We start from the raw sequence: 72,089 nt of genomic DNA on the forward strand, positions 1-72,089 counted from the left end.
TCTGGCACATGTGGTACCCAATGTCGAGTAGGTAAACTGGTAACTCCAAAAGAAGGTGACTCATTAGCTTGCAAAGGTGTTGGGGTGAGGGATGGTACTGCAATAGGAACAACACGAGCACATGTCATAGCATTCAAACAAACCTCTCTTTGGTAGCGCTCAGCTTCCAAGGTTACCCCTCCATTGGACTGCTAGGTCGGTAGCTTCAAAGGACTCCCCCACAACCCTAGCTCGTGCATACGTATCCTCAAGTGTATTTGGATTTGACAACCTCACATGGAGTTGTTTGTCCCTCAAAATGCCCTTAAGAAACATTCCAATAAAACCCTCTCATCAAAACAATAGGGATCACAATGCTTCTTCTTGAATGTTTAAAAACGACCAACATACTCAACAATTGATTCACTCTCCCCTTGCAAAAAGTTTAACAATTTCCCAAAGGCTAAACTAGAGGCAAAATAGGGGAAAATCTAGCAACAAAAGCTCTACCCATGCCATCCCAAGTCTGCATCAAATTGGAGAATGTCGCATCATACTATGGTACCATGCCTAGCTACACCAGTCAAAAAGGCAAGAAAGAACCGCATAAGGTCATCAGGCTTGTCATAACCCTCAATCCAACAAGCTTGCACAAATTGCAATAAATGAGAATCAGTTGTATCAGCTCCAACTCCATCATAGGGTGTCAACTTGACAATCCATTGATCAATAGGTCTCTCCCTAGCTTGGAGAACAATAGGAGGAGGATCAAGATGCTCTTTCTTAAGAACAATAAATGAGAATCACCTGTATCAGCTCCAACTCCATCATAGGGTGTCAACTTGACAATCCATTGATCAATAGGTCTCTCCCTAGCTTGGAGAACAATAGGAGGAGGATCAAGATGCTCTTTCTTAAGAACAATTTCAATAATATCCATATCATCATCAGAAACATCAAGGGAACTAGAACTAGAAGCATCAAGCACATCCTCAACAAGAACATTTTCTTCATAGACATGAGCGTCAACTAATGGCTTAATTATAGGCACAAGCGCCACCCTTTCTAAAGGCTGCATCACATCATCAATATGGTCAAAAGAAGCGATAAACTCCCCATACAACATCTCTTCAACTAGGGAGGGAGGGTGGGTGGGTGGGTGGGAAAGACCAAGAGGTAGGTCAACATTCTCCTCCTCAAGAAGACATTGGCTAGAAGTGGCATCCTCAACTAAATTGGCTAAAAAGACATCCCAAATGCACTCATCATTAAGAGTCGCATTCTCTCTCATCACATCGCTTGAAGCAATATCCTCAAGGAAAATACCCTCATCTTCATCCACTTCATTGATCAAATGGCCTAAAAATTCATCCCAAATTCTATAAAAACCTACAGGCTCACCAACATCATCATCAATGCTCAAGGTCTGGGTGGCAACAGACGTTAAAATAACCCCTTTTTTGGAATCCTCCCTCCTGGATATGCAAGCATCCCAAATGGTTGCGAGGAAAGAAACCATCCTAAAAGGCAGGTATACCCAAAAAGAAAAAACAAGCTCCATCTCTGGGAATCGTGGGTACTTCCCTCAAGCAAAAACGCTAGAAGCAGGGTCCCACTGGCCGTGCCACTGATGGATATTTTTCTAGGCATGGGCCATGGAGCAGACCCAGACAAAGAAAAACCAAGCAAAGATAATCCTCAAACCCCCAACCCAAACCCACCAACAAGAGACTATGGTTGGAGATGTGCTACTAAGATCTGCTGCCAAGGAATGTGCAGTGCAGTCTCAATGACATACCATAGCACTAATTATCCACAAACAAAGTGATCACTTCACCATCCATCAGAAGAGAGAAAGAGAGAACAATTTTGTATTTATTTCCAAATGGAGAGAAAAAAACGAGAAGAGCACGAGACACTGTGAGAATTATCGTGCAGTTTGATTATTAGAATATTATTTTTACAGCATTTTAACAAAAACTTATCTTTCGTCTTCAAAAACTTTTGTCGAGGAACTTTTCATAGGCTCCAAACTTTGAATGATGGCAACTGTGGCTTACAGCCTATAGGGCAATGCAACAAGGCATAGGGCAGCGCAACAAGGCTTACACCCTATAGGGCAGCGCGGTTTGCAATTGATTAGTAGCTCCAAACACTTGCTCTCTCTCCATCTCTCACAACAAAGTCTCCTCTCTTTATATATCAAATATGGTCCACCAACCGACCTCTCGCTCCATCTCATTCATCATCCCAAGCAAGTGCCCTCATTCTCTCTCTTTCGGCCTTCCTTGGCTATGCGCACCCAAACAACGAGAGAGAATCTCTCCCTCTCTCACATTCTCACATAACATCGCGACCAGCTTGCAGGACTCGCTCTCTCTTATATCTCAGCGACTCTCTTTGAGAATGCAACAAGAGAAACTATCTCTCTTTTTTCCTTTTGGCAGCAACCGTTGAACCCAGATCCCTCTCTCACTCACTCATCCACAGCTTCTTCTTCCCTATGGGAGAGTCCCCTTAAATGATTAATGAGTCTGTTTTTTCTTCACCTCTTTTAGATTCCCTGCAACAAAACCAAAGAGATTCTCTCTCTCTCTCTCTCTCTCTCTCTCTCTCTCTCTCTCTCTCTCTCTCTCTCTCTCTCTCTCTCTCTCTCTCTCTCCTCCTTTCTCTACATAGAAGGTCTTCGACCTCATGCTAGCCACAGAGAGATTCTCTCTCCTTCCCTCGTTTACAACAGGCAGGCCCTCTTCTCCACTCACCCTCGGCAGCCTGCCCTTCCTCTCTCGTCGGTAGCTTGGCGACACTCGGCATGGCAGCAAACACCCCCTCTTTATCTCATCACTACATGCTCTCAAACTCATCCCCTTGCTGCATCCTCCTCCTCGACCTTCTCCCTTCAACCCGGCACAGCCAACCAAGGGTACCCCCAATCGACACCTTCTCTCGATGCGATACCTGCTCGTCAGTTTGTAGATAAAACCCATTAAATTACCCTTTTTTCGATTTAAACAAAACCTCTTTAAGGCCCTGTCCACACACACGCAACTCCGGCTTTGGCGACATAATGGCCGCCCTCGCTCGTCTCTTCGCTCTCGCAGCAAGCCCCTCTCTCTCTCTCTCTCTCTTTGATTTTCCTTATCTCATGCATATCGACAACACTACATGCAGATGATGGCACTTCGTGTCAATCCTCGCCAAACCAAATATGCATAAGGTCGTAGCAGAAAAAATTTCTAAGTGATTCAATCACCCAAACTGCATCTCTGCGATTTCATTTTCTTAGTCTTTAAACTCCATATATCCATAATGGCATGCTCTTTAGCATCTGATTAGTAGCTTTGAAACTATGTTTTCTCGGCTTGTCATTAGAAGTTCTTCTACTCTTTATACCTGCAAAACATCCCCCATGGCCGATCAAGCGCGCATATCATCGTCAAGCAGCAGATACAATCATAAAATCATTCATTTTTAGTGAAATTGCTCATGCAACCATACTCCCCGAGGCTCAAGAAAAAGTCCAACACTCTAGATCTCTCTCTCTCTCTCTCTCTCTCTCTCTCTCTCTCTCTCTCTCTCTCTCTCTCTCTCTCTCTCGGGCTGATGTCGGACATGAGGGTGCTGGCTGTTGTGGACGCAGGTGGGGGTTTTGGGGAGAGCAGAGCAAAGGGAGGGAGGAGTGGGGCCTGGCACTTTGTGTGCGCATGCCAATCTGCTGGTGGGGAGCAGGAGGAGGGAGGGTGCCAGGGAGAACCACGTGAGGGGCGCAAGCTCTCTCTGTCTCTCTCTCTCTCTCTCTCTCTCTCTCTCCCCTGACATGGAAAGGGGGCGAGGGGAGGGAATCTCGATAGGGTATCGAGAGATTATTGGGATTTTTTGTATGTGGGCACGTAATACACACACATATATATACATATATAACGATACATAATGGCTCGCATGAAATTAAATTCCCTCTACTAGCGAGATTCCCCCCCTCCCACACCCCTTAAGAAAAAGCCTCGTGGCCCCCTGTCGACTCCACTCCGCATACCTGACTATTGTGATCCATCGTCTACTCCCACACTGATCTACTGCCCCCATCGCCCTCCCCACACTATCGCTTTTGCCTGCACCATAGCGTGCGCGCACGCACAGAGAGAGAGAGAGAGAGAGAGAGAGAGAGAGAGAGAGAGAGAGAGAGAGAGAGAGAGAGAGAGAGAGAGAGAGAGAGAGAGAGGACGAAGAAGAAGAAGAAGAAGAAGAAGAGAGGAGAGATTTTTACATCGTAGGTACAATCACAAGAGATCTTAAAGATCTATCTCATGAATCTTGAACTAATGACCCCAAGAGGAAGAGGATGAGAGAGAGAGAGAGAGGGGGAGAGAGAGAGAGAAGAGAATCTCAACAAGCATCATCGATTTTCTCTTTATTTACAGTGGTATTTTCTATTTATTTACAGTGGTTCACACATAATGTTAGAGGTATGGAGTAAGCTAGTCACAATATAAATCATATCAAACTCGTAATAACTATATTAAAAGGTAAATTTGAGTTTTATTGTGCCGTGTAATTTATAATCGTGAGAATTAAGAGAGCTGCATGTGAAAAGCGGACCTTTCCAAATGGAGAGGAGCTTCCTCGGCTTCGCACAGGCCGCGTATCGACACTTTGAGCATGCTCTTTCCAAACTCGTGAAAATAAGCAACCTCATCTTCCTGCGCACTACTATAAAAGGTGCGCTTCATATTATATGTATAGCTAGCTAGGTGTAGTAGAGTGCCCACGAGAGTTGTAGCTATGGCGCGCGCAGGGCAGCTAGTGCTTAGTGTTCTTTTGCTCCTTGGTCTCTTGACCACCTCTTTTGCCTCTCGCGAGACTGGTGGTCGTCGTAGGGAGATGGAGCCTCGTGAGCGGGAGCAAGAGGAAAGGGGAAGACGCCCTCATCGTGGCCGTGAGGAGGAAGAAGAGCGCGGCTATCCTCAAATCGAGCTCGGTCAGCCTCGCGAGCAGCTTCAGTCAGAGGGGGGACGGCTTCGTGTTTGGAGTGAAGAGATTGATGCCATCCGCAACGCTCATGTGGGCATAGCGGAGCTCGAGCTGGAAGAGAATGGGTTGCTGGTGCCTCAGTATTCGGATGCGGACAAGATTGCCTATGTTTTGCAAGGTCCATATTGATATTACCTTTGTAGTTTGTGATTAGTGGTGTCTCTCTTGCTTAGCTCTCGCTGAATGGTAATTGTAATTTGTGGTGCAGGGTCCGGTAAAATGGGTGCTGTCATCCCTGGGGAGAGCGAGTATCGGCGAACTTATATTCGGAAAGTGCAGCGGGGGGATGTCATTGCCCTGCCCAAGGGAACCGTTTACTGGTGGTATAATGACGGCAATGAGCGTCACCGCGTTCTATGCGCAGGCGATACCAGCTATGGGACCAATCCCGGGCGCTTTCATGTAATTAGCAAACCCCGTGCAAGCACTTAAGACATTAGCCAGTGCTATATGAGATCTGAATATTGTGAATGAATTATAACATTAATTATTTACTGCTGGTAAAAGTGGAATAAATGCTACTTATAAGTGCTGGTAAAAGTGATCAAATGATATGTTACTGCTGGTAAAAGTGGAATAAATGTTACTTATAATAAGTGCTGGTAAAAGTGATCAAACGATAAGAATGGACTTTTGTATGTAGCAATTTGGACTTGCTGGTAGCAAGCAGGCCAGGTTTGGATCTGTGCTTCATGGATTCAGCAAAGACACTCTGGCCATCGCATGGGGCGTCGACGAGCAAACAATCCAGTCTCTCCTTGAGCGCCAAAACGAAGCGGGCATTGTGAAAGCGAAGCAAAAGATAGACTTCCCACAGATACCTGAGCGGCGCAGCAGGAGAGAGGAAGAAGAGAGCAACACCTTCAAGGAAACTTCTGGCCCTTTCCACTTTGAGGAGCTCAAGTACAGCATAAGGGATGAGTTTCCGGACTTCTACGTAAAGAACGGCGGTGCTCTCAATAGAGTCAATTGCTATAAGCTGCCCGCTTTGTATCAGATCGGATTTAGTGCAGTGAAGGTGTCCTTGGAGAAGGTAATGAACAGCTTTAAATTTTCTTTTATGCTTGTTCGATTAGTTACAAAGTAGGACAGCGATTTTAAAGACTTGTGATTAATAAAAGATAGTCTGATGTTGAATTCTGGCTTCCATCAGAACGCAATGATGGCACCTTCGTTTGTGCACAATGGGCACCAACTTTTCTACTTCACTCGAGGGAATGGCCGAGTTCAAGTGGCGAGCGGAGACGGGGAGAATGTGTTCGATCAAGAAGTGCGTGAGGGCTCTATGCTAGTTATTCCTCAGTTCTTCCCTTCAGTGAAAATTGCAGGAGACCAAGGGCTTGAATGGATCAAGCTAGTTACATCATCAAGGTTTGTCGCCGTCATGTCGTCGCACAGTATTGAATGATAATGCAGTGCATTTAATGCATCCTTGATCTCCTAAATGTTTTTCCTTGGGATCTCCTGTGTTTTTTTGCAGCCCTCGCACCACCTTCTTGGCAGGCAAGAACTCAGTCTACCGTGGTATCCCCAAGCAAGTTGCTGCCGCCGCCTTCAATGTGGATGAAGAGCAGCTGAGAGAACTTGGCAGGAATGAGGAGGTCTTCTTCCCTCCCAAAAGAGGCGGCCGGGGCGGCCGTGGCAATGAGAGAGACGTAGGTGTAGGCAAAAAGGAGACCGAAGAGCAGCAGAAACGACGTGAAGAGGAAGAGCAGAGAAGACGGCGGGAGGAGGAAGAGGAGGGGCGGAGGCGTGAAGAGGGGCGGAGGCGTGAAGAAGAGCGCAGGAGGGAGGAGGAGAAACACCAGCCTCGGAAACATGAAGAGGAGAAGCGGCGATCAGAGGAGGAGCAGAGGCGGAGGCGTGAGGAGGAAGAGAGGAGGAGGCATGAACACGAGGAAGAGAGGAGGCATGAACACGAGCTGCCAGCTTGGGCTGTGGCTTCTCTCGAGGTGCTGTGAAGAATGTAGACAAAGGGAGTGGGGTGTGTGATAAATAAGAGCTTCAACAGGAGCTTCTTTTTGCCTTCCGGCCATCTTTTTGCTTGTACATACTCTCGCAGCAAAGCGCGAGTTTTGGAAATATAAATAGAAAATCCATCCACAGTTTTGCAAGCTAAGTGTCCTTTTTTTACTATGAATGTTTGATGCATTTGCAGGGTTTCACCTCTGCAAACCTTAGTTGTTGATTAGTCATGCTCAGCTCGGCTAGAAATTAAGTACTGTGGTTCAGCTTGGCTAGAAATTAAGTACTTTGGTAGAAATTAATCAGCCAGCTTGAAGCCTTAATTAAGGTGTATGCCACCAAAGGGTACCTAAACGCTGAAGCTTTTAGTGGTAATTGCACTGTGCTTCAAAAGATTTTTCAAACATAGAACTATCTTGAAATTACTAGATTTATTATTTACTTGGTGAGCCTAAGCTCCTTTTTTCAAAGAAGGCCAGGGTATTGAGCCACTTGGCTCAGTCCTGATTAATTTAATAACAGCCTGTATCAATGAAAGAACCAAATACAGCCAGCTTGCGTAGCAGTCGCTTTTCCTCTTGAGGCTTAGAACAAAAGAGGGAGGGTAGACAGGAAGATCTAGCTGCTCTCACGTGGACTCGTCGTAGCCACTCTCTTGGCTACTCTTTGGCAAGATCTCGAAAGATTAGGCAAGCTTCCTTTGCTTCCAAGCGTCTTGTCTCTCTCTGAGCAAAGCGCTGATCATGATAACCAGCTCCTCCTGTGGCAAGGACAGGATCTTACATGCTTTATAAGAGTCTCCTCTCAGGATCTGCTACTCTGGAGCTAATCTCGCTATCTTCTTCTGCTGCTTTTGCTCCAAAGATCAAGACATTGCATCTAAAATTCTATCTTCAGGTTTCTTTGAATGTTAGAAACAGTCTTTTTGGCTCGTCAAGCTGTAATTAAGCAGAAGCTTGTTTACCAAGTCTGGTCAGATGTGCAGAGTGCACACACAACATTCAACAATGTGATACCCAACCAGATTACGTCTTCTCTCGCATGATGGTCGTATCTATATTTTATAAATGCTCAAGAACAATGTAAGGTAGATTTTCTACACAAAAATGGTAGGAAGATGATCGGATGAAAAGGTCCTGCACCTTTCAATGAAAACTAAAGGATGAGAGGAAATTTGACAAACAGAGATTATGGCATGGATGCCTCAATGAATAATATATATAGGGCCTGGTTTCATCAGAAAACCTGATTTGGCTTGTACTTGCACTTTTGTCAAGTATCTTTATAGGATCAAGCTTGTTCTTGGAAAAAAAAGCCTCATTGCGTGCGGGATCATCATGAATCAGAGCAAGAGTTGGAGGATATTTATATTCATATTTCGTAATGATCGGGGGCAAACTTTGTGGCATACGCATTTGCAGCTGCAATCTAGTCCACCTCTCTTGGTCACAAGAAGTTTTGGACAAATTCTCACAATATTTCCCACATTGCACTTACCTGAACAACATCATAAGCTTCTGTGAGGGAGCTGCCGCATACCTAGCTGGGTACAATTGGGGGTAGGGGACCGCCGGCCCGGTGGTCCCCTGCCCCCAATCGTACCTAGCTAGGTATGCGGTATGCTCCTAAGGAGCGTTCCGTTGACTCCATTAAAGAAGAAGGGAAGCTTGCAATACAACCTGCATTTCTAGAAGGCACCGAATGCCGAGCCGGTGTGGAAGGCAAGATCTGTAGGATCCGAATAGGGCTGCCCCCCTCTTGAAAAACACTGACCTGCTTGCCAAAAAACGATGGCAATTCAGTCCTAAAGTGCAGATCTGGTGTCCTCCAACAAAAATGCAAGGGTCTTCCTGTGCATGTGGTGCAAAAACAATGATGTTCTTGCCCTGCAAGAAAACACTGCTTGTTTCTTGCTGGATAGCTCCACCAAAAAACACAGGTGAATGCTGAAAACACAGGTAGAAGAGAAGGCATTTCTGGCGACAAAACAACCTAATAGAGGTAGCGATGCCCATCTCTGCTGAAAACGTTGTTGATTGTGATCCCTTGGAATAAGTACCTAATGCAGGTGATGCACCTTGGACATGGAGAGTCTGAAGATGCTAATATTATGTGTGCGTGCGTGCGTGTGTGTGTGTGTGTGAGAGAGAGAGAGAGAGAGAGAGAGAGAGAGGAGACAAAAGACGCTATGTGAGGAAGAGGGGGCGATCAGCCCCCCATGACTACTAGGGCAAAAACACAACCGTATGTCAGACTATATGAAATGGGTACTCCCCTGACTCCATATATAGGAGTGCCCAAGGGAGTCCATAATGGGTGGGCGGCCGGACAAAAGTGCAGCCTATATGCATGTGCTATTGGTGGCCATCCTGAAGGCACATTAGCTGTACATGCATGCCCTAGGCCTGTGAAGCAATAGAGTGGTGTAAATGTAACACTCCCATGCCCGTGTTAGATATAGCTGAGGGAGCGTGACCTTCATTTGACATGTCCACTATCCTGGCAAAAAAGCCATGCCTCCAAGTGCTCGACAACCATATGTGCACATGCTAACAAGTGTTGAGCTACAAGAGGGGTCTTTTTTAATGTTGGCATCATACCTTTAGACTAGGGGAAGAGGCCCAAGGGTGCATATGCTCTATATTGATGCAATATGCAATGCTATGCAAACAAAATTGGTTGCATACACACGATTGGTCGGTCCACTACCATTGATGCAATGCTTGGGTCCTTTCTTGGTACTCCATGACTCTTCCATACTACTATCCTCCTAACACCTACCAGAAAATTTACTTTTTGAAAACTTTAAAACAACTCCCTTCCCTTGCCATGGTCCCCCGATGCCTTTCTCACCTCCATGACCCGCCGCAAGAACCATGTTTAAGGAAAGGCTCCTCCACAAGTTAGTTTTGCACTTGATGCTACAAACCCTCACATATTTTTTCATAGATCATTGATGTATTAGACAAGGATCAACTATTGGCTTACCACTTTGTCCTCCACTCATGTGCAAAAAGAACATCTCTTACACTAAGCCTAGGGATGCCACAATTGTGGTTGTCCCTTGGCCCTTGCGGGCTCTTGGTGATCTAATGTGGGTCTAATATGATGGAAGCCCTTATCTTCTCTAAGGTATATGCACATTTGCTAGTTTAAGATGGGTCGGCTAGGACATAAATGAGCTCATCAAAATTGATCATTGTCTAGTTATCCCAATATTCCTTTTTTTTTGTAACTTTTCCAAATCCCATATAGGAAATCATTTCTTAAAATTTACCCAATTAAAGAGCATAACCTTTCAAATAATTGAAATTATTCCTTGCACAAGAAATTTTCATTTTACCATGTATTTTTGATTATGCATTTGGATCTAGATCTTTCCACAGTGCTTCAAAGGCTCAACACCCTTGTGTCATGAGCTTTCCCTCTGCATCAAAAGCTCGAAAGCTACTCCTCCAACAAGCGACTCACCTAACACTCAACCAGAGTTCCTTACTTTCTAGATCAAAATACCTTCCATAATCTTTGATATTTTACCCTCCAAATCTATCCAAGATTTTTCCTAAAGCTAGATCTCACAACACCTCTACCTTACAAATTGCAAATCTACAACAAAATATATTTTCCACCCCTAAACCTTTTCCTTTCCCCTGCCATATGCTTCTTGGAGGTTAACCGAATATTCTTCTTAGAATTTGATCCTATAGTACGAGATGTATAATATTCTCTCTCTCTCTCTCTCTCTCTCTCTCTCTCTCTCTCTCTCTCTTTGTGCATCCTAGACCATGAGACTAACTCAAGTCTACCTAAGCCTCTCCAATATTAAATCTTACAAACCAACCTTAGTTCCCCTCAAACTTTAACCCAAAAGTGGAATATTTGAAGCATCTGGTTTCACCTACACCCCCTGACCAAAGAGTACAAGCATTAGCAACAAATATTTTAATTACGTCCCTAACTCCATCATTGAGCCTTGGAAAGAAGCTCACTATCTAAATTTATAGCCTAAATCCTAGGAGTAGAGGTTTCTCATGATGCTTACTAAGATTTCAATGTAAAAAGTTCAACTTGATGCTCCCAATTTTGCAAAAGAAAATGATTTTATTCATTTGTAGCCAATGTCTCAAATTGGCAAGGCTCAATATACAGGATAGACTTGTAGCCTTGATCCCACATGTGGTACTCCATACACACTTTTTATCCAAGCTTAATCTATGATATTCGATGGGGACATCCTCGAAGAATCCAAATTTATGTTTTGTTTTCATGACATTAACTCCCAAAGGACCAAGATTTCAACCAATCTATGTGGTACTTTCAGCCAAGCTGAATTTTCATTTCATTGCATTAACTAGACATCTTATTGTAGCGCTTAATTACCACCAACTCTTGGAAAATCCATCATGATGCCTAACCAAAATTTTACTAAACAAACCCATTTATCAAATTCAACCTATATATCGAAAACTTAAAAGGTTTGGCCTTAGCCATGACAAGACCCAATCGAGGTCAAAACCTGCTGGAATTGATCATTGTCTTTCTATTTTTTCTCTCCCAATTTCCATTTATGTTCTTGGGTTTGTGAACATTCTCGCCCCCACTCTCGTTTAAGCTCTTGGATCAACTAGAGCCTAAGGACTACATTATTTCATTCTCCAAGCAAGTTTCCTTGCTGCTCATTGGTTTTTGATATTATCCATTTCGTTTTCATTTCCACCCCTTTTTAATTTCGCTACCCATATAAACTATTTGATGACTTTTCATTGTCTTGTTAAGTTTCTAGCACTTCCAGAGCTCAATTCACATTGTATGCCTCATTTGTGCTCTTAACTCCCAAAACAAAAACATTCATACATAGCCAAGGTTCTTATTCTATGTTCAAATGGAAATTATGCTCCTTGGAATGGGTAATACGCCCTCCTTTCCTGCAAAGCAATGTAGCTTTTAATTTAGGCAACAAAAAATAGAGCCGCATTTGTTGAATTTACCATATAGAGCTACATCTGCACCGTTAATGGTGAAGAGCTGCAACCACATAATAGTTTCTCCATGTTCACACAAAGCAACGTACTAATCTCTTTATAATGGCCATTCATTTTCACCAATAGTGTGTAGTCTTAAACATGTAATCAAAAGGCTTTTATTCACACAGTGCAAGCCAATTGGGTGACCTATAGGCTTGTCAAACTATGGGTTCAAGTTCTCTTGCAACCAAGAAATTTTGCAGGGCCGGGGGTGGCTATTCTAGGCTCCAGAAAATTTGCTTTGAAGGAGCTTCACAAAGTCCAAGACTTTGTCGTTGGGCGCAAGGGTCAAGGCATCCTTCACACTAGGGTACTCCACAATGGCAGTGCTCCATGTATCAAGAAGAGCACACTTTGGAAGCTCAAAGGATCCTACACTTTCAAATGCAGCAAGCCAAGGTAAGTAAGGGGCCAAGCAAATGTCTACGACGCCAACTTGTTCACCTCCAAAATACGGTGCCCCTTTGAAAATGTCCCTATAGGCTGCATCAAGTGTAGTGACATGGTCTGCAAGATCGGTCTTTGCCTGCTCCATGGCATCCCCGTTTCGGGTCCTCACAATTCGCATACCTGCATCATGGATCTGCACAACCAGAAACTTACATATGTATGTGTATGTATGTATGTATATATATGTGTGTGTGTGTGTGTGTCTGTCTCCTCACTGCCATATTCACATCATCACAAATACAATGCAAGCAACATCCCAGGTTATGAATGCGTCTCTATATATTCTAGAAGAGCAAAAGCAGCAAAATGACCTTCTTGTCGATGAAGTCGATCCAAAAGCGAGCAAGGGCCCGCTGGTACGCGTCGGAGGAGAAGAGACTGCAGGCATGGGGCCCGGGCCAAGTATCATCTATGTACTGGACGATGATGAGGGATTCGCAAAGCGGCTTGCCATTGTGGATGAGCACAGGAACCTTCTTGTAGATGGGGTTGCTATCCAGCAGCAACTGGCTCTTCTGGTTGAGCACGTCCTCCTCTTGATACTCATAAGGAACCCCTTTCTCCTTAAGGGCGATGAGAACCCTCATGCCGAACATGCTCACCCATACATTCAGCACCTTCACCTGCTCGCCCATGGTTGAGTGCTTGCTGCTACTCTGCTTCTATCTGTGTGTGTGTATCACAAGATAGCATTGGTCACCGTCTTCTTTTAAAAGACCATTCCTCCTTCGGTTGTATCAGCCCTGCTTTGCATGTACCGCCAAAACTTCGCCTGCGGGCTGGAAGAGGCATCCCTGCCGAAGAAACTATCGGGATCGATCTCTGGCACCGCAAAAACTTAGGCCCTCGCAAAGCGCAAAAAATGCAATTTGGGCACCTAGTAGTATGTGTGGCCAATTTTAAACAAATAGTTAAAAAAGAGGAACACGGAGCTATTCTTTACTCTGGAGAGGTGGCGTAACTGATTGTTGCCGACATACGTGTGGCGAGTTGCAGCGAGAGTACACATGTGGGTGTACGATGTCAACGTTGGGCATTGGCAAACATGCAGAGTCACCATGCATAACCACCATGCGGCACAGCAGGAGACAAGGTGGATACTCGACATGGTAGTATATATATCCGATTCACGTTGTGTTTGGAGAGTGCATTTTTGGGAGGCGATTCAAACAGATATCAGGTACACCTCCAAGCTGTAGGTTGATGTGTACATGGGTGTGCATGTGTGTGCGGGCTGCACGTCCAAGAGAACGGCTTGCAGCTGACGGAGAGCCTGTCTGCTCTCTCTCTCTCTCTCTCTCTCTCTCCTCGACTACAGACGCTATCAGCTTCCAGCTCGTGCAGAGCCTAGCTATTGTTTGTGTGCAGGTGTGGTGGCACGATTGAAAAATTTAGCACGAGGAACAGTGGACGACTGTACCCGTCCACCTAAAAAATAGACGGGCATTGCTAATGAGTGAGTCTAGCTACACACCCAGAAAAAGGGGAAGGCCTGCACTGACAGGTAAGGAGAAGTGCAAAAAGAATGTTAACAAATCTAAGAAACTAATGGAAGTTAGTATTACTATAGCTATAGCTGTGGATGGTGCTGACATAGATGTCGGACTATTAGGTCAAAGTGCATGAGTTCTTAAAAAAAGAGACTCTTGCTGGTATATGCTCGGTAGAGGGGGGGAAGTGTATTCCACTTGCACTTCCAAATGGTTATATGGATTCTAGCTAGCTCCTTGATTGCTATAAATAAGAAATTAAAAACTTATCTAGGATGGGATATACAAAATTCAATGGGAGGAAATGTGCTCTGTTGAGCAATGAGACAAAAGAATCTACACACGTTTGAAGGGATGGTCGGGTATTGCTTGAAGGAAGATGGTGAACCTCACTTCCAAAAAGTGGAGCATTGTATAAGTGCCAATGAGGTAAATAAAGGGGTAGAACTATGTAGTTTGTATGGAGTGGACAACACTATGTTTGTTTGACACATAACAACATGTGTTGATGTACAGGAGGTTCCAAATGCGGCATCCCTTTGGGAATGATTTTCTGACTACATTACATAAAATGTTGTGTAGTGGTAAATATTACCCTTTGTCGGCATGGATTACGCCATACCAAGGGCAAGGAATGAGCCTAAAGAAGATGAAATCACTTTGGAGGTGCATGACGTTCCCTTCCACAGCCACATACCAAGATATTGTGACATTGTTTGTGTCAGATGACTTGTATTAGAATAGTCAACCAAGAATGGACTGGTTCATATCACGTTGGAAGGACATCAAGTAGTAAGTCAGTATGGTATTATTTTCTTGGTGAGTTTTCTACCTCTATGTGTAACGGGCTTTTCTTTTGTTGTCGAAGCAAGAAGGCAACCAACTCAGACTGTATGCATGGTGACATAGCAAGAGAGGATACAAGTATTGGAGATGATGAGAGGTTTCCAGAAATAGGCGACGACTATACGCCTTTACTGCATCGAGCTGAAGCAATCACCATTGCATCGTATTGTATAATTTTGATAGTACAACTTGCTTGTCATATAGTTTTATTCTGCTAACATTGATTGTACGTGAACTGCAAGTAAGCGATGGATGACGATAATCAACCACCTAGTTTGGAGGAGACATAGACAAAGGACTTAGTGAATGGTACGAGTGGTGATGTAGAATTGGAGAGACTGGGGAAAGTCTGTGAATGAGTATTAAGTCAATGTAACGGATGTACAAATTTGCTAAACTAGAAGAGTAAATAATGACATTGAAGAAGGCCAATTTAGAGATGAGAAGTCGATTGAATAGGCTCAATGCACTTGTGACAAAGTTTTTGAACAACATGATGAGGAGGGGCTTGTAAGTTATGAAGAGTCAACGTAGCTTGTAAATACATGTTGTTTAATACACACACAACATGTACCTTAGTTCAATTTCTAGTGTTTTTGAATTCTTGCCTTGATGTACGTTTTTGAGAAGTAGCTGGTAGAATAGCTAATCTTAGTCAGTATGTGTTGAGGAATCTTCCCTTCTTTATCGATAGATCATTAGATCATTAGAACCCAAACATTGCTCCCAAGAAAGACAGATGATAAAAGGTTATCTAGCCAAACTGTACAAATAAATATAGCCAATCTGTTTTATTTGTGGCATCAAGAGAGTACCACAAAGTTTGCCCAGTTTGACGAGGCCACACTTGGCATGAAGATCTCAAGTTCACACTCGGCACAAAGCTTTAGGAGATGTACAATTATGCAAAAAATTTGCAAAAAACTCAACACCTCACAATTTTTTACTCCAAGCAATTGCTCACCAACAAAGTTTCATGCAACCACACTTGAAGCATGCGGCTTTGATTCCTCTAATATTTTGGATTGCATGCAAAGGAGAGTGCCCAAAACAATGTTTGCAAGCATCAAGAACGTTGCAAAGTTTGCATACATTGATTTTTGACAAAAATTGGCCACAATTTCAAGACAATTGTAGCATGGTTTCTCGAAATACGAATTTGAGGTTGTTCCTTTACTCCACAGCAAGCACTTCATTATGACTTTGGATATTCCAGACACCCACCACTTTGACTTGAGCACCACTCACCTCTTAGCCATAATGTGAATCCTACACTTGTTGTCTTTCACGGCGGCAGATGCAAACAAGGTATGGTTAATCTGCATATTATGATTTGGTCGAACGTAAAGAGTTTAAGGTTGTAGAAGCATACACATATGCATTAGAGCACCAAATAGAGGCATTACATAAGAATGTTACTAGAACAACTAGTCTCATACCCAATTTTATGGCTCAACAAGCCACAACAAAAGCACCATCTATAGCCAAGGGGAATAAACCTACTCTGTTAGTAGCTCCAATAAACTAGTATGGCCCTTTGATACGACACAGAACCAATCCAAGAAATTGAAAAAAATAGTGAGACTTTGCTTTCCAGTCACGCTTAAAAAAATTTTGATGAGTTACAAGTAAAAGCGAAACTGATGAATGACCACCCCATGGAGACCTGGAGGCAAAGGGTCAACAACGAAAGTAGGAATCTCGTCAATAAGAGAGTCAGGCTTGGTAGAGTGAAGAACGCGTGTAAAGCCACCCATTTCAGAACCAGAAGATCTTTAAAGTGCTTGAACCAGCGATACACGATACGGCATTGCGATCGGTTGTGAGCATAATTTGTTGTTGTAAGCGCAGTGTGAAGTAGATGTTTTATACCTTTATGATGCACGCCTAGCTCTGTAGGCATCTGCACTAGAGGGTCTACGTACCGTGTTTCTAGTTCCTTTTTGGTCATTATTTCTTCGCTTCCAGATGTGCTGCTATTCATATTTGTGATCGTGGTTACTGTGGTGTAAGTCACCACAATAGCCAGAAATGCGATAAAGCATAGAAAGAAAGAGCCCGATAGATTCATGCTTGTGGGCGTGAAGGAAAAATCAGTAAACAAATTTGCTGAATGGAGTTTTGTTGACTCAATAAATGCAGAGTATTTTCACTACTTGAAACAGTATGTCAAAAATGAAAAAATACAAATGACTTTGAAGGATGTACTTCACATTTGAATGCCAGAGACAATCTCTCCAACTCCCAAAAGCCCTGATGCATCAGGGCAATGATTCATTTATCTTAAACGTGCAAAGTTGCAGTAATCTACAAGCAGAGAATGAGAGTAACTTGGTATTGAGAATGATTGAGGTTTTCTTCATAGAATGAGAGAGAGAGAGAGAAAGAGAGAGTAGTGTGAGAGCAGACAGATCATGGACCTCAATAATTAGAAGCGGGCATTTAAACCAACATTTTATTGACTGAAAATGCAGCCAATTGATAGAGAGAGAGATAGAGGGAGAGCAATGTGAAAACAAAGAACAGACATGTCCTCGAAACTACCAAAATGAATTCTTGCGCTGCAAGAAAGTAAGACAAAATAGAATATACATGACCTTCTATATTTTTTTGTGATACTTCAAAAAATAGTATTTTGGACAATTAGGAGGATGGCCTATCAAATTATTATATCCCTCTGTTGAAGTTGCTTGCTGGGCTATGATCTCTTTTTTTTCTAATGCAAGAGCTACACTTTTGCTATTTGTCGCATGCAAAACATCGAACCTAAAATTATCAGCGAGCGGCTGGTATGATGCAAAGTCTTTCCTCATTTTTTTTGGTGGTTTTCTCGTGTGTGCCTTTCTCCTCGCGTCGTAGTTCTTTGTCACAGCTATGTACCTCCTACCAATTTTTGTGCAGGTTATTGAGTAGACTATGTAGTTGATTTTCTTGTCTGTCGCTGCCTCTTTGATGCCGGCATCTCCGGTGATGTCTCCTCCTGTGTCCTGAGTACTCTCCTCCGTTTCGATCTTTATGTCTGCGATGTATCCCTGCACTGCATAAGTAAATGTTAGTTGTGTGCTGATTTAGAATTGCAGATAGCTGTAAGTAGTTCTTATACGTAAGGAGTGGATGCAATGTTTACCTATTGTTTTGTTTCTTTTTCTGAACGGGTCTGTTGTTTCTCCGAAGCGTTTGTTGAATAACTCTTGATCGAAGTGCCAAGTGAAATTCTCGTATGTCAATATTGGTTCGTTTTCTTCGAGTCTTATCTTGACGCTAATTTTGTTTAACATCATGTCACCGTTTTTCCTATCAAGGTCAAGGAGTTTGTCGAGCTCTATGTTGAAGCCAAAGTGCAGCATCTCGATGGCAAACAATGAAATGCCTTTTGTCTTTGTATGTAGCAATTGCAGAGCCTCTCCGTCAAGTAGTCTTCCCACTGTTTCGTCGTATTACAACTCGAGTTTGTTGAGTATTTCTTTCTGCAGTCCGGTTGCAAACCTGACTTGTTTGTCACTGTTTTTCTTCAGTATCTGCTTCATTGAGTTGATGTAGCTGCGGACGTGCGAGTAGTGTGGTCGTGGTTTTATGTATGAATGTGGATGATCCCTTGCTAAATTTGCCATTATCGTTTGGCCGGAGGTAGGATAGTTTGATGAGCTGTCGTTGTTTGTTGCGGATAAAGTGCTTGTTGCGTTACTTTTGAACAAATCAAATAGCTGCAAGTGAGGACAAAGAATAAGCATTTTGTGAGAAGAGCTTTCTATGCATTCAAGTGTAATGTTGATCTTTAAGGAACATAGCTTTTGGAATGTACAGACCTTGTTGGCTGCCATGTTATAGTTGTTTTCTTAAAAACCTGTAACACAAGACACGATATTAAGAAATGCATCATACGATTTGCAAGTGAGGAGAAACTTTATATGAAATGGAGTTATACAATTTTATGTGACTGTACATATTCAAGTATCTGAAAGGAAATCTCTCATAGGCTCAAACATGTCTGGTGTAGGAAGCTCTAGGATCCTTATGTGTCTTCTTTCGGTGACTCGCGAGAACATGACATACGCAAGGCCTGGCGCGAAAACTTGTTTGATGTTGAGTATGGCCTTTTCAGCTATTGTTGCACCCTGCGATTTGTGACCCGTTATTGCATATGCTAGTATAAAAGGGAATGTATATTTGTGGTAATAGTTGAAGTTGAATGCTCTAGTGGAATGTTTTGTATGCAGAATGGTGATTCTGGTATTTCTATTGTCTTTGAGCATAGTGATCGCGTCTACCAGACCGGTGCAATCATGGGATATATCCTTGACCCTACATGTGGCACCGTTTGCAGTGCCAATTTCCAAGTCTAGATTTGAGGTGATCATACACTTTGCACCAACAACGACATTGTGTATTTCATTGAAAGAGGTGTCGTTGACCCAGATTTCTAAGAGTGGCTCGTTGTCCGCGTTTGTTTTTAACACTATTTGGACTATCTACTCGTTTGCAAAACTCCTTTGCAATATGATGTCATTGTATCTCCGAGCGTCGTCGCGATGTGTGCAAATGATTGTGGTGTCTTCGTTCATAGTTTCCAATAGTTCTTGTTCATTTATGATGCACTCTGAAAGCGTGCTTGTCATCTCTTGTTCGGTTGGCTTTCTTTGTCTAATTGTATGCAGAAAGTTGAGGAATGTTGGGTCCGTTGCGTGTCAAACTGAGAATGTCATCTTGTGGACTATGCCATGCTTGAAGTGTGCCGATTGTGTAATTGTGCATACATGGAAGAAAGGTCCAGGGTGCTTACAGACGGGCGGTAGCTGTGTGAAGTCTCCAAAGAGAAGCACCAATTTACTGCAGAATGGATTATGAATTGATCCGTTTGTGACATTGACAAGTTGGCAAACGACCATGTTGAATGTTGTGCTTGTGAGCATTGATATCTCGTCCATTATGATAACATCAGCCTCTTTGATGGATGTGAATATTTTGTCCCCTGGATTTATTGATTTTGGGTAGTGTTTATTCGAGCCCGCCGTTATCTTGAATTGATAGTGCACTGTTTTTGCGACGCTGCTTAGCCGAGATGCAGCTGCGCCAGTTGACACTGTCAATATGATTGTCCTGTTTTGTTGTACGAACCTGGTCATCATGTATTTGATGATGAATGACTTTCCGGATCCTGGGACGCCCGTGATAATGTGGAGACCGGATGTTTTGGTGGCTGTGTCTTCGAATATCTTGTGTTGTTCAGGAGTGAGTGCTGCGTTATGGACATCGGCGAACTCCTTTAGAAGCTGCAGCATGTTATGCCTACTAGTTTCCGTGGTATCATTTATCTCTGCACGGCTTGAATGAATCAGATTCTCGTGGTTCAGGAAGAGCTTCTGGTGGTTCAGGAAGAGCTTCTGGTGGATCAGGTTCACAATGTGCCCCGTGTTCTCGTTTAAAAGCATGTTTCGTTGTGTGTACTCGTTGATGTACATCTCGAGGTCCTCTTCGTCTCTTATTAACTGTCGGATTTTGCACTCTGTAAAGTAACAAGACATTGAGTTTTGTTGCGAGATCAGATCGGACTTGATTCTAAATGTTTCTTTCTATAGCAATATGTTGAAGAAGAAGCCCTCTGGTTGGTGGCCAGGGTGGTATTCGGTGAATCGTACGAGCCGATGAATTTCTAGTACCAAGTTGTTGTAGGCATCGTACATCTGGCTCTTCTGAGATCTTGTGGTGGTGTTCTCGATCTTGAAATGTTTGTGGTACATGCAGAACGTGTATTGCTCTAGCTACAGTGGCCTTGCACAGTACAAGTCGACTGGGTGCATAACGATCGTTTGGCTCTGTGATAACAATCGTTGTCTTAGTGAAGGTGGCGATGAGTCGATATATTCTATGGCTTCGCTTCTTGTGATGATCGGAATTTGCAGGCAATTTAGTGCTGCCTCTGTTGCTGAAATCGGCTTGGACATTATCGATGCTGCAATTACGCGGAGCTTGACCTTGTCTAATTCATTGAGGCCGAGCCTTGCTGCATTTTCCTCTGAAAGGTTGAGTGGACCCATTGGCTCTGTCTTCATTGAGTACTTTAGCAGGTAGTGAGATATAGATGAGTTGGTCACACGTTGGATGTTCATGTGCGCTCCCCACAACAACAAGATTGTCGGGTGTTAGGGAACTACGTTACGGTGTTCATGTCCTGGCCGATAGTACAACCACCTTGATGTTTGTGGGTCCATTATGGGTTTGGTTGATAGTTGAGGACTGAATGGAAAGCCGTAGTTGCATGCAGAGTGTTGGCCCATTACCCTGCAGGTGGACTTGCATTTGTGAATTTGTTTTCTTGTGACGAGGTGATGTAAATGGTTTGAGACATTCAAAGGAGGCTATCGTGGGTAAGGTATGTATGCCGCTATTTCATCTGCTACCAACTCAATGTCACCACGAAAAAACCACAAAATCAGATGAGCATGCAGCGATCCTCGGTTTTGTATCTCGTACCTTAAAAGATGATACTCAATTTTGCCTAGGACTTTGCTCCCCCCAAAAATGTGGCTGTTCAAGAAGACGTGCAGACGCTCGTGGAACAACACGGCACACTCGACAGGACAATCTTTCCATGTGTAGATTCCATTGAATGAATGGGCGATATTTTCGATTACTGTAATTTCGTTCCACCTGCTTTGTGTGACTTCGTCTGCTGTAAATGTGAGGAACAGATCAGGTAGGCCCCACAAGTCAACCATTGCGATAAGATCTTTGAGGTTCTTTCGATGCCATGATGGAGTGCTGGGCATTGTTGGCGGAAGCTTGTATCTTATAATGTTTCTTACTGCATCTTGGTTGGATGCATTCTTGTGCTTCCTCTTATACGCGTCTATGTCAAGCTACAACATTGTCGTGTTTGTAGAATTGGAAATCATGATTGCTCTCTTGAGTTGGTACATGATGAGTAGGTATGGCTTGTACAAGGTATACAAGGAGAACAACATGCTGATCCTCATCCTGATGTAGTCACTGAATCGGCTGTCTCCTTTGTAGTTTCCGTTCCTGAACGGGAATAAAAAAGGGAACACAGCTTTTTCTATTGTCACGTCTTTGGCCTCTGAGTGGCTAGCAGGCATCCCATTGTACTTGAAGATAGTCGTCCGCTCAATGAGGCCTGAGCCCTCACGGAGCTTTACTGATCCAAAGTCGTGAGAGTCTGTTCTGGTATAGGCCCTTCTTCTTGAGGTGGCATACGTGTTTTCAAGAATGCCCATCTCACATTGCGCTTCTGCTTCCTCCATCAATGCAAAAGGCTCCGTTTCTAAGTGGCTTGTTATGATTGATGTAACAACGTCCGATGTCAGCACACACAAAGTGGTTTTTTTGTGGGGTTTCTCTGCCACAGTCTTATACATCTTGATAACTGGATTATGGAGTAAGTTGTAGGCCAAAATTTATGATAAGCGCGAGGACGCGAGCTGCTTTGACAGCTGCTGCATATTTGCTTCTTTTGTCCAACAAATCAGAGGGTCATCAAGCAAGGATCTTTTTTCAAGTATGCCGTATGCTACAGCGTTTGCAGAGCTTATGAATTTTAAAGAAATGTCAATTATACTGAGGAGTTGAGTGTGAAGCTGGTTGGATTCCAGGATACGTTGGACATAGTCTGGTAGTAGTACTACTACACTTTTGGTCCTGACGTATCTGTCGCAGCTGACCAATGTATCGATACTCCATCCTTCTCGGTAGCGTTCAGGAATGTCATGCTAGCTAGACTAACACGGGCATTGTCTAGTATTTTTTGTCCGAGGCGAGATTTTGAGAATGTGGAAGTTCCGCAACCGGCGCAAATTGTAAAGTTTTTGGATATAGCGATGCACTGATCTTGCCAACGTCGAGAAAGAATGTCGATTCCGGTCCACGAACTTGCAGCTGTAGCCAGCAGTCTCTCTTTCCACTTTGTTCTTGTTCGTTGTTTTGCTACTTGCCTCTTTCTTTTCTGAGTGAGTTTGTCCATCACCATGCTTGGGATCTGAAAGCATTAATTACAATATGAAACATTCTATCAAATAGATATTCTTAATTGTGGTTTGGTTTTTCAATGATGTAGGAAATGCAGTACGTGCTCGCATGCCAGTGCTCATTAAAGAAAAGAAAAAACCATACGCAAGTATTGTGGGGAGGTGGCACCATCCTGACCCAAGTTTTATAAACCATAGGGAATGTTCCATTCCCCAGTCACCTTTTTTCACCTCTAGTGTTGGAGGGACACCAATGCTTCTCCTCCAGTGTTGGAGGGATACCTTTACATCATTTGGAGTTTGTATATTTATGTATGTTGCATTAGTTTTTCTATAAAATAAAGTAGATAGCATTAGGGCAGTTGGTCGATGGGTTCCCCCTCGTTGAAGAGGGCTCTTCACCGAGCGGGAGCAGAACATGAGTACGCATGAGAATAGCCAGAGACCAGATCACTATATTGACCGGACGATGCAATGAAAAGGGTGGCAGAATTTTCAATGGTTTCTGCATGAACCATATTGTGAGAATGCAAGTTTCAGTGAGCACTAGCCTGCGTTTCATTGGAGTTGTTTCGTTTGGCGAGTGGCTTGGGCTGGGTCCATGGCCATGGAATGCGAAGTTCAATGTGACGAATGAATTATCTGGCGAGTGATAATGCTCGTGCTTATGGTGGTTAAAGATATGGGCTAAGAAGGAATCACAGCCCGCAAGGCAGCAAGGCGACGTATACCTTAAGAATGCGGAAATGGTAGTCGAGCAACTTCATCTGGCTGGTTGCTTGGACTGGGTTTATAGCAACATATAACTATGCATATTGCACGTGTGTGGCAATGGACACAGTACGACAGTGTTTTAGGATGAGGTGTATTGTTTTTGGGATGAGGTAGGTGCACTCGATGAGGACACGATATCTCCAACAACCCTTCCATTTAGCCGCATACCTTCTCGGTTAGGTGCATGTTTATGCCTGGCATACTTTGCACTTCCAAAACCCGCAAGTACTGACATTTTCGAACACACTCGGCCCACACTTTGTCATATCCCTGCGTATCGCCCGGCTCTTTACCCCGAATATCACATGTCCATGCCTTCTAGACCATCGGGGAGGTCGTTCGATGTATCACAAAACACCTCGCGTAAAGGAACATCCAGCCCTCTGATTGCATCGTATTTGGTGGTTCATGCTGCCCCTAGCTCGGCTTAGCACATCTCCCACCAGTGGGTTTCTTGTCGAGGATACGATGGCCGAGAACTGGCCATCTGTGCTATCCTCAACCCCACACTTGTGCGTCCATAACAGGACCTGCACGCTCTTGCTCACTGGATCCTGATGGTGACCACTCCCAGAGGGGCCGCCTTAAGCCGTTTCGGCTTAGCGCATAAACCATAAGAGGACTCAAAATACCTTCCCTCTAGAGTCTTCATAGTATTAACACCATGAATCTGCCATCTAGAAATACCTTCCCTCTAGAGTCTTCGTAGTACCAACACCATGCATCTACCATCTAGAAATACTCTCGTTGTCTGCGCTTCTAGCAACATGCCCCTGTTGTCCTGTATCCCACAGCCCCAATGATTTTATTTCGGTAGCCTTCATTAAATTGCTCACCTAAATTCCCCTTTTTGTTTGATTAAGTCAAGCGGGCTAATCTGAACTAGACTTAGAAGCTAGGCAAGCTATCATCCCAATCTATGAGCACCCATGCAACCAGATCAAGATTTTCCCCTTGTACAAGCAACTGAGCAACCTGCTCAAAAAATTAGCATCACGATGATCATAGAGCACTCACTTCTCTGGTTTTTTCCCCGTTTGTGCAAAAGAGTGGGTTTTTTCCCCTTGCAAAAGTGGCTGAACAACCCGCTCAAACTTCAGCATCAGATGCGCTAACATCTCTATTCTTTTCCTTTGTGCAAGTGACTAAGCAATCTGCTCAAAAAGCAACACCACCATCTGTAGTCCGCTAAAAAGCAAACTGCTTGAAGCAACCATCTTTGTTGCCCCCTGGTGGAATATGAGCAACCTGCTATTGAAGCATATGAGTGCTCCTAGATCAGCACCGTATGAATGATTCCGAGCTTCCCGAGCCTAATATTGAAACCTTTAAACAACCTGCTCCAAGATCATCACCACCATGAAGATCTAGTACCTACTCCAAGATCAGCACGATGTTCTACAGTTCGATAAAAGGTATACGATCCTTTCATGTTGAGGTTGCAGATGGTGGTGTGTGGCTGTGTGTGTGTTTGTGGCTGTGTGTGTTCATGAACATACACACATTCACACAGTGGCACCCATGTCTCTAAAGTTGGGGCTTCTTGCTAGTTTATGATGCATTCTCACAAATCGGTAATACACTGGCTAGCACATAAACAAGCAGAGTGCTAGGTGAAGGTGTTCACCTATATTTGCAAAAGGTAGATCTGCTGCATGGGATGTGCGCGCTCATCTCTATTACTTTTCCCCTTATGGAAGCAACTGAACAACTTGCTTAGTAATGAACAACTTGACCAGTAATCAACATCACAATCCACAGCCCGCAAAAAGATAACCTCAGAGCGCTCAAAGCAATCTTCTCTGCTGCCCCTTGGTGCAAGCATCTGAGATACCTGGCCCATTTGCTTAAGCATTTGACCGATCTGCTCCCAAATCAGCACCGTGTACTAATATATCTGAGCGAACTGCTCCAAGATCAACACCACCATAATATGATTTGACATTCACTAAAGAGTATTTTTCCTGCTCTTCTTCTTCTTCTCTCTCATTCTCTCTCTCTCTCTCTCTCTCTCTCTCTCTCTCTCTCACACACACACACACACACAAAAATCAACACTCTCTCTCTCTCTCTCTCACTCTCTCTCTCTCTCTCTCACTCTCTCTCTCTCTCTCTCTCTCTCTCTCTCTCTCTCTCTCCCTCTCTCTCTCTCTCTCTCTCTCTCTCTCTCACACACACACACACACACACACACACACACACACACACACACACACACACACACACACACACACACACAAAAAGATGTCACGGGACAAAAAAAATCTTAGCTAATGAGCTTTGCAGCTACATCTCTATTATGCCGCCCATCATATGATCACACAAACAGCTATCACAATAGAAGCAAGTATTTGGCCTCTCTGCCAAAGGCACGATACGAGTCGCCAAGGCTACCCCATACTCCCGAGTGTGGTGAGTACAGTTAAAATATCCTCGTAGCTGATGACCATAACTACGGTATAGGAAAATCTTCTGAGGAGGTAGAAAATGGGCTAGCAGATATAGCCGATCTGAAAAACCAAGCTTTATGGAATGCTCGATATAATAATACTTAGGCCCTAGACCCACTGTTTCAGTAAGCATCGCCAATCGGATATTATTTTTGAAATGTTCACGACCCCAAAGTGTCACTTTGGTCACTCGATCCTGATATATCCACCACTTTGTTTGAGAAACATCGGTTCCTAATTGCGGGAATAGATGTTGTTCATAATTGAGTAATGTTGCTCGACGTATAGATTCTTGTGACATAAAGAGATGTGCAGTTGCTAAAAAAAACCTGGTCATGATAGTAGGCCATAATACACCAAGGATGCAAAATAGATGAAGAATGCCAAACTCTGGAATGATACTCTATACTTGGGGCTTTATATTTGACCAACCATCTCTAATAAAAAACATTTTTTTAAATAGGAAAGTGTGCCTAATATGGTGTTGTCTCTCACACTTTAAAAGGTGGTTTTTTTCACATTATTGTGCGGGTGGAAGCCTTGCATAGGGCATGGATAGCATGTATAAATACCTATTGTATACCCGAGACCTGATACAGCTTACTTGTTATGGGTTTAGAGACCTTGGTATGAATATGGGAATCATTGCTATTTAAATTTTACCTTGGGGTGAGTAGTCTGTCTCACCGGGCTTTACAATTAGATAGTTGAAAACCATTTACTCTGGAAATGATACTCGAGATTTGTTTGTTTAACCAACCATTTAGAATTAAAACAGGTTATTAACTTCTGTGACTTATTATGATTTGGAATGTTTTCCCAAAAATATATCATATACTCACAGTATAGAAAGGTGTTTTACACTAAGGAAATGCTAAAACCTAAGGTCATGCTAGGATAGCTTATAAAAATACCTATTGGGGTGTAAATACCCGACACCGTATATAATCGCTTCTAGTGAATAATACCGGGCTTTTTACTATGGGAATATATGCTATCTTATACCATTGTGGAGGTGACTGTCCGACTTGGTTCACATTATTTGGTCTCAGTACAAATCCTTAATTTTTTGTAAGCGTGGCTTATGGTCCTTCTTTCATCCACTGCACGCCACCGCTTAGGTTTCTCTGGAAAGGCCGGCGATGACAAACTTCCCCGCCATTTTTTCTTGAGCAGTAGGTGCTGATTTTGTGGAAACTTACCTGCTAAACCTCTACATTCTGCCTCCGGATCTTAGGCTATGGGTGATACTGGTGTACGTGCCTCAACTAACGTCCTCGATTGGGGGCTTAACCGGTTCAACTCAACTATCTCGTCTGCTGCAGAGGAGCATCAACTATTTAAACTTGACTTCTAAGGTGAGTTATCATACTCACATAGCTGCGTCTCTGTTATCATTTTTTTGCGTGTGTTACTTCAAAACCTTGCGTATTCCATCTATTGGTGGTTGTGGCTCAAACATGCCGAAAAAATTGGAGAAAGCCAGTGTGGAGGCGTCATCGTCTCCTAATCTTCAGGTTAACAGAAATTTTCTGTCTTGATCTAGGGAATTTCTTTAAACACTATGTAGCTTTGCTGAGACTGTTTTTTGGGAATTTTTTTTAAAAAAAACCTGTTAAATAGTTTCCGGATACTGAGCTTTCATGTGAATGGTGTAAGAGGAGATATAAGATTGGCTTGCTTTGTCATCAATGCAAGTTATGGTTTTGCTTTGACTAATGTGGTATGGGTCCGTGAAATCAGTGGAAGGGGAAAGAAAAATCTGGTTTTTTATATCGTTTTTTATGGGGATTAGTCTGACACTGTCGGCTATGGAATAAAATGACTTGAGCATGTCTAATGGCATGATTATGGAGCGGACTGCATTGGAAGAAGTAAAGTTAAGCTGGGTTTATTCAACTATTTGATGTATGTCTCGCTGGTCTTTACATAGAGCCAACAATTCACAAAGTTTTTTTAAAAAATAATAAGCTAAAAATAGTGTGCATATAAAGTAAGAAACCTATGTCTGCTGTAAAACTAAGGAGTCGGAGTACAATTTTTTACATGTGCTGACCTCAGACTGAATAGACTCAGATTACAGGTATCGAATTTTTGGAATGAAGAAACTTTGAATAAATTAAAGGATGTTTTCTGATTTGCTATTGGATATTGACCTTTTTCTTGTGTCAAACTGAAATTATCTCTTACTCTAGAGACTATCAAGTGTTATCCTTTTGACTGATGGTGTTTGTTTTCATAAAATAAACAAAAAAATATAATAGATATATAACCTGGTTCTGGAATCTGACTCTTACTGGTAAGGGAAGAAGCGAGAATGGCTCAAGTTAAACTAAGAATTACCTCCTAATCTTCAGGTTAACAGAAATTGTTTTTTGATTCCTATATTTTGCCTAAAAAAAACCAGGTAAGTAGACGGTTTTCTCTTGCTCCGATGACTGTTCTTAAAAAATTCATAGGGAGAAAAGTATATGGTAAAGTATGAAAATTTTGATAAGATTGGAATGGGGTTTTGATTCGACTAAAGATGTGTTTTTGATATGTAAAGTATTGGGAGACTGGCTCTGAAACATGGCTCTTCCTGGTTATGAAGAAAGCGTTAAAAAAAACCAGTATCTACTGAGTAAAGTTTGATGGAAATGATTTTAAAAAAAGGGGGGGACTGTCTAACTGGTTTTTTTGTGTCCTATATAAATTTTTTGAAAAAAAGCAGATGGCCAAGTGTATGTCTTATCTTTTGACTGCATAAAAATGGGGATGGTGGGGTATTAAAAAGACATGAAGGGTATATATTGTTGACTCTCGTAATATTGTTACTCAAATGGGTAATGTACTCATGAACGGTGTACTGCAGATCTGAAAATAACCTGTCTTACACAAAAAAAAAAGAAGATATTTGTGAGTGGTTGGATAAATTTGGTGACTTTGCTGAGGTAATTTCGGAAAAAGGACTTACCTGGAATTGAATCTGTTACTAAATCTGGTGCCTATTTTAGTAAAAACTACTTGAGAGGATTCAGAGGTCAGTCAAAACTGGTTTTTTTTATTTTTAGGAAATAGTGGCCAGGCATCTTAATTTACACTAGGGTATGATAGGTTTCGCATACCCGATTATAAGATTAAATAATGTTTTTCCAAACTTAACTCAACTTTTTTTACAAGTAAGATTGATCTTTTTTTACCGGTGGCCTATTGTACTGAATCGGCTAAAAAGGTTATTCTAAATACTGGCTTCGGGTATGGTGCCCTTGATGCTGACTGCACATACCGGATTGAGGTTAAATAAAATGCAAGTTTATAATTTACTGTTTTTTTCAGCATTGTCATATACTAAGAAGAATAGCCGTAGGTTCTGATTAACCTATCACTAAGTTCAAAGAGGTGACAGATTTCTGATGGCAGAAGTTCGGTCGAACCTTGGCTTCTCAATTCTTTTTTAACTTCTTCAGCTGGCTTCTTTTTCTCATTTAAAGTATATAGGCACTTGGCCTTACCTAACATCTTGCTAGTAGGTTTGATCTCCATACCATAGGGTAAATCATATAGTGACCTTAAGTGGATCCTGGCTGGTGAAATCTGATGTTTTTAAATAGTAGACGTTTTTTACGGTTTTAACTAAAATGATACTCTGAATTTACAGATTACTTCAGTGTTATTGCCCTAACTTCTGATAGTTGATAGGAAGGAATGCATGATATGGTAGTTGAGCATGGCATACTGTTCCCTCTATCTGGGCAGAACCTGAGATGATTTTTTTTTTCCAGACCGAGTCTAAGTTGGCTCACTATGACTAAGTGGTCCAATATATTGTAGTATACATTTGTTAGCTGGCATACGACAGCAGTAGGAATGACATAACATAATAGTAAGGAATTTTGGGAATAATGGTTATGAAATTTCTCTAAAGAAGGGGTTTCTCAGTTAGGTAATAAGTGGTAAAAACTAAAAGTTTTGTTTTTCTTGGGGGATATCTCAGCCATATTATAAAATAAGTCCCGATTAAAAGGCTCTATTACAAATGTTGTTGATATACAAGGTAGTGGGTATTTTTGATCTGGCCTTAGACTACTTCAAATGGAATAATCTAGTTAAGGATGAAGTTCTGGAAATTTGTTTTGCTACTTAAGTTTTTTTAAAAAAAAACCTTAAGATTGGTAATATTACGCTGTTTGAGAAAAAATAAAACAGAATTTATGGATGCTCTATGGGGGTGGGTACCGTCTGTATCAGATTGGCTAATAAGCCAAGGATCTTCGTTCTTACCATTTTTTTTCAAAATATATATATATATATATATATTCAAGTTAAGGACTATGTTTTTTTTATGGTGACATGGATAACAGCTGGGATGCCCAGCATCACCTGCGTACAGTCACGTGCTAACGAACTGTTTTCTTGTTGCTATGGGTGAGGTGAGGGCTACCTTCCTTGATTAAAACGTCCAGTTCTTAAGAAATGGTGGATCTCGTAGTGTGATACAAGATTTCCCAGACTTTGGGTTTAAGGATACTTGAGCTGTATTTTGTTATCTTCATTACCTTGTACATAATTCATTTTCAACCGCAAATAAATTACTGTGCAAAGCCACTATACTTTTCTAGAATTGTTGTCTGTGAACAGTTAGTGTTCGTTTGAGTATAATTTTATAGATTTAGAACTGCTACACACACAATAAACGCAAAAGAGAGATTGACTTAACAGTTTTTCTCTCTCAGACAATGACTCTAGAAACTTTCACCTATGATAGTATAAAGTTTATACTTTAATAGCCAGGGGTGCTATCACACAGTCTATGTGGTTTTCTTTACCTCACTGGTGAAAAGGTTGATAGCACTACCATTCCACTTTATATTCATGCTTCTTACTTTACTTTAAAATACTATCATTTACATAATCTATTACTTCTGTTGACCAGATCGTGGGAAAGCTCACTGCAAGAATGAAAGTATGATCTGACCCTGAAAAAAGAGCTCTGATTTCAGAGAAATTATGTCTAGCTAAAGAAATAGAAAAGACCTTCCCTTGTATCTCTCATAGGACTAGGCCTTATCTTCATAGGGCTGTAAAATTCAAAAAATGTAACACTTTGTATTAGATCTTCGGGTCTATGCTCCTAGACTATGGAATTCTATCTAATGATAATTTTGTAGATTGTTCCCCTTTCCCAAGGACTGGCTCTTCCTGTGGAACCCCTTTCCCTAGCCTCACTTCTTGTACTAAAATGTATACAAGATAGAGAAGCTTCTACCCTAATTTATGATTCTTCGAAGGAGTCTAGTCTATCTCTTGTCCAACTGATTTCATTTGACCTATGGGTTAAAGTACTAGCTCTTCTTGTAAAAAATAAATCGGATGGTATCAACCTTTTGATGGAATTTACTTCAAATCTGGCTGGACTTTCCAAAGCACACATTCAAGACTTAGCGTCTTTTTCTTCCAAAGGTTCTGAACTGTCCAATCTTCTTAGAAAATTTTGTGGGCTTAGTCCCATCTTTGTTACTGCTCCCTCTACGCCTATTGTCCCTCCACCGAATAGCCTCTTCTGTAGAGATGCAGCTGCTTTAGAAGCAGTAAAGGAATTTCAAAAAGACCTTTGTTCACTCAGTGAAGCCTCGCTTTTGGACATGGTACCGAAAGTCTCGAGGGCCTTTCCTTTTTTGCCATCCCGACAAGTTGAGGTAGAATCCTTGGGAGTCAAGCATAGGTTGTGGTTGTTTCCAAATAAAGGATTTCTTTACTCTATCTTCACGGCAGACATAACTCAATGCTATGAAAATATCCCGTTAGATGGGCCATTGGGACTTTTTTATACCTTATAGTGTCTTATAAAGATTGCCTTTGCCCACAGAAAGGAACTTGGGTATACATGCATCTCACAAAAAAAGAATAAAGGATGGGTAAAAAAATCGAACAAATCTGCACCATTCAGCTTTAAAGAGGAAGATCTTTATAAGCATATCCTTTGGCTACTGAATAACAGCTGTATCCAATTAGGAAATACCTGCTACAAACAAACTCTAGGAATCCCAATGGGGTTTGCATGCTCTCCAGTTATGTGTAATCTTTATCTCTATTACTTCGAATATCAATGGCTCCGAAAAATATTAAATAACCCCGCAAGTAATTCGTTACTCACACATTTTTCACATTCATTCAGGTTTATGGATGACCTATGTAGCATCAACAACCCCATATTTGAGATTACTCTTAAAGATATTTATCCACCTTGCTTAAGTATTGAACCTACAATCTCCGAGAGAGTACTATGGCAGGATAAATGGATCGTTTCTAGAACACACTTCTTGAATATTGAGTTTACTTTGACTTCCCCATTTTTGGGAAATTTTTATACTAGTTTTTTTTTTGGAAAAGAGATAATCTTAAACTTGTGTCCTTTGAATTTACAAAGAAAAAAAGCAATAGACCATAAAAAAATTCTCTACACAGTTGTCTAGGAATGCTTTTTCTTATAATGTATGCCTCTTCCGACTGTTTTAAAGCATATGAAGAGATTGAAACTTTGATTACCAAGCTCATTAAGAACGGGTTTACAAAAAAAGACCTTGTTGCATGCATCTGCAACTCCTTACAAAAACACAACTGGACCTACCTCAAGTTTGACTTACATAATCTGATAAGTCTGCTTAAATCAGAATAAATCTAACCTCAGCATAGCTGGTTGCGAATTAATACAAACACTTCTTGAGGGGGTAGGCCCCTATTCTATGGGGTCTACTACCTCATAGGATAAGGTGCCTGGGAATGGGTGGGCACACACACACACACACACACACACACACAAAAAAAAGATGTCACGGGACAAAAAAAAGCTTAGCTAATGAGCTTTGCAGCTACATCTCTATTATGCCGCCCATCACATGATCACACAAACAGCTATCACAATAGAAGCAAGTATTTGGCCTCTCTGCCAAAGGCACGATACGAGTCGCCAAGGCTACCCCATACTCCCGAGTGTGGTGAGTACAATTAAAATATCCTCGTAGCTGATGACCATAACTACGGTATAGGAAAATCTTCTGAGGAGGTAGAAACTGGGCTAGCAAATATAGCCGATCTGAAAAACCAGGCTTTATGGAATGCTCGATATAATAATACTTAGGCCCTAGACCCACTACTTCAGTAAGCATCGCCAATCGGATATTATTTTTGAAATGTTCACGACCCCAAAGTGTCACTCTGGTCACTCGATCCTGATATGTCCACCACTTTGTTTGAGAAACAGAGGTTCCTAACTGCGGGAATAGATGATGTTCATAACTGAGTAATGTTGCTCGACGTATAGATTCTTGTGACATAAAGAGATGTGCAGTTGCTATGAAAAAAACCTGGTCATGACAGTAGGCCATAATACACCAAGGACAACCATTTAGAATTAAAACAGGTTATTAACTCCTGTGACTTATTATGATTTGGAATGTTTTTCAAAAAATATATCATATACTCACAGTATAGAAAGGTGTTTTACACTAAGGAAATGCTAAAACCTAAGGTCATGCTAGGATAGCAGATAAAAATACCTAATGGGGTGTAAATACCCGACACCGTATATAATCGCTTCTAGTGAATAATACCGGGCTTTTTACTATGGGAATATATGCTATCTTATACCATTGTGGAGGTGACTGTCCGACTTGGTTCACATTATTTGGTCTCAGTACAAATCCTTAATTTTTTGTAAGCGTGGCTTATGGTCCTTCTTTCATCCACTGCACGCCACCGCTTAGGTTTCTCTGGAAAGGCCGGCGATGACAAACTTCCCCGCCATTTTTTCTTGAGCAGTTTGTGCTGATTTTGTGGAAACTTACCTGCTAAACCTCTACATTCTGCCTCCGGATCATAGGCTATGGGGGATACTGGTGTACGTGCCTGGACTGACGTCCTCGATTGGGGGCTTAACCGGTCCAACTCAACTGTCTCGTCTGCTATAGAGGAGCATCAACTATTTAAACTTGACTTCTAAGGTGAGTTATCACACTCACATAGCTGCGTCTCTGTTATCATTTTTTTTGCGTGTGTTAGTTCAAAACCTTGCGTATTCCATCTACTAGTGGCTGTGGCTCAAACATGCCGAAAAAATCAGAGAAAGCCAGTGTGGAGGCGTCATCGTCTCCTAATCTTCAGGTTAACAGAAATTTTATGTCTTGCTCTAGGGAATTTCTTTAAACACTATGTAGCTTTGCAGAGACTGTTTTTTGGAAATTTTTTTAAAAAAAAACCTGTTAAATAGTTTTCGGATACTGAGCTTTCATGTGAATGGTGTAAGAGGAGATATAAGATTGGCTTGCTTTGTCATCAATGCAAGTCATGGTTTTGCTTTGACTAATGTGGTATGGGTCCGTGAAATCAGTGGAAGGGGAAAGAAAAATCTGGTTTCTTATATCGTTTTTTATGGGGATTAGTCTGACATTGTCGGCTATGGAATAAAATGACTTGAGCATGTCTAATGGCATGATTATGGAGCGGACTGCATTGGAAGAAGTAAAGTTAAGCTGGGTTTATTCAACTATTTGATGTATGTCTCGCTGGTCTTTACATAGAGCCAGCAATTCACAAAGTTTTTTTAAAAAATAATAAGCTAAAAATAGTGTGCATATAATGTAAGAAACCTATGTCTGTTGTAAAACTAAGGAGTCGGAGTACAATTTTTTACATGTGCTGACCTCAGACTGAATAGACTCAGATTACAGGTATCGAATTTTTGGAATGAAGAAACTTTGAATAAATTAAAGGATATTTTCTAATTTGCTATTGGATCTGACCTTTTTCTTGTGTCAAACTGAAATTATCTCTTACTCTAGAGACTGTCAAGTGTTATCCTTTTGACTGATGGTGTTTGTTTTCATAAAATAAACAAAAAAATATAATAGATATATAACCTGGTTCTGGAATTTGACTCTTACTGGTAAGGGAAGAAGCGAGAATGGCTCAAGTTAAACTAAGAATTACCTCCTAATCTTCAGGTTAACAGAAATTGTTTTTTGATTCCTATATTTTGCCTAAAAAAACCTAGGTAAGTAGATGGTTTTCTCTTGCTCCGATGATTGTTCTTAAAAAAATCATAGGGAGAAAAGTATATGGTAAAGTATGAAAATTTTGATAAGATTGGAATGGGGTTTTGCTTCGACTAAAGATGTGTTTTTGATATGTAAAGTATTGGGAGACTGGCTCCGAAACATGGCTCTTCCTGGTTATGAAGAAAGCGTTAAAAAAAACCAGTATCTACTAAGTAAAGTTTGATGGAAATGATTTTAAAAAAAGGGGGGGACTGTCTAACTAGTTTTTTTGTGTCCTATATAAATTTTTTTTAAAAAAACAGATGGCCAAGTGTATGTCTTATCTTTTGACTGCATAAAAATGGGGATGGTGGGGTATTAAAAAGACATGAAGGGTATATATTGTTGACTCTGGTAATATTGTTACTCAAATGGGTAATGTACTCATGAACGGTGTACTGCAGATCTGAAAATAACCTGTCTTACACAAAAAAATGAGATATTTGTGAGTGGTTGGATAAATTTGGTGACTTTGCTGAGGTAATTTCGGAAAAAGGACTTACCCGGATTGAATCTGTTACTAAATCTGGTGCCTATTTTAGTAAAAACTACTTGAGAGGATTCAGAGGTCATTCAAAACTTTTTTTTTAAAATTTTTAGGAAATAGAGGCGAGGCATCTTAATTTATAGTAGGGTATGATAGGTTTTGCATACCAGATTATAAGATTAAATAATGTTTTTTCAAACTTAACTCAACTTTTTTTACAAGTAAGATTGATCTTTTTTACCGGTGGCCTATTGTACTGAATCGGCTAAAAAGGTTATTCTGAGTACTGGCTTTGGGTATGGTGCCCTTGATGCTGACTGCACATACGGGACTGAGGTTAAATAAAATGCAAGTTTATAATTTACTGTTTTTTTCAGCATTGTCATATACTAAGAAGTATAGCGGTAGGTTCTGATTAACCTATCACTAAGTTCAAAGAGGTGACATATTTCTGATGGCAGAAGTTCGGTCGAACCTTGGCTTCTCAATTCTTTTTTAACTTCTTCTTCTGGCTTTTTTTTCTCATTTAAAGTATATAGGCACTTGGCCTTACCTAACATCTTGCTAGTAGGTTTGATCTCGATACCATAGGGTAAATCATATAGTGACCTTAAGTGGATCCCGGCTGGTGAAATCTGATGTTTTTTATAGTTTTAACTAAAATGATACTCTGAATTTACAGATTACTTCAGTGTTATTGCCCTAACTTCTGATAGTTGATAGGAAGGAATGCATGATATGGTAGTTGAGCATGGCATACTGTTCCCTCTATCTGGGTAGAACCTGAGATGAATTTTTTTTTCAGACCGAGTCTAAGTTGGCTCACTATGACTAAGTGGTCCAATGTATTGTAGTATACATTTGTTAGCTGGCATACGGCAGCAGTAGGAATGACATAACATAATAGTAAGGAATTTTGGGAATAATGGTTATGAAATTTCTCTAAAGAAGGGGTTTCTCAGTTAGGTAATAAGTGGTAAAAACTAAAAGTTTTGTTTTTCTTGGGGGATATCTCAGCCCGATTATAAAATAAGTCCCGATTAAAAGGCTCTATTACAAATGTTGTTGATATACAACGTAGTGGTTATTTTTGATCTGGCATGAGACTACTTCAAATGGAATAATCTAGTTAAGGATGAAGTTCTGGAAATTTGTTTTGCTACTTAAGTTTTTAAAAAAAAAACCTTAAGATTGGTAATATTACGCTGTTTGAGAAAAAATAAAACAGAATTTATGGCTGCTCTATGGGGGTGGGTACCGTCTATATCAGATTGGCTAATAAGCCAAGGATCTTCGTTCTTACCATTTTTTTTCAAAAAAAAAAAAAAACAAATATTCAAGTTAAGGACTATGTTTTTTTTATGGTGACATGGATAACAACTGGGATGCCCAGCATCACCTGCGTACAGTCACGTGCTAACGAACTGTTTTCTTGTGGCTATGGGTGCAGGTGAGGGCTACCTTCCTTGATTAAAACGTCCAGTTCTTAACAAATGGTGGATCTTGTAGTGTGATACAAGATTTCCCAGACTTTGGGTTTAAGGATACTTGAGCTGTATTTTGTTATCTTCATTACCTTGTACATAAATTATTTTCAACTGAAATAAATTACTGTGCAAAGCCACTGTACTTTTCTAGAATTGTTGTCTGTGAACAGTTAGTGTTCGTTTGCGTATAATTTTATAGATTTGGAACTGCTGCACACACAAACGCGCCCACACAAACATTGCAGAGACTTACCTGGGTCCTGTTTTCTTTTTGTGCTTGCTGCACTTGATTATCGTTTGCTGCGTCCTCTCTACTCCGGTTTGCTGGTCGCGATTGCCGTTTGCTGCGTCCTCTCCTGCTTTTCTTTTATTTCCCTGTTGACTACGCGTTTTGAGGATGTGTTTGCTTTCGATCGACAGAATTAACAGCATCCACGTTTGCTTTATTTTTATACGAGCCATGGCTCTTCTTCTTCTTCTCTCTCATTCTCTCTCTCTCTCTCTCTCTCTCTCACACACACACACACACACACACACACAAATCAACACTCTCTCTCTCTCTCTCTCTCTCTCTCTCTCTCTCTCTCTCTCTCTCTCTCTCTCTCTCTCTCTCTCTCTCTCTCTCTCTCTCACACACACACACACACACACACACACACACACACATACACACACACACACACACAAACGCACGCACACAAACATTGTAGAGACTTACTTGGGTCCTGTTTGCTTTTGCTGCTTGCTGCACGTGATTATCAGTTGTTGCGTCCTCTCTACTCCTGTTTGCTGCTCGCGATTGCCGTTTGCTGCGTCCTCTCCTGCTTTTCTTTTATTTCCCTGTTGACTGCGCGTTTTGAGGATGCGTTTGCTTTCGACAGAATTAGCAGCATCCACGTTTGCTTTATTTTTATACGAGCCAAGTCAATTTCTTTCCAATCATCATGCGCCAAGTGGCATGCTTCTTCCTTCAATATTGCCTGCAAGCATCTTACACCGAAAAGGGTAAAGAACCTATCCAAGGGGCTTAAAAAATTTGTTGAGACTCATTTACTACCATCTTTGGACTTGAAAGAAGTGGCATAACTGATTAAGAGCATGAAGCAAACCAACTTTCACAGTGGGGACAAGGACCCTAACAAAGGCAACATGGATCATTTTCTCAATAAATAAGGAGATATCCATAGATTACATCATACTCTATATGCGTTCAAGGCAATGCACATGAGTCTCACACTTCAAGGAAAGGCCTACAGGTGGTGGATGACTTACAAACCCTAAAACATTGGCAATCTTTGAGAAAGTATTTCTCTCAAAGGGAGTTTCTTCCAACCAATGAGAAGGATAGGAATTGGACTTATTTATGTTTGACGAACATCATTGCACATTGAACCCATACATATCTCATTATCAAGGTTTCATCTTCAAAGTGGATACTAGGTTGGATGAATTCCACCAAGTATGTGGATTTATTAGAGGTTTTGATCAAGAGCTTCAAAAGCAAGTCGAAACAGGATCCCAAAAATATAGAAGATTCCACGATTCAAGCACATATTCATGATGAGCACAACAAGGGAAAAAAAACTACACCATCATTTCATCAAGCATAGTGCACCATGCCTAGTAACAATGATAGTAAGGGTGCCTCATCTCATGTCAATAAGAAGAGAAAGTCTCTATTCGCGAATACCAATGAGCTATCCAAGAGATCCAAGGGACCTTGCGGACCTCTCTCTTAGCGAGACTTTGAGAAAGCCAAGAAAGAGAATCTTTGTTTCAAGTGTACTGTAAGAAATCATGCCGAAAATTATTGTTCCAAGGGGAAATTGCAATGTGTAAGAAACAACAAAGCAATGCACATGGTACAACTCCTCTCTAGAGACGCTTCCTTCAAGTATGCCAATGTCATAGTTTCCCATACAAAAGAAGTTCATGAATGCTGTTTAATTTCCTCTATTTGGCAGCTAGCCTTTGGACCACATGATCATGTGCGAATGCATGGCACCATTAAAGGGCACAAGGGACATATTTTGGTAAATGAAAGTGCATCCCACAAATTCTTTTTACGAGTCAGTTAATAAATTGAATCTACCACAAACTCCCCAATTCACATCATTACAAGGTAGCAGTTGATCAATGGGCATGACACCAAGTTGTGGGATGCTCATGTCAAAGATGTTGCTCTTGAAGTGCAAGGACACAATATGACATAAGATTTCCAAGCTATGAGCATGGATAGGGCAATTGTGGTATTTGAAGCAAATTTTTGCACTTGTTATTTTTGAAAGGGCATCCCTCCCTCACCTGCTCTTGAAGTGCAAGGACACGATATGACATAAGATTTCCAAGTTATGAACATGGATAGGGAAATTGTGGTATTTGAAGCAACTTTTTCCACTTGTTATTTTTGAAGGGGCTGTTACCATATACATGTGGTAGTGATGTGTGTGAACTCTAGACTGCCAGGGCCTTTTTCCCCTCTTTAGTCCTCGTGCATTGTATATACACCCATCACTCTAGGGCTATCTATCTTTCCATTGCACACTAAGTAATACACTCTCTATTGTGTGCCTTGAGCTTCCTTCGTCTTTTCCAAGCAACCCTAATTCCAACAATTTGGATCAGAGTAGGTTGCGTCCTCCCGGCCTTAGTCGCCAACAGCTCCAGCACACGCCTGCTCATTTTCTCCGATTTTAGTGGGCTTTGGCGAGCATTCACAGGTCGACAAATATTTCAAAAGGGGTCGTAGAGCTTAGTCTGCTCAGAGTTTTTATTCGGGCTCATTTCGGCCTTCGTTTCCACTACATGCACTACTACATAGGCTATTTTGTCATTTTGTGCCAAATTTTTGTCACTGTTGTTTTCTGCATAACAAGTGCCTTACAATATTCTACAGTTTGTGCTATATAGCATGTGTTGTTCTCGCTTTGTTTCTCCTCTTTTCGGGCAGTTTTCACATCAGGTGCAACATTTACCATGGCTGACAACAACACAGATGTGTTCAAGATGTTTGCTGCCAAGGAAAGATTGGATGGGGACAATTACCCTATGTGGGCTTACATGATGCAACATGTTCTTGTGTCAAAGGGCGTCTGGAATATTGTGTAGAGCATTGATGTACGTCCTGGTTCTGAGGATGTAGGCGATGTTGAGGATGTGGTAGGTCTTGATGCAAGGATTGCTGCTATTAGAGTTGTTTTGCCTATGGCAGAACAATCTCATTGGGATGTAAAGGATGCGTAGGCTCATGCATTGATTGCGTTTTCTGTGAAGCGCACCATTGTTCATCACATTCGCTCAACAAAATCTACAAAATAGGCTTGGGATATTTTGGCTGGTCTTTATGCAAGTCGCAATGAGGCTAAAAATTCTTTCTTGCGTAAAGAGCTAAAATCGAAGATTATGCATGCGGAAGATGATATGGACACTTTCCTTGCTGGTGTCAAGGATATCAATGAGCAACTTATTTCTGCAGGTGAAGTCATTTCAGACAGTTCCCTTGTGCAGACTGTTCTTGATGTCTTACCATATTCTTACCAGACTTTTGCTAGTATTTGGTGACTTATGACCCAAGGAAATCCTGAAGTTTTCAAGCTTGATGCATTATGCACATTGTTGTTGCAAGATTCACTTTCCAAAAAAAACCAGACTAGACAGCGTGCTTCTCAAAGAAAGGGTGGTAAGAACAATGCAACCACTTCTTATGGTTCTGCTGCGAGTGGCAAAACTTCTGTTCCCAATGCTTCTGCTGGAAGCACTTCGTGTAGATATTCTGGTGATAAGGGAAAAAAGAAGATGTGTTGCCGTTATTGTAAAGCTAATGATCACTTGATCAAGCAGTGTCCTAAGTTGAAGGCCAAAGAGGCTAAGAAGAAAGAGGGTGGTTCCACTACCAATGCAGTCATTGTTGAGTCTTCTGTGAAAGGAGACTGTGATGTTGATGTTGATGCAGAATGGGATTTTAGTGCAGAGTGCACTTACAATCATGCTATCCATGATGCATGTATGTCAGTTATGCAGATTCACATGTGTGGTATTTCTACAGTGGTGCTACTGATGGGGCCTTTTCACAAGCCAAGCTCCCATACCCCTCTTTTCTCAACCCCACCCCATGAAAACCCCCTCTTATGGAGGGAGTGATAAAAGGCATTGGAAAAAGTAAGAAAAAAATAAAGTATGACTATGTAAATATATAAGAAAGGTAAAATAGGCCACCTCATGCCTGCGGGGCAGCCCATCCCCACCTTGCCTCCTTTTTCTTCACTGTTGCCCCGCCGTGTGTCCCTTTTCCTCTCCTCCACTCAAAAGGTCAACCCCCTCTCTCTTCCCCTTGTCCTCTCTCCTTTCTCTCTCCCTTCAAGCTACCCCACCTCTCACCAATAATGCATTCTAACTCACCAATAATGCACCCTAACTCACATGCAACTTACCCTATCTTCCAAAATAGTATACCCCACCCCCCCTTTCTCTCTCCTATCATATCCCATGACCCAAATACCCCCCCCTCTCTCTAAAGGGCTCCATGTCTCTTGTCTTGTAGCTAAGTAACCTCCCCCACACTCACACACACTCAGTTTCACTAAAAAAGGTGCCCACAGACCCATCCCCACCCGGTGGTTACCTGATTTTTATTGTGTTCACACACATCTGCACACAGATTCACCTCTGAACACACTCCTCTCTCTCCCCTCTTGTAATTAATTTATTTTCCATGTCACCTCTCACTTTTTTCATCAACCCATCTCTCTCTCTTAGTCTCTCTCTCATGAGACTGCTGTTCTGGCACATATACACACAGCCAGACAAGTGGGGCCCACAGTCACATGGCCTATGTAGATAATGATTTCTTCATTTCTAAATTCTAGAATTTCTCCCCCCCTCCTCCCCTATATAAAGAGGGGTCACCATCACACAAAAACACACAACATCACCAAAGAACACACTATGCACTGTGTGTGTCTAGTGCACACACACACACCCACACCATCACCATCACCATCACCGCAATCACCATGCTTGTTTTGAGCATGACCTCTACACCCTTGGCTATGGAAGATGAAGGGCAACTAAATGAAGGTTGATGGCCATAATCCTCGTGCGAGTCTTCGCCATCAACTCCCACCTATCCGCCATGTGCTCTACCACTCTCTCCCTTCTCATTCCCCTACCCTATGCTCCCCATTTCATCGCCTAATTCTCTAAATAAAGCTTGAGGTTTTGTGAGTATGTTTTCTTGCAATGTTTTGCCCATGTGAGGTGTGCGGAATCACCACCCAGTCTTGTGTTTTGGAGTGAGCTTGTGTATGTGTGAAGGGTGTGCGGATTCGCCATCCTTTTGTGGTGCCTAAGTACTAAGCCGCTATACCCCCTCCCTCACTCTCTCTCTCTCTCTCTCTCTCTCTCTCTCACTTGATCTCATTCCCTTTCCTCTTCATCATTACTCCCAAGCATCCATCTCTCTTGGATGAAAACTTTGTTATGGTGGTGTGTTGTTTGCGTCCTAGCCGTTGAAGCTAGGCGGTGCCCCTTGTTTGCTTTACCATGACAGGCTCGAGGCGCGCCATTCGGTCCCCGGTGTTTTAGAGGCCGTCGAGGTTTGGGGTTTGCTTTGCTCCCGTCATTTGGTGCCCCCACTGAGGATCTTTTCATGAAACCCTTCAGTTTACAAGACTGAAACCGTTAAACTATTGTGAATGGATGAATGGCTAGCAGGATTTGCTAATTGGACGACAGAAGAAGAAGAGCTCCAAGCACAACTAGACGAACTCCGCATCTCCATCGAAGCTCGAGTGCTAGGCGTAACGGTAATCGATTTGCAGTGGGAGAGTCAACCAACACGCCAAACCCAGTGGATATACATAGGCCAAGTGCCAAGAAGAAGAAGGAGAAGGTCAAAACCATGTCCGCAACCTACAATCAACCCACAATAACAAAATGGAAGGAGCTCTACACAATAGAGAATCAACACTATTCTACTTTGAGAATCGGGTAACTCAAGTCACTGAGGTAATTATCACAGTCAATTTTCAAGTCGCACCTGATGCTGCAGCACAGATAACGGAAGCATTGGCTCACACTCTCACTAGAGAAACTAGGGATCTACTGAGTTTGTTTCAGGAAAGAACACCACCCTCTCCCACAAGCTTGGACAATGACTAAGCACCTCTAAGCTTCACATGAATCAGTACAACCTACCTCAAGACAGATCACACATACCAACACGTGTACGCTCAATCAAGGTAATACTGGATTTGAAGGCTCACTACCAGCACGTCATTGACACCATGCCGGGTGGGGAGCGGTTTTTGGAGGTTCTGGCATTAGATCAACCATTTGTCTTACCTTTGGTACAAGGCAATGTACCGTTTGAAGTTTTAATCTATGTCCTAGTATAAGAGGGTATACACGCCTCCTTGTAAAGAAGAAATTTTTTTTTGCAAGTTAAGCAGTGTGTCTTTCTAGCTCTCTCTCAGTAATCATGGCAAGTGTAGCATTTCCAACATTTAAAGGAAAGAAGGGGGAGGATTTGGTAACAGACTTCCTAGATGACTTTGAAGTAGCATGTGTAGTGAGCAACAAAGATACGGATGAATCCCGGGTTAGAATCTTTAAGCATCTCATGAAGCTAGGAGCTAGATCATGGTACAATGCACTTCCACAAGCAACCAAGGATGACTGGGAACCCTTAAAAACCGCTTTTAAGAGGCGCTTTGGGGGAGGTACCACTTCAGAAAAGTTGTGGGACAAGTTGAGAGACTTGAAGCAGGAGGGTCTTTTAGAATATTCCACCTATGAGTCCAAATTTGTGGATTTGTGGGAACGGTGGGTTGAGTCACTGGCTAGGGGGGAAGCTGCACCCGATTTTCTAAAAAAAGATCGGTTCACACATGGCTTATGGCCGCTTCTCAAGGAGAAGGTGAAAGGTAGATTCCCGGCTACGTACGAGTTAGCCGTTGAGATTGCTCGCCTTAAAGACAAGAAGTTGCGAATGAAAGCCAAAGAAACTGAGTCAACAGAATCAGGAACATCGCGTCGACCAGCAACTACGACAACTACCATTCCACCACCACCACCGGCTCTTGGGGTAAGAGATGACCAACAAGATATGTTGGCCCATATTACTGACCAACTGCAGAATTTGTCTGTCCACTTAATACAACAAGGGAGGAGTCAAGAAAGAGATCAAGACCCTGGAAGAGCACAATGACAAAACAGGGAGTATCATTGCTACAACTGCGGAGAAGACGGTCACGGTATGTACTACTGTCCCAAACCACGACAAAACTATAATAGAGGAGGTAGGAGGAACCAATTGTCACCCCCTAGAGAAAGAACACCCCCACCCCGAGCACCACCCCCACCAACACAAATTCTACGTCCACCCCAGACACCACTACAAGCATCCATCCCACCTCTTCCACCAGCCCCACCACCTGATCGCCCTATAAACATCATAAGTCTAGAAGAGAAAGGAAAAGCCATAGTAGTGGATCCACCCAGAGCAAAGGAGAGGGACAAGGGTAAGGAGAAGGTAACCTTTTTAGAACCACTTGAAGCCATGACTGTGAAAAGAGCTAGGAGGGAGAAATCTACACAATCAGATGATGAGAGAAGCATGAGAGGAGAAACTAGCAAGAGGACATCTAGGCCACGATGGAAATTGGGCATCACCGACTTCCAGCTAGGAGAAAGTTCTAAGCCCTATGATCTAACATTGGATGTGGCAGAGCAAGGACCGAAGATTACATGGCCACAGCTGCTACATCTTGCACTTAAAGTAAGGCGACAATGGTCCAAAATGGTAAGTACAAGACGCTCCAAAATAAAGGTAGCCGGAGCAATTTCGGGTTGCAACATGGACGACATCCTTCCAATTTTCGACGTAAACATAAAAGGAAAGAGGGTTGGAAACACCTACATTGATGGAGGTGCACAAATTTGTGTAATGAGCGAAGCTATGATGCTTCGATTAGGGCTCGAGGTTGATAGGCCTTCTCCATGCAAGGCAAAGATGGCAAACAACGCAAAAGTAAAGTGTGTGGGTGTGGTAAGTGCCATGAAAATCAAAGCTTTCAACACTGAGGTAGAGGTAGATGTTTTTGTAATGCCTACTAAGGGGGAGGGCTATCCACTAATTTTGGGAAGGCCATGGTTGATGGCCATGAAGGCAAAATAGGAATGGGGTACTGGCCTTCTACGCATGACCGGTAAGAAAGGGGAGACAATCTACTACGACATGAGGATTGGCAAGCAGAAGCAAATAAATCTGGAAACATCGGCAGATGAAACCACTAGCGAATCTTCCAGTTCTGAGGAGGAGACCACATCCACCGACGAAAGTGACAGTTCCATTGATGTGATGGGTATCATTATGAAGGATCCACAAAGGGTAAGCACAACTGGTGATCCATCACCAAAAGGGAAACCCAATGAAGAGGAGAGAAAATCACCTGGCCTAGGAGGAAGTAGGTTGAAGGGTATGTTGTCTACGGAATTAACACTTGAGGAGAAAGATAGTTTTTTGCAAATGTTGATGGGATTTCCTAACCTATTCATTGACAACTATGAAAGAATCACAGGCATTACAATGGTGGAACATCATATTAAGCTGAAGGAAGGGGTAAAACTAGTTGTGCAAAAGCTACGACGAATGGGGGTCATACAAGAAAAGGCACTCTTGGCCGAGGTAAGAAAACTGCTGGAGGCGGGATTCATCTATCCTGTAGAAAACTCAGAATGGGTGTCACCCGTAGTGGTGACGCCTAAAAAGAATGGTAAGTGGAGGGTCTGTGTTGACTACAAACCACTAAATGCAGCTACAAAGAGAGACCACTTTCCTCTCGCTTTCTTGGATGAAATTCTGAATGAAGTAGCGGGTTTTGAATGCTATACCGTCTGTGATGGTTATTCTGGATACTTTCAAATACGCATAGCCTTGGAAGATCAGCTAAAAACCACTTTTATCACGCCATGGGATTGTTTTGCATACAGGGTTATGCCATTTGGTCTCACAAATGCACGTGCCACATTCCAAAGATATGTCACATATGTTTTTCAACCGTTCTTTGGAACATCCATAAGAGTGTTCATTGATGATTTTTGTATATATAGCTCCCGTATTTCACATTTAGAAAAGGTAACTGAAGGTTTGGCCAGGTTGCAGAGCCTAGGTGGGCAATTAAATGTGGATAAATGCCACATTGGGGAGAGTAAAGTCATTCTACTAGGCCATGAAATTTCAGCAAAAGGTATCAACGTCAACCCAAGTAAGGTGTCCGCACTCATAGCCCTACCTTCACCAACGACCGCACGCCAACTGGTCTCTTTTCTACAGAAGGTGAGGTACTTAAGTAGATTCATACATCTACTATCACAACTTGTTCTACCACTGCAACAACTCACTCAAAGATCAACTTTCACTTGGGACGAGGAAAGCGAACATCACTACAACAAGGTAAAGGAGGTCTTAGCCACTCTGCCAACTATCTCACCACCTAAGTGGGATGAAAAATTCTATGTCACCTCAAGTGTTGGTGATGACTCATTGGGGGCTGTGCTACTCCAAAAGGATACGACGACATCTTTCATGAGGCCAATCTACTTCTCTAGTCGAATGATGACAGAAGGAGAGAAAGGTTTCACCCATGTGGAACACTTAGTCCTAGCTCTTAGATTTGCAACTACAAAGTTTAGGTCATATTTGCTGCCTAAGCAATTTGTGATTCTAACCACGGATGAAATATTTCCCTATGTTGAACAACACATGGATGTGTCTGCTAGAATTACTAAATGGCTAGTTTGTCTGCAAGAGTTTGACTACACGGTACAGGTAGAAAACACGACAAGGGCAAGTTTGGGGGGACTCATGACCTACCAAGTCTTTGAAAGGAAGGAGAAGCAATCTAAGGAAGGAGAAGTCCGATTACCTCCAGTACCACCGATGGTAGAAGGAGCATACTCTTTCTACTTTGATGGAGCCTACAAGCGAGCGTCCGACAAAGCAGCTACAGGCATAGTGGTATTTGATGACAAAGGGACAAAGGTATTTTCGTTGGGCCAATTGTTAGATTTACATTCTAACAATGAAGCTGAGTATGCAGCACTAACCAAGGGTCTACAATGGTGCGTCTCACAAGGTGTACAACGCCTTAATGTATTTGGGGATGCTCTACTTCTGGTAAGGCAAGTAAATGGAGCATGGACATGCAAGAATCCTAGTTTAAGGACTCACTTAAGTGGTGTAAAAACCTTGTTGGGTAAGTTTGAAGAAGTTCAAATACACCATATCCCAAGGGCTCAAAACCAAGAAGCAGATGCCCTAGCAAGTGAAAGACTACAGGAAGTGGTGGTTGGAGCAATAAAACTAAAGCTCCCTCTATTTCAAGGAAGTGATGCCTTGCCTGACATCATGCATTTTTTGGAAACAGGGGAATGCCCATCTGATTTAACAAAGGGACAAAAGCAATGGCTGACGCAGAAGGCCACAAGGTATCGACTCATCAATGACGGTTTGTACTGTAAGGGTAAGGACCAAATACTCAGGAAGTTCCCTCTCTCTCAGGAAATCACGGGAGTAATTGCTAGCTGTCACGACGGGGTTTGTGGTGGTCACTTTGCCCTAGACATAACAAGTAGGAAAATCTTGCAGGCAGGCTTCATATGGCCTAGCCTCAACCGTGATGTACACCACTAGTGCAAAACATGTAAGTTGTGTCAAAAGGCCAGCACTAGGTCACTTATGCCTGAACCACAAACACCTATTCTCTCATATGGCCCATTTGAAAAATGGGGTATCGATGCCATTGGGCCATTACCTAGGGCCAACTCAAGAAAATTCTACATTATCATGGGGGTCCACTACATGACTAGATGGGCAAAGGCTACAGCCACCACTAGAATCACAGCGGTAGAGGTAGCTAAATTTATCTACGAGCACATATGCTGTAGGTTTGGCACACCTTTAGAGATCATCTCTGATAGAGGGCCAGGTTTCAGAGCAGACTTGGTAGGAGAATTAATGCAGAAACTGGGCATTACAAGGAGGCACTCTTCACCATATTACCCTCAATGTAATGGCCTAGTTGAAAAGGTAAATGGAATGGTTTCTAAAATTATTACCAAGCAGGTAAACAATCATCCTGGAGACTGGGATAAGTATCTACTACCAGCTTTATGGGCCTACAAAACTTCATTTCATACATCCTTGGGATTCACACCGTATCATCTAGTATTTGGTAAGGAAGCAATCTTGCCCATTGAAGTGCAACTACAAAGTCTCAGAGTAATGGCAAGCCAACTTCAACAACCCAACATGCATTTGAGAGATCACATCATCAACTTGGAAAGACTGCAGCTCGACAGAGAAGAAGCAATAAATTATTATGCAGCACAAGCAGAGCATAGACGGCTTAGCTTTAACGAGCATCTCCGAAAAAAAGAATTGAAGAAAGTAATGTTGGTGCTCCGCTACGACAATCGCTTCGACATGCACAAGGATAAGAAACTCCTGCTCCGATGGGAAGGCCCTTTCATCATCAAGAAAAAGTATGCCAATTGAAGCTACCAGCTTATGGAGGCTGATGGAAAACTTCATAAAACCAGGGTAAATGGTTGGCGACTTAAACCTTATTTTCTTCGATTTGACCAGGCTCCACCAATTGACATTCCAGATGAGGACACACCATCAGCCGCCACCTCCGACGATAATGATCAAACAGATGAGCTAGAGACATGAATGCCTCTAGCCAAAAGGGGAGGGCTAATGATGGGGGCTTTTCACAAGCCAAGCTCCCATACCCCTCTTCTCTCGTCCCCACCCCATGAAAACCCCCTCTTATGGAGGGAGTGATAAAAGGCATTGGAAAAAGTAAGAAAAAAATAAAGTATGACTATGTAAATATATAAGAAAGGTAAAATAGGCCACCTCATGCCTGCGGGGCAGCCCATCCCCACCTTGCCTCCTTTTTCTTCACTGTTGCCCCGCCGTGTGTCCCTTTTCCTCTCCTCCACTCAAAAGGTCAACCCCCTCTCTCTTCCCCTTGTCCTCTCTCCTTTCTCTCTCCCTTCAAGCTACCCCATCTCTCACCAATAATGCATTCTAACTCACCAATAATGCACCCTAACTCACATGCAACTTACCCTATCTTCCAAAATAGTATACCCCACCCCCCCCTTTCTCTCTCCTATCATATCCCATGACCCAAATACCCCCCCTCTCTCTAAAGGGCGCCATGTCTCTTGTCTTGTAGCTAAATAACCTCCCCCACACTCACACACACTCAGTTTCACTAAAAAAGGTGCCCACAGACCCATCCCCACCCGGTGGTTACCTGATTTTTCTTGTGTTCACACACATCTGCACACAGATTCACCTCTGAACACACTCCTCTCTCTCCCCTCTTGTAATTACTTTATTCTCCATGTCACCTCTCACTTTTTTCATCAACCCATCTCTCTCTCTTAGTCTCTCTCTCATGAGACTGCTGTTCTGGCACATATATACACAGCCAGACAAGTGGGGCCCACAGTCACATGGCCTATGTAGATAATGATTTCTTCATTTCTAAATTCTAGAATTTCTCCCCCCCTCCTCCCCTATATAAAGAGGGGTCACCATCACACAAAAACACACAACATCACCAAAGAACACACTATGCACTGTGTGTGTCTAGTGCACACACACACACCCACACCATCACCATCACCATCACCGCAATCACCATGCTTGTTTTGAGCATGACCTCTACACCCTTGGCTATGGAAGATGAAGGGCAACTAAATGAAGGTTGATGGCCATAATCCTCGTGCGAGTCTTCGCCATCAACTCCCACCTATCCGCCATGTGCTCTACCACTCTCTCCCTTCTCATTCCCCTACCCTATGCTCCCCATTTCATCGCCTAATTCTCTAAATAAAGCTTGAGGTTTTGTGAGTATGTTTTCTTGCAATGTTTTGCCCATGTGAGGTGTGCGGAATCACCACCCAGTCTTGTGTTTTGGAGTGAGCTTGTGTATGTGTGAAGGGTGTGCGGATTCGCCATCCTTTTGTGGTGCCTAAGTACTAAGCCGCTATACCCCCTCCCTCACTCTCTCTCTCTCTCACTTGATCTCATTCCCTTTTCTCTTCATCATTACTCCCAAGCATCCATCTCTCTTGGATGAAAACTTTGTTATGGTGGTGTGTTGTTTGCGTCCTAGCCATTGAAGCTAGGTGGTGCCCCTTGTTTGCTTTACCATGACAGGCTCGAGGCGCGCCATTCGGTCCCCGGTGTTTTAGAGGCCGTCGGGGTTCGGGGTTCGCTTTGCTCCCGTCACTACAAAGCACATTACCTCACATCGTGAATTGTTCACCTCTCTCGAGTCTGTACCTCATGGGAATTCAATCACTTGTGCCAACAATGCCTCTTATCCGGTTCAGGGAGTTGGAAAGATTGTGCTTATTGCTGCAAATGGCAGTTCTTTCACACTTGTTGATGCGCTTTATGTACCTGGGATCAAGAAGAATCTTTTGTTTGTATCTGCACTTGCTAGACTTGGACTTGTAGTCAAATTTGTGGATGACAGATGTACAATTCATGATCTCAGTTTTGGTGATGAAATTGTTGCATCTGGGCTTTTGTGCCGTGGGATGTATAAGCTCACTTTGTATGACAAGTGTGGACATAATTTTTCAAATGTAGTTGCAGATTCAAGGGCTATTTCAGATGCAAGACTTTGGCATGCACGTTTTGGTCATCTAAATTTTGTTAGTTTGCTGCATTTGCAGAAATCTGATATGGTTGCTTCTTTGCCACCTCTTGAAGCACCTGTCAAACATGTTTATGAAGGCTGTATTTTGGGTAAGATGCAGCGTATGGTTCAGTTAGGGCCACATGCAGGTTGCATCTTGTGCATAGTGACGTTTGTGGGCCCATGCAAACTCCACCTTGGGCAATTACCTTTAGTTTGTGACTTTCATTGATGATTGTTCCAGGCATGCATGGGTATTTCCACTTAAAGCGAAGTCCGAAGTTTTTATGTGTTTCAAACAATTTTTGGCTATGGGGCTGAAAAATGTCTCGAAATGTACTATGGACACCCTCCGTTCCGATCAAGGGGGGGAGTATATGTCTCATGAATTTAATGCATTTTGGCTAGTCGTGAGATCAAACACCAATGTACAATGCCTTATACACCTCAGCAAAATGGTGTTGCTGAGAGGAAAAATAGGTCACTTACAAAAATGGCACGGTGTATGCTCAAAAGTCAAGCTTTGCCACACTCTTTTTGGCTTGAGGCCATCATGTGTGCCACTTATGTACTAAATATGTGTCCTACAAAAGCTTTGAATTCTATTACTCCATATGAAGTATGTCCTGATAGAAAGCCTTCTATTGAGCACACGCGTGTTTCTGGCTATTTGGCATATGCTTTGCCGCCACAAACACAACGTAGAATATTGGATGATAAGGCTGTCAAATGTATTTTTGTTGGTTATAGTGCTGAAAGCAAGGTTACAGGTTGTAACATCCACAAACAAAGCGTATTTTGGTTTCACTGGATGTAGTGTTTGTGGAAGATTCTCTTTAGCCCTTGCTGTCATGTATTAGAGATAGTAGACCTTGCTGTCATGTACTAGAGACATTAATATAAGCTCACAAGACATTTATGACACTTTTTTGCCTCTTTTCAATGGTGGAAATACAAATGTAAATTCTACTGAGGCAAATGTACAGCCTATGGGGAAAGGATTGAAAATGAGTAGGCTAGAGGTATGCCAAAATGGCTGGTGCATACATTGCATGACAGTAAATTGGATGCACCTTTGTCTAGTCGTAGTTGTTCAGGATCTCGCCATGCATCTTATGCATCAGATTGTTATGCATTGGTTGTTCTAGTTTACATGATGTTGAGGAACCTCTGTCTTTTGATGAAGCACATAATTCAGAAAATTGGATGGCTACCATGCAATCAAAATATGAAGCACTTACAAAAAATGACACATGGACTTTATGTGATTTGCCTCGTGGCAAAAAGGCCATTGGTACGAAGTGGGTTTCCAAGTTGAAATGCAAGCCGGATGGTGAGATTGATTGCCATAAGTGTTATAGAAATGATATTTTATGATTTATTGCAGCTGACAGGTGGAAAAGACTAGACCAAGCTAGGCCTATGCGAATGGATATATATGTATATTTTACATTTTATTATTCAAGTGTTTTTTATTAGCTTTGGCCATTTATGACCGGCCGGCCAGTTTGTAACCAATTTGACCATTCAAGAAATCTATAAATGAAATACGTGCAAGAGGGAAATGGTGACTCTTGCACAGGGGGAGATTGCACCCAGGGTTTGCGTTGTTCTTCTCCTCTCCTCTCCTCTCTTCTCTCTCGCCGTGCCGGTGTAGCACTCCCCTCTAGGAGGTGTGCCTATGCGCTTCTTTCTCTCTCTCCCGGTCTCTGTCTCTCTCTTATCGCGTACGGCTTGGAGTATGTGCTAAGATGGTTGCCAGGTATACAGTTTTGCTTGTTTATGGCTTGCAGTGTATTATTTTTGGGTATTTTGCAGGGCTCTCCGCGCTCCCGGCTGTAGCAGTGGTATCAGAGCCTAGGCTACACTCCAAGACTAAATAATTTGACAAGTAGCAACTAAGTATTCGTTTTTACGTTTGTAGATTCCATTAATTGCTTCAATCAGTATTGATTGCATAACACACTTAGTGATTTTTGAACTCAAAGATTATTTCTACTTTATTAACATGATATGGTGATCACTAGTATAATTATGATAATTAAGCATAAAAATAGAACAGATTAAAATAAATTTTATGTAAATACCCCGTAAATACTCACAATAATGAGAAGGAAATACTTAGATATGGGGTCACAACAATACAGACTTTTCTTTGTAATATGAAGGCTCGGCCGCGATCCCCATCATAGGGTGAAGGGTGAGAAGTTTATAATCGACCAATGAGATTTTAGTTAGAGAAGTTCGATATAGTATTATTAGATTTCAATCGTTCATTAACCGATAAGAAATGCATTAGGGGATTTGACACAAAAGAATTAGGAGTGACCTTCATCGGTCCCATAACCTACCTTACGACTCTTAAAACTTCAACCAATAGCTCAAGGAGTGAATGCAATAAATGTTGTAAGAATGATCGATTTCAACTTCGCGACACCAATCCGCAAAGACTCATGGGGCCAAAAGAAAGGTGGGGGAGCTAGGACGACAAAAGGAGGAATTTTGATGACTATGAGAACTAGATTCAAATCGCTTTGATAAATTGAAGTTAGATCTATTAGATTTCAAGGGTGATTCTGCAAATTGAACGCGAGTCCAAGCTTAAATGAAAGTTAAAGGATGCTTGTGAGCTCACGTGGCTAGCTCGCTTCCCAAAATAGACAATGGGGTTTGATCGTCAGAGAGCATGCCTATTCAGTGGTGAAGCTCAAGGCAGCATCTGTGGATTCTCGCACAGAGCAAGAACAGCAATTGCAATATCGCTTGCAGTGACAATAAAAAGCAGTATCGTCATCTAACGGCCGAAATTGAAACAGCCAGCAAACTTTGATCTGTCCCGTACCAACGGTTCGACCTGTGCATGCCGTTAACCACCACTTTTTTTTAGGTGGAGTGCCGCTATTTTAGGCTTCGAGCTGCTCGTTATCTGCACCTAGGCAGCATGAAAAAAAAAAACAAAAAAAAAGATTGGAGCTACTCGTTAATGCAGTCGCCATGCACCGCTGCTTGATCAATCACCACGCCCCATGCAGAGAAAATTGCAATCTCTATCTCTCCACGCAACCACACATAGCCGACCAACTTTCTCTCTCTCTCTCTCTCTCTCTCTCTCTCTCTCCACCTACCCTCTGCCCTTTGCATGCCATAGCCGCCACCAAACGACACTGACTTCTCAAGGATTGGTGGTGCAAGCTGTAGTAACCGCTCATTTTATTTTTATTTTATTTTGTTGGATCGCATGCGACGTCTTTCCCTCTTTTCTCCTACTTCTCTGCGGCTCCAAACACTGCGATCTGCCAACCACAGACACACACAAGTCATCGGCTGCATACACTAGCTGGAGTCTCACAACCCGTCAGCCACCTTGCAGCGGTTCTCTCTCCCTCTGCGAGCCACTAGCACACACCAACTTCAACCACTCTATACTCTCTTTCTAGTTGAACTCGAGCCGCCCTCACTATTGATCACCTATGCATGCGTCGCACATTCGCTTATCACAGAACCTCTTTGGCTCTATCTCACTCTCTCGCTACTATTCGCTCGGATTCTACCCACGCTCTCCCTCAACAACCACTGGTGCCCATATATTGAGGCTGACATCCCATTCTCTCTCTCTCTCTCTCTCTCTCTCTCTCTCTCTCTCTCTCTCTCTCTCTCTCTCTCTCTCTCTCTCTCTCTCTCTCTCTCTCTCTCTCTCTCTCTCTCTCTCCACTTCCCTACGTTCTGCAGCAGCATCAACAACCTCTGTCTCCTCTTTGGATGGGCGGGGGCAGTCCGCAATTGCTCCATTTATTGAGGGCAAGAGCTGGCCCACTTCATCTCTTTCCAACTGCGCACGCTCAGAGGATGAGGGCGCTTCTTCATCTTGGCAAAGCAGATATTGGGTTGGCTCAGAGGTTGCGGTATTAAAATTCGCATCTTGGCCATCTGAATCTTTGCTTTCTCCACTTGACGGCAGGAGGCTGCTCGCTGCAGTTTGAAGGTTTTCGTGAGGATCAAAGGATGCGGGATTGAACTTCGCACCTTGGCCATGCGTTGCAGAAATATGCGAGGGTTTCGCCGCTGCAGGGATTTCATGGCAGGCTTGTTGTCCAATCAGCATCTTGAGAGGGAGGCAATTAAACAGTCGACGGAAGAGAGGTGTATGGACACCCGCAGGGGATCGCCCAACCCCTCAATACCATGTGTAAAAGCCTGTTTGCATAATCAGCTCCCTCTCTCAGAGACACACAGAGGCGCATGTAATGGCTTCTCAATTAGCTACGTCGGTACAGGTTCTTTTATAGTGCATGTCACGCCCCATTTAGACTTGGGCGGACACATTGCATTATTAGTGACAACAATAATAGTGTGGTTGATGGTGTCTGCATCTTTCTCCCCTGAAAGGTGCAACAGCTTAACTCCCCTGACGACCTACAATAGTAGACATTGACGAAGTTGTACACCGCCTGCTGCACTACTTTCTCCTCCCTCCTCATGCATTGCCGACGTCGACGATGCTTTTAATCTGCACCTTTAGGTTTAGTTTTTGTTTTTCACTCTACTTTATTTTATTTTGTACCCAGATATTGTACTCGATGCGCATGGATTGTATTGGTTTAGTCTCATCGATCATTTTTGCATTTTGAAGCCGGGTAATATAACATTTCATTTCATTGCACTCTCCCTCTTCCCCCTCCTAGTACTACTCCTTACCACGGCAGACATTGAGGAAGCTCTTCCGCGACCATTGCAATACTTTTGCATACAAACGTTCGTTGTCGGGTATCTACGAGAATCAATGATGATGATGCCGACTTAAGTCTGACGCTTTTAGGGTTTTAATTTTAGTCTTTTGATTTTTCTTTATTTATTTATTATTTATTATTATTTTTTGTACCCAAGCATTGGATTATATTCACAAGATTGTATCAGTTTGGCCTCATATTTCATTTTTGGTATTTTGAAGACTATTAATATAGCATTTTACGCCCCTTCCTCTCTTACTTACTAGAACGCAACACAATTGGTCACAATAATAGAATATCATTACTGGATAGCAGGGTATGCTTCTGGCAATGCTAACCTCAACCTTGCGAGCTTGTGAATGACCATTCAATTTTTTTGTTTGTATCTCCCTATTTCGTAATCCTACATCCCTAGTAGTTTTTCCCCTATGGTTTGTTTCCATACCTTGATGTATTATGATTATAATTTAAAGGGTAATGATTTTGGCGACGATAACCTCAACCATATGAGCCTCTGAATCCCACCCTTAAGATGCAAGTCCATCCATTAAGCTCTAATTTCTCAAGCATAAGTCTTACCAATGGCGCTAGACTAAGCAGCTCCTAATAATCCCCATACGATTATTGATAAATAGAATCGCCAAGTAGGCATGCACCACTACGATTTCCCTTGGCCCTTGACTTTACAGAAGGGTTCGATGCAAGTGCACATATTTCAGAAAGATATTTTCATGATCACTAGTCAAACTATTAAAATAGAGAACTCTAACCAAACTATTAAAATTAGGTACTTTAAAATTCCCTAAACACAAGTTGACCTACAAAAATCTATATAATTGATACATACTGCTCTATTATTAAAATATTCATAATTAATTTTTATGTCTATTTTGCATCCTTTCAGATGTAGCCTCCTAACTTTGTCACGCAGACCATTTGTGTGTTATGGTTTTTATGCCAATTGTAAGTAGGTATGCCACACATTCATGTCAATTTCTAACCGGTAATGTGGCTGTATGTTTCTTCACAATGATTTCACATTCTAAAGACATAAGATATTCATACTTCTGGCACTTTATGGATTTTAATGAAGCACATGTTGGGCTAAGGGTACTCATCTCTACACCAAAATGTGATACCAACTTGGCACTACTTTGTTATCAGACCAATATCCACCGATTATCACAGTCTTGCAAACCATTTTTTTTTTTCATAGCACCTTCATTATCCATGTGTTTGAATCAATTTTATTATAAAATTTTGATGTATTTAGAATGCAATGAAAATATTGTTGAATTTAACAAGAAATCATCTTTAGTACTTGTCTTTGAGAAACACGTTTGCAACTATTATTGTATCCATCTCTTACATTGTGGATTACACTAGTAGTAATTGGACTTTCTATTGACATCATTTGACATTATGGTATAGCATGAATTTAATTCATTTGGGGACAATCGTCACATTTGGTATATGTTTCAGCATTCCAATCTATTCCAATTTGATGCCAAGTAAGTATTTTCAAAAAAAAAAATTATGTTTTGTTTAGTCCATTGGTCACATGCACACAGATCCGTCGATTTAGGCAGTGTGTAAATGCTCATCTTGGTGTAGATTCGCCGATTTAGGCAACACCAATTATCTGTGAAGATTCGCCGATATAGGCAGCACACTGACAAATTGCAGATCTATTCATAATGGTAAATGCAGATCCGCCGATATAGGCAGCATTAGTGCAGATTCGCCGATTTAGACAGTACGTCTTATTGGTGTAGATACGCCGATTTAGGCAATACCAATCACAAAATCATGCTGCAGTGGCTGGCCACCACTGTAACTGGTATGATTTTGTTACCCGGGTACATAATGAAAGTGATTTGGATTTGGACTTATACTGTGGAATTGGAATTGGATTGGGATTTGGTCTCTGGTGATTATTATGGCAGTGTTTATGTGATGAGATTTGACTTTATGAAATTGATGATGAGTGTGACCAATGATATCCTGATTCATCAGGGTATGACATATACTGCTTATTCTAGTGGTATGGGACACTAGAATAGGTAGTATGTGGATGATGGCACGCATAAGCTAATGTTGTTTAGTTTCATATATTATGTGATGTTTTTGAAACGACATACTAATCACTATTTTTGACAAGTATTGTTTGCAGATATTTATCTTCGCAACTGAGGACAGTTGCTTTCCAACGGAGAGGTATGTTATAGAAATGATATTTTATGATTTATTGCAGCTGACAGGTGGAAAAGACTAGACCGAGCTAGGCCTATGCGAATGGATATATATGTATATTTTACATTTTATTATTCAAGTGCTCTTTATGAGCTTTGGCCATTTATGACCGGCTGGCCAATTTGTAACCAATTTGACCATTCAAGAAATCTATAAATGAAATACGTGCAAGAGGGAAATGGTGACTCTTGCACGGGGGGAGATTGCACCCAGGGTTTGAGTTGTTCTTCTCCTCTCCTCTCCTCTCTTCTCTCTCGCCGTGCCGGCGTAGCACTCCCCTCTAGGAGGTGCGCCTCTGCGCTTCTTTCTCTCTCTCCCGGTCTCTGTCTCTCTCTTATCGCGTACGGCTTGGAGTATGTGCTAAGATGGTTGCCAAGTATACAGTTTTGCTTCTTTATGGCTTGTAGTGTATTATTTTTGGGTATTTTGCAGGGCTCTCCGCGCTCCCGGTTGTAGCAATAAGGCTCGACTTGTTGCAAAGGGTTATGCACAACAAAAAGGCACAGATTATGAAGAGACTTTTGCTCCCACTTGTTGTATGAGTACTGTGTGTTTTCTATGTGCATTGGCAGCTCATTTTGGTTCGGATGTACATCAATCAGACATTGTTACTGCTTTCTTGAATGGTGACATATTTGAGGAAGTTTATGTAACATAGCCTCGCGGTTTTGTCAAGAAAGGACAAGAGGACAAAGTGTGCAGATGTAAGAAGGCTTTGTATGGGTTAAATCAATCTCCTCGTTCTTGGTATGAGAAAGCTGACACTCATTTGGTCAAACAAGGCTTTCGTAAACAGTCCAACAGAAAGCACATTGTATGTAAAGCGTGAGGGTGATGTACTTCTCATTGTGGTTCTTTATGTAGATGATTTGCTGATCACTGGACCAAATGAGAGACATATTGCTAAATTCAATGCTGATTTGGATGCTACTTTCAAGATGAAAGATTTGGGACTGTTCCATCATTACTTGGGTATACAATTTAAGCAGTGTGATGGTGGTATTGACGTGTCAGAAAAGTTACATAGAGACATTACTATATAAGTTTGGACTTGAGGATTGCAAACCTGTTGCCACTCCTATGGAAATAGGTTTGAAAATGAGTCTACATGATGTTGGCGATCCTGGTGATTCACTCTTTACCAAACTGTTGTTGGATGCCTCATTTATGTATGCAACACAAGGCAGGATATTCATTTTGCAGTCTCATAGGTCAGCATCTTTATGCATAGCCCAGGGTCTAAGCATTGGAAGGCTGTTAAGAGGAATTTTTGCTACCTTAGTGGCACTTTACATCTTGGTTTGTTTTATCCCAAGACGGGATCATTGTCTCCAGACTTACATGCTTTTTTGGACTCAGATTGGGCTGGTTGTTTTGATATGCGAGTGTCCACAAGTGGTTTTTGTTTCATGCTTGGTAATTCATGTATATCATGGCTGAGCAAGAAGCAACCTACTATGGTCACTTCGAGTTGTGAGACTGAGTACAAGGCAGTCTTCACAGCTATGGTTGAGTGTGTATGGCTTAAACGCCTTATGGCTGATTTGGATGTTGGATAAGACACTGTCAACACTATCTACATTGACAGTCAGAGCGCATTGGCAGTTGCGAAGAACCGAGTTTTTCATGCTCGCAGAAAGCACATTGAGGTGCATTACCACTATGTCAGGGAGAGGCTCTCAGCTCGAGAGATCAGCTTGGCTTATGTGCCAACAAAGGACAAACCTTGCAGATCTTGTCACAAAGGCATTCTCTTGTGAGGAGCTCGAAGCTTTCCGTGAAGCTTTGGGCTTACTCCCCTTTCTGGATTGATCATGTCCTCAGGGCATCAGGGCATGGCACTTCCCTTTATTCATGTGCCAGGTCTCGTTCATCGCATCACTCCAAGGGGGATTTGTTACCATATACATGTGGTAGTGATGTGTGTGAACACACTAGGACCGCCGAGGCATTTTTCCCCTCTTTAAGAGGTTTTTTCCCCCGTGCATTGTATATACGCCCATCACTCTAGGGCTATCTATCTTTCCATTGCACACTAAGTAATACACTCTATATTGTGTGCCTTGAGCTTCCTTCATCTTCTCCAAGCTATGTGCATTTCTCTGCAGCCCTAACTCCAACAAGGACATCCCTCCCTCACCGCTTATTTGTATAGTTGAAATTTCCTTGGTTGATTCCAATATTGAAAAGCTTGGTAATGAAATTTCTCATGTAAATGAACCTTCCTCAAAGATGCATGCTTATCTCTCTCTCTCTCTCTGTCATTAAAGGGCAGGAAGATAAATTGTGCAAATGTAAGAAAGATTTGTATGGGTTGAAGCAATCTCCTTGTGCTTGGTATGAGAAGACTGACACTCATTTGGTCAAACGAGGCTTTTGTAATAGTGCAACAAAAAGCACATTGTATGTAAAGCGTGAGGGTGATGTACTTCTCATTGTGGTTCTCTATGTGGATGATTTGTTGATCACTGGACCAAATTAGAGACATATTGCTGAATTTAAGGCTAATTTGAATGATACTTTCAAGATGGAATATTTGGGGTTGTTGCATCATTACTTGGGTATACAGTTTAAGCAGTGTGATGGTGGCATTGCCTTGTGTTAGACAAGTTACATAGAGACATTGCTATGTAAGTTTGGACTTGAGGATTGCAAACCTATTGCCACTCCCATGGAAATAGGTTTGAAATTCAGTCTTCACTCATGATGCTGGTGCCTTCCGATGTCACTCTTTACCAAACTACTGTTTTTCATGCTCGCACAAAGAATATTGCTCACACAAAGCATATTGAGGTGCATTACCACTATGCCAGGGAGAGGTTCTCAGAAGGGGAGATCATCTTGGCTTATGTACTAACACGGGACAACCTTGCAGTTATTTTACAAAGGCTTTGTACCATGAGAAGTTCGAAGCTTTTTGTAAATCCTCTTCTAAGGCAGGTAGAGACCTTTCATTTGAGGTAGCGCTAGCTTCATGCTAATTTGAATGTTTGTGGTGTCCTAGTCCCATGCCACATTGTCCACACCTCACTCTTTGGCCCATGCTCTACCCTATCTAGGCCAAGATTAGGTTCCCATGCTACACTTCCCATGTCTAGCCTAACACTTGTCACAAGACTACCTATACACATGAGCCATGGCCATACATGATGGGGATACATGACCATGCATCCATGACCCATGCCCATGCATACCCATGCATGCACATCCACATACCTTAAAAACTGCTAACCTTAGGCTAACTTGACCTATACTAACCCAAATTCAATTCTGAAACTTGCTAACTCAAGACACACCTACAGGTAACAGATGCGACTACCTGCCATAAATAGCAGCTTTCGAGGTTCGGACCCTATTTTTAAGAAAACCTGGGTCGGTGCACAGTTTGACGAGTTGGTCGATCCTAGACCATACGGGGGTTAGAAACTTTATATTTTTGGAAAATTTTGACAAAAACTAAATTTGACCAGAATTAAAAGTTCTACAAGGATCACAACACAAAAATGCCATTTGATTTCACTGAAACCTGCTAAAAATAGCATCTTTTGCCAAATTGATATATAGACTTAAAATTTTACATAGGTAACCCTCTTCTAGGGCAGGTAGAGACCTTACACATATGTGTTGATCATAGTTATGATTGTGTAGTGGCCAAGGTGATGTCCCACTTTGGCCTCTTTGATGTGGAATGATTGAGATTTTTCTCACTTTACAGAGGAGACTGCCAAATTTCTCCCAGGATTTTTTGCCATACACCTTTTGATGCATATGCAGATCTTGGTTACTTAACATCCATTTAGCATATATATGTGACATTTTAGAGTCTGCAGAGATGACTCATGAGAGACAGAGGTCTCATTCATGCCAATAATTGTGTTATTGGCATTGTGATCATAGAGGGCACATTAACCATCATTGATTTTGATGTATGAGGTAGCAACGATGATCTATGCGAGACGCAGAGGTAATTTGACGCATGCTAGAGAGGTGGCTCAATATGCCATTGAGGGTGATGTCATGTTTACCTCTAGTGCTCCTCTTGCTTATCTGTAGCACATGTGACCTTTCTTCCTGTTGGTTTCTAGAAGAGGATACAATCTTCCACATCACACCATGTCATGAGTGGTTTAGTATCTTCTCTAGTAGGAGGGTTTTCCGTGTGCATTTGGCAGATGGTTCGGAGTTTGAGATTACAGTAGCAAGAAATTTATGTTTTTTCATTACCTAGTGGTGCATTTTTTCCACTAAGGCATGTGTGTTATGTTCTTGAGAACACGTAGAGTTTGATCTCGGTGAGACAACTAGCATACGTGATTGTCATGTATTGCTTTGAGACCATTCTTTCTAGATGCGTTGCAAATTGATTGTGATTGTGAGAAGAGCTAGATATGGCTTTTATGCTCAGTTGGAGGTATCTAAGGTTTGAAATGGTTTGATCTTGGTTGTGTCATTAACATGTGGTATACGAGAGACGAGACGTGTCTCATTCATGAGAGTGAGTTGCTCGAGTATGCTCATAAGATAAAGCATGTAGCTGTGCAAGACATGTCAGTGGACTTTGTAGAGGTAGAGGTGGAGCGGAATTTCTCTAGTGAGACATAGTAAGTTTCATCAGAGTCTGTGCAGACAAAGGTAGAGCAGGTATGCTCCCTAGAGGCACACCCAAAGATGATAGACATGGAGTTCTTTGATATGCCCACGCTGGAGGCTAATCAGTTGATGCTAGGATGCATAGTTTCATTGATGGAGGAGAGAGACATAGCCATCTCAATGTCAGCAATGACACATCCATACACGATGAGTAGTCTTAATGATGTAGAGTATGTACATAGCACTAAGGAGGCTAGTACAACGAGGGTTGCACATATTTTTTCAACATTCGGGTGTCTCATGTAGAACCTACTAGTGTCAAGGATCAACCTAGCAGCTACAGTGGGGGCATTTATATCATTGACACTAGCATGATGCATTGTGGAGCTATGCCAACCATACAGTTGTCTTTGGGATTTGCATGCATGCTCTAGCATAGATACACACGCTTGCATGTCACTAGAGCTGATACGGCCGTATGTAAATTGAGTGAGAGAGCTAGTGGGCATAGGTTGAGACAGTATCTCATCTACTTTCTTGCACATACTAGCAATTTACCTAGTAGGACCCACTTATTGACAGATTCATTTTTAAGTGGGAGTATGTTGGGGTAAAGGTAGCATTTGCCTTTCCTCGATGTTGGACGTTTGCCGTCCACTAACTTACTAACCACTGACCTTATTCTTTCAACATAAAATAATAAGGAGTCACTCATTTAGTAGGGAGCACTCCACCCACACACACAGTCTATCACTCTACACTCACTGCGCACACACATGCACCACACAGCTTTCGCATTGGCGTGCTCTTCACTCTTAGGCTTATGAAAGTTGTAGTGAAAGAAATTACTATACCCCTATTTTACATGTAAATATTTGTATGGTCCTTTGGAAAACTATGGCTAAATTGCTATGTGGAAAACTCTCGTTTGTGTTTTTAACATAAGTTTATGTGAATTTACCTTGATGGGATTCTCATCATTGGTAAGCCTCAAATAAACTTGAGGTGATTTATATGAAAAGGGGCTATGTTTTGCAATACCAAACACTAACTTTCAATTGATATCATATGAGATTTACAAAAATTGTGCTAGCAATTGTGGCCCCTGATCTATTCATCAAAATATCTATCTATGATGATGTATGTTTTTGGTAGACTCCATATAGAGAAGATATGTTTCTCTCCTTCCAATAAATCTCTATTATTTCTCCTTCTCTTTTCCCCTCCCCCTCAATTGAAACTTATATCCCACCCCCCTACTTATAAGTTTAGAGAAGGGAAATTATTGGGGGCCTACCCCTAACTTATATGTTTGTCTTGCTTTTTGAAAACTCCCCTCCCCTAGACTTATGTCGTACTATAAAATTTTGCCCTTGAAAACATCAATGAAACAACTCTTTGTAAGAATATAATTTGTTTTTCCAATCTAAACCTAGATTAGGTCAACTAATCCACTTGATAATTACCAAATCCAAAACTCACATGTGGAACTATTTTCTCATAGCAAAGCCTGAACTGAATGATTGAATCAAATATCCTCTGAAGAAGCTATTCCTTTGGCCAAAAGGAACCTTATCTCATAGTACTAGTTGAGCCTACCTCAATTGAGATGCTCTAATTGAGAAAAACTTTTTGCTCCCACTTCTCAACTGATAGTAGAGCCTATCTCAAGAAATATGAAATAGATGAGAAAAAAATTATTACTCTCTCTTGTTAAATAATAGTAGAGTCTATCTCAAGCAATATTATCTAACTAAGAAAAACTTATTGTGCTCGCTTCTTGAGCAATTCCTTTTGAAAATTGGAATTTTTCCTACTAATGTAGATCAACCAAGCGCATTTGGACTTGCCTATGACACATAACAAAAGGTTGGCACACTATGTCTAAGTTTATAGATACATTTACTCTCCAGGTCTAGAGTAAATCTCAAAATTGATGTTGTTCTTTGTTAAAAGAAGAAGATTCTTCTATGGAGCATTTGTGGTTAACTTAATAGGATCCCTCTACTTCTTAACTCCACAATCTGAGGAATGGTACAGTGTGCCCAATCATGGCTTCACAAGAAATGAACCTGCGTCCCTTTTCTTAAAACTTTGGTCGCTTACGATTGCATGTTGCCTTTAGTTTGAGTAGAAAAACATGTTCTTAGATATGCTCAAGGCTAACTTTGAACAACACACTTGTGTCTTGAAATAGTAATGCTAATAAGAAAACTAAAAATTAGCCATATAACTTGTGCCAGAAGATTTTGAAAGAGAAATATTGATGTGAAAACTAAACTTGAGACACATCTACTGCACAAACAGAGTGCCTTGATGTAGTGAATACAACCTTGGTTTGCAGTTTTCTCAAGGTACACTCTAGATATACCATATCATCTCCTCGATGTACTATAATAGAAATGTTGAAAAGCAAAACTAAAAGGTTGTACTTGCTCTTAGCCGATGGACAAACTTAAACTAACATAGCCCATAAACTGCCAATTGTGTTCATCCATATGATCAATGTTATAAGTAAAAATGCACTCTTCATTCCCGGGGGGTTCACTATGTGTAAAACTACCATATCACGTGCGTTCAAGACATGTTTGTAAAACCCCTTATCTGTGAATTTTTGTAGGAATATAATATACCCTTTTCTTTTAAAATCTGTAAGTTTTTTTTGAATTTGAAAAAATAATACCCTTGTGTATATATATTTTTGTACGTTTCAAGAACTTTAAATACCCTTCTGTTGAACTCACGTGATAGGTTATATTTTTATTAGGTGACCTCCCCGGGTCTTCATTCCAATGTCATCGAACATCCTTAATGTTGAACTCAGAGAATAATTGGAAAAGCTGTAAGGTTTTGAGTTTCTGAAACCTTAGAAATTGTACAAAGCCTGATTAAATTAACTTGGTTGTTAAGAAAATACTGTAGAATGATCCAACTATGGCAAATCTTGGTATTTTTGGAACTGTAACCAGAGCTTTACTATGGATAGAATTTTTCGGAACAAAATTCCGATAAAATCTGGAAAAGTTACAGGCTCTAAAAGGTTACACTATGAATTTAATTAGTTAAGTAAAATTGAATGGTTTCAGTAATTATTACAGCTAAAGATTATTTATCCTAAGGTTCTAGAAATTACAGATATTTCCAAAATTAATAATTAAATGTCAACAAACTAGCAGAAAATCGATTCTGTGTATCTGGGGGGCTGTGTGGGGTAATGATGAACTTTCCCATACTAGATTTAGCAGCAGGGGGCATTTTTGGAGCTGTAGGGCTTTTTGGGATGCAAGTTACTGCCATTTTCCAGCCTGTGAGTGCCCAAAATCCTATAAATATGACCCTTGCTTCACAATTTCGGACAGACTCGGAGCCTTGGCAAATTCTCTCTCATCTAGAGGGGCCTCTACGCAGAAATCACTAGAGAGCAAAGCTCTAGTTGGTTAATCAATAGTAATTAGCACTAACCTTTTTTAATTAGAAAAACTAGGTTAACCTATTTACACTTTTCTTAATTAATTAAATTGTTTTTAGGGGAAAATAGCAAACTGATCCAAAATGCTTTGAGATAATTATCAGAGGAAAAATAAATCTTAGGGAATCCTTGATAATTATTTTAATCTCAGATAATTAGTTTAACTAATTATCTTAGTAGGAAAATAATATTTTTAAGAAAAACTTAATGGGGAAAATAGTAAATTAAACTAAAAACATTTGAGATAATTATTAGAGGTAAATCACATCTTAACAATCCCATAATAATTATCTTAATCACAGATAATTAATTTAGCTAATTATCTTAGTAGAAAAATACTATTTTTGAGGGTAAAGTAAAGGGGGAAATTAGTAAATCATGTGATATGATTACATATTATTTATCAGAGTTAGACTACATGATACAAAGTCCGTGATAATTATGTCAAGGTAAGTAACTTAGTATAGATATTTATCTAAGTCAAATTATACTAATTCTAGCTAAAAACTAAAAAGGAAAATTAGTAAATCATGCTATATGACTACATGCTACTAATCAAAGCTAGATTACATGATGAAAAGGCCGTGATAATTATTTCAAGGTTAGAAACTTAGTATAGATATTTATCTTAGTCAAAATATACTAATTCTGGCTTAAATTTAAAGAGGGAAATTAGTAAATCATGCTATATAATTACACTCTATTTATCAAAGTTAGATTAGATAATAAAAAGGTGGTGATAATTATGTCAAGGTTAGAAAAATAGTATATATATTTATGTAAGTCAAATTATACTAATTCTAGCTTAAAATTGAAGATGGAAATTATATAATTAAGTTAGAAAATAATAAGATAATTACCAGAGGTCTAAAATATCCTTATGTACTTGTGATAATTTTACCAGTAAGTTTAGAAAATTATAATTGACTAAAAGTTCTATTTTTGGCCAAAGATTAATTAAAATAAATAGACTTTGCGGTCAAAAGTTTTAATGAAAATTATAGTAAATGTAAACCTATCATATAAAGTTGAGGAAATGAAATTGTTGAGAGAAAATAAATAGAGTAAATATTAAGCTCAAAATAAGCAGATTGCAAGCTTAAGATTCGATGGGGAAATAAGGAAAAAGATATAGAAAATTATAAGAAAATTAGGATAGCCTAGAAAACCCTTAGGGAAGCTGTGGAAAAAGTTATCATGCCTATTTTAGGCAAATAAGAAATTACTAGGTGAAGAATTTCCAATTAAGACTATAAATTTAACTTAGATTTTGGTAAAATTGGATACAAAGGTTAAGTCTAGATTTCGGATAATTTACCTAATGATTAGACGTCCTTTTTTATAAGGAATAAGAAGTTATGGCACCTAAAAGGACCCGAGCCAATCCTACATCTGATGATGAGGACAGAACTCTAAAAAGAACTAGAGCATCACACGACGATGAAGCTGGGCCTAGTAGTAGGCCTACGGAGGAGAGTCTTGAGGCGCCAGTGCAGCAGCAAATGGTCGATCAGTTCCAGGTGGGTTTCCCATTATTCAATTAATTCTTTAAATAGTTTAAGTTCTTTTGTAAGTTAACATTGCATACGTAAGGAGTGAGTAAGAATTAGAAAAGGAATAGTTGGTCAAAAGCCAAGAAACCAACGTGCATTTGTTTATAAAGTAGGAAAGAATTGTTTGGGTTAAAACTGGTTGAATTAGGAAAGATATCATTGATCATCCTTAAGACAGCTTGTCTCAAGACACCTCCGACTCCTTGGTATATTTTGATGATAATGATGGCTTTCCAGCCACGGATAAGTCGGTTACCCCCATGAACGTTGATTTTCTACTCCGTGTCATGTCTTGATGTTTCTACATAAGTTAGGATACCGTTTTTTTATCCTAGGGGAGCCACCCGGTTGTATGGGCAACTGGTTTGGTGTATGGGCAACCGGAACCTTGGGTGGGGGTTTATCCACTCCGGATTGTGAATAAGGAATGGGTGCTATTTTTTCACCCTTAGGTGGTCTTGAGACAAGAAGAGTACTGGTCATGGTTATTATGGACAATGATTTCATTGACAGTACCCTGTCTTAAGTTTAAAGATGTCTGTTTGTTAAAAGAATGCTTTACAATGTTGTCTTTAATACTTGATTGAAGGAGTTACTGTGACGAAAAGTTAAAAGAAACCATTATTTTAAATGTTAAAACAATGTGATAGTAATTAAAAAATAAATGAATCATGTGTGAGTGCGGGGTGGTAAGTGGGGGTTGACTAAGGTTGTCAATCAAGGACGGGTGGACTTGATTACTCAGGGAACTATCCATCCTTGCGCACTAAAACGTTTAGAAAACTTTTTCACTTTGAAGAGGAGTCCACCAGCAGTTGTGCCCTCACATCTGTTAGGGGAATAAAAGCGTTGGTTGACGATACCTTAGCCCAATTGTGGCAGTTATAGGGCCGAAATAGTTTGTTGGACTTTTAATACGTTGTTCCGTTTCCGCTGCAAGACAGGACTAGGTCTTCTTCTAAGGCTATAGACCCAAGCCATTGTCAATGGTAAAGGTCTATTCCTTGGATTTTTCTTGTTTAGAGACTCTGATTTTTATCAAACCTAGAGACCTGTCAAGGATCCCATCCCGACCTTGGTATTTGTGGGTTGGGGATCTCACAAGTGGTATCAGAGCCTAGCTTTCATAGCCTGGGTTAGTTTGGAAAAATTTCGTACTGTCTAAAAATTAAGAAAAAACAAGAAAATCTGGTTAGCTAACCAAAGGCTTATGCGTCAATATTCAGGAAGATCGTGTGATTGAATATCGCAAGTTCCTAGTCTTCGACCTTATTTATGAGAGTGCTTGTCGTTCTCCAAACTATTTTTTCCGACGGAGCGTGATGGAGCTACTGATGAAGGCTCACACTCCTCATTCGAATTGGATAGATAAAGGCTGGGAGCTCGAATGGAGCAATGAAGGTGAGACTTATTACATCAATGCTTGGAAGTTGGGATGTCTTACCACGGATTTAAAGAAACTACGCTGGGCTGAGGAACTAAGAGTGGTTCAATTGTACTACTTCTTGGGTACAAACTCGAGTATCACTATTCCCACTTATCCAGGAGGCACGGGAAACCTCTGAATGAATGGGTATGGGATAAAGTGGTGGAGATAATTCCATATCGAAGAATCATAACTTTTTCTCAAAATACCCCTAATAATTTGGATCTTGTAATTTACTTTCTGATTTCCAATGAGTATAAGACCTATTATACCAATCAGTTAGAGGATTGTAGAAATCTGACTACAAACACCCATCGTGTGTATCACCGTATTCCAAGTCAGCCAGCTATGCGGATTCTTTAAAGGCCGCAAAAATTTACTCAAGTTAGGATGAGATACCCTAAGCCTCTTGTGCGCGTCTATCGCACGTGTCAATGCAAGGAACTTGCCGATACACTGTGTGCGAGCCACAAATGGCTCCAAGCACACAACAAGCCTAAACTAGTAAGCTCAAAGATGGCGATGGTGTGTCACTCACCGCTCTACGCTTGCTGTCGTGGAGGATTCCTTGCCGCAAAGAAGAGGGAGACACCGCTACGCCGCGCTCAACCGCCTCACCGCCGTCATGTTGCCGCAATGCTCGATCGCACTCTCTCTCTCTCTCTCTCTCTCTCTCTCTCTCTCTCTCTCTCTCTCTCTCTCTCTCTCTCTCTCTCTCTCTCTCTCTCTCTCTCTCTATCTCTCGCATACACACACACACACACAAGGAGATGAAGAAGAAGAAGATGGAGATGGAGCAAGAGCACTCTTCAATTGCACAAATGAGAGAATGAGTGAATTTTAGGTTTAGTTGACTTTTATATGAGCTCGCCCCATTCACACTTGGGCGCCCATACTTAGCCAATTAATCCCTTGAATGTTCCAGTTAGAGTGCGCCTCTCATCGGCGATCACTCTTACCCTTTTCTTATTGGACCGACAAGCCCAGTACCTGACTCTACCAAATAAATAATAAAGAGTCCGTCATAGGTGATAGGAATGTGCATGAGGGTTAACATGCCCCCCTTTCTGATGTAGATTCCGTCCTTGGAAGCTATTGAGTTGAAGCTCGTTCATTGAGGTGGAAGAGCATTTGAGATGAATGTCCTTAGCCTTCTTCAGTCACTACAAAATCAAACAACATTGGCATAGTAATTGCATTCTCATATACAATTAAAAAGCATATGCAGTTTTAGGCAGATAAATTGATTGGTAACAAAAATTTAAACCATTTGTCAGCAATAAACATTAAATTGCAATATAATCCAATGCATAAACCGTTATGAAGGTCAAAAACTAAACAAGTCTGGGGTCACTAATTTAACGATCGAAAGGCACTAAAATTTGATTATTAGTACCATGGGTAAGCTTCTTAAGTTTCTCTGGTCAATTAAGTTGTTTAATCGCAAGAGCCAAGTATTTCATGTTCGAGGGCTGACTAGACGCTATACCTAAAAGACCTTGTAGTTAAGCTACGATAAAAGGAATTTCTCATGAAATCATCACCTGACTAATTACCTTTTCTTTGACCCCCCAAAGTCTTTTCACATTGTTTCAATTTTGATGTGTGTTATTTTGTATGCCTTAGGTTTTTTGCTTTTCAAGGAAAAGCGCCCACACTTGGAACCTCTAGGGCTCTAGTACCATAGGCGATACATGTGAGTGAAGTACCAAATCAAGCTGAGGTTTCTCTTCCAGCTTAAGATTTTACATTGTGGTACTTTGATTTTTTGTTCGTTTGTTTTCAGCATTTTACTTTTGTAACTTTGGGGGGTCATATAACACCGTTACCCTCCCCAGGCTCATCACACTAGTAAACTCCCTTTATAATACTTAAGCTAAAGGTCAATAGGGAATAAGCCCACTAGAAAGCCCTAGTACATTTCACACAATGCTGCCTAAATCGGATTAAGAACCTAAGTAACCATTAATTATTAGGAAGGCATTCCCCATGGTATTAAGAGAAGGTCTCTAACACCTAGCTTGGTCAAATTAGCTTAGCCGGACTGCTTGATTTTTAAACCTAGACAAGTGATTATGACAAAAAATTACATTGAATTTAATGTTTGATACTAACCAAATGCATTGAATATTATGCTACCAATCACAATTAAAGCAGATAAACATGGATGCAAAAATATAAGGGGCAATGTTAATGGACAAGAAACACCTGTTTGTGTTGATGGTCGCGCTTGATTTGAAGTGTGAATGAGAGAAAGATCCCATGAAGGTCCAAATCCTAAAAACAGCAACACGTTCCTATACACACTAAGAAACACAAGAATACCTCTAGGAGGCACATCAGTGGAAAAAGGTACCAACACTTATTGAACACAATTAAAAAAACATAAGGAACCCTAACCTAATTATTTGCACTCCCCCTAGAAAGTCAAGGGAATAGGATATTATAGAGATTGGGGGGAAACCCTAGGGCTAAACCCCTATCCTCGTCATCGAGAAAAACAAAGTCATCATCCGTGAGACCATATGTGCCATCCGTATAATCATGTAAATATTCTTAATCATCAGAGCCACCAATGTTTACTAAGAAGGTCATTATACGCCTACAGTGATCTTGGTCAAAAGGATAGGCTTGTGCAATGGGAGATACAATCTCTACTAAGTATGGATCAATCGTGGTCAAGAGACGTATCAGCCATTCTAACTCCTCGAAATTCCTCTCACATGCTAGCGTACCTACCAAATCCCATTCACAGGCAAGCACCGGAAAGACCATGTGAAACATTTGTGAAAAGTAACAAGGGTACCTCTCACCCAAGGCAAAAGCAGATGACTCTAGCGTACTAGCCATATCTGTAAACGCAAATAGATGATGGTTAGAGCGCAAAATATTACAAGGGTCGTGTTCTTGTGCATAATGTGTTTTTATGATTTTGTGTTATGGCTCTTGCTCTTTTACTTTTTTATCTTGTTTTTGTGAGTATAAGGATTTATATATACATTCCCTAAGATTGGAGATTGAAAGGTCAGGGAGGAAGATTGAGAGGGAAGCAAGTGAATGATGGATGTCAGCAAACACTCCCCCCTTCCTTGGGTAGATCATACCTTTTGGAATGATGTTGTCACCCTTTGAAACCAGTTGTTCCAAGTTGTTATAGGTGAAGGCTTTAACCAATAGTTTTCGATTGCCCTATGCGTTTCATCTAGTTGCAAGGGTGGTAAGGTACTCTCCCATGATTTTATTTGCAACATTGTTGTAGGTGGTGAACTTACAACGGGAGGTGCAAACTCTTTCTTGCTTGTATGGATATG

At 41.4% G+C, this 72,089-nt stretch overlaps 2 protein-coding genes across 2 annotated transcripts; one reads left to right on the forward strand and one right to left on the reverse strand.

Annotated features, from left to right (window-relative positions):
- Positions 1–4,725: 4,725 nt before the first annotated feature.
- Positions 4,726–7,121, forward strand: LOC147419752 (11S globulin seed storage protein Ana o 2.0101-like). Its single transcript, XM_086505562.1, has 5 exons — positions 4,726–5,125; positions 5,216–5,409; positions 5,651–6,040; positions 6,161–6,378; positions 6,488–7,121. The coding sequence occupies exons 1-5, from the start codon at positions 4,759–4,761 to the stop codon at positions 6,966–6,968; spliced, it is 1,650 nt and encodes a 549-aa protein (XP_086361688.1). The 5' UTR covers positions 4,726–4,758; the 3' UTR covers positions 6,969–7,121.
- Positions 7,122–11,977: 4,856 nt separating this feature from the next.
- LOC147419753 (putative glutathione S-transferase parC) lies at positions 11,978–13,265 on the reverse strand. Its single transcript, XM_086505683.1, has 2 exons — positions 12,758–13,265; positions 11,978–12,579 (listed from the first exon to the last, which is right to left on the reverse strand). The coding sequence occupies exons 1-2, from the start codon at positions 13,079–13,081 to the stop codon at positions 12,217–12,219; spliced, it is 687 nt and encodes a 228-aa protein (XP_086361809.1). The 5' UTR covers positions 13,082–13,265; the 3' UTR covers positions 11,978–12,216.
- Between the last annotated feature and the right edge of the window lie 58,824 nt (positions 13,266–72,089).

Source organism: Adiantum capillus-veneris, chromosome 29 (assembly GCF_014529385.1).
Source record: "Adiantum capillus-veneris isolate H3 chromosome 29, ASM1452938v2, whole genome shotgun sequence".
NCBI classification, from domain to species: domain Eukaryota; kingdom Viridiplantae; phylum Streptophyta; class Polypodiopsida; order Polypodiales; family Pteridaceae; genus Adiantum; species Adiantum capillus-veneris.

What these genes read in the sequence shown, in the direction of transcription:
- LOC147419753 (XM_086505683.1), bottom strand. Translation starts at nt 13,081, where the DNA reads ATGGGCGAGCAGGTGAAGGTGCTGAATGTATGGGTGAGCATGTTCGGC. An exon ending in TCGACTTCATCGACAAGAAG is followed by an intron (nt 12,580 to 12,757) that starts GTCATTTTGCTG and finishes CTGGTTGTGCAG; the next exon opens with ATCCATGATGCAGGTATGCG.
- LOC147419752 (XM_086505562.1), top strand. Translation starts at nt 4,759, where the DNA reads ATGGCGCGCGCAGGGCAGCTAGTGCTTAGTGTTCTTTTGCTCCTTGGT. An exon ending in GATTGCCTATGTTTTGCAAG is followed by an intron (nt 5,126 to 5,215) that starts GTCCATATTGAT and finishes TTTGTGGTGCAG; the next exon opens with GGTCCGGTAAAATGGGTGCT. An exon ending in TGAAGGTGTCCTTGGAGAAG is followed by an intron (nt 6,041 to 6,160) that starts GTAATGAACAGC and finishes GGCTTCCATCAG; the next exon opens with AACGCAATGATGGCACCTTC.